A 71662-nucleotide genomic window follows, 5' to 3' on the forward strand; every position below is an offset into this window, starting at 1 on the left:
AGACTTCCTTCAGCGATTGTACCAGCCATTCTTTCAAAGCTTTGTAATATCTGGAAGTCAGTCCATCTGGTCCTGGAGATTTTCCCAATTGCATACTTTGAATGGCTCCCTCTATTTCTTGCTCAGTTATTTTCTGGTTCAAAATCACTTTACTTTGTTCCGAGATTTTTTGTAATCCATGTTTTTAAAGAAATTCTTCTATCTCTTTTTCATTCACCGGCCCTTGTGCGTAAAGTCTTCTGAAATAACTCTGAAAACAGTTTCTAATCTCATTTGGTCTGTAAATATTCTTTCCTTCAACCTCTAGGCTTGTAACCATATTTAGTTTTTGTCTCTTCTTCAATTGCCATGCCAGAAGTTTCCCACATTTATCTGCCGATTCAAATGTCCTTTGTCTCATTTGCTTTATTTTCCATTCTATCTCCTGATTCATCAGTTCCATGTACTGCCTCTGATAGAACTTAATTTCTCTCAAGATTTCATGGGACTTTGGCTTTGATCTCAATTTTTTTTCTCCTTCTTTTATTCTTTCCAAGATCTTATCCTTCTTCTCATTCTGTCTCTTCCTTTTTATAGTGTTCTGCTGTATTAAAAATCCTCACATAACGGCTTTACTTGCATCCCAAATTACTCTTTTCTCCACCTCTGTTCTCAGATTTATCTCAAAATAATCTTTCACAGTTTTCTGGGCCTTTTTGTACACCTCTTCATCTCTGAATAGGGAGTCATTCATCCTCCATCTAAAGGAACCAGCTGTTGTTAAGTTCATCTCCATCTTCACGGCATTATGGTCGGAGCAGGTCTTTGGGCAGATTTCCACTTTCTTTATCTTTGGTGCCATCCCACTAGTTACCCAAATTTGGTCAATTCTTGTCCAGGTCATTTTTGCTTCAGAAAAGAAAGTTCCCTCTCTCTCAAGAGGGTTCCTTGTTCTCCAAATATCAATCAAGTCCATGTTATCTGTCATTTCAAAAAAAGTCTTTGGTAGTCTCCCATCCTTGGAAACCACCTGTCTTTGTGCTTTATCCATATTTGTAGAGACCACTCCATTCATATCTCCCATCATAATTACATTGTAATCCAAGTAGTCCATTAATGTCTCATGCAATTTCTTGAAGAACTCTGACTTCCCTTCGTTTGGAGCATAAATCCCTATTATCAATAGTTTTTCTCCTTGGACTTGTATTTCAATTGCCAAATATCTTCCATGTTCATCTTTAAAAATTAACTTAGGGGCCAACTTTTCCTTTGCGTAGATCACCACTCCTCTTTTCTTCACTTTATCTGATGAAATAAATTCCTGTCCTAATCTTTTATTAATAAGTAATTTTCTATGTACCCTAGTCACGTGGGTTTCTTGCAAACAAATCAAGTCCAATTGTTCCCTTTTTAAAATATGAAAAACCTCACGCCTTTTTCTGGGAAGGTTCAGTCCATTACAATTCCAACTTAGAAATTGCAGAGCCATCTTGTTGTTTACTTAGTTATTCCTCCAACTGCTCCAAGCAGTTGTTCTTCCTCTGTCGGTGCTTTGAGCCCAAATGTTAAATTCAAAATGTCTGTTACTTCCTTTGCTTTTGTAGTTTGTTCCACCACTTCCTTCAGGAGGTCCTCCTCGTTTCTTTCCAGAAATTGTTCTTTGTCTTGCACTGTTTTTATTTTAATTTTCTTTCCTTTGTAGCTAAAAGACAGGCCTTGTGGAAACTCCCATCTAAATAATATATTGTTCTTTTTCAGCAGATTAACCAAGTCCTTGTAGTGAGCTCTCACCTCCAAAATGTATTTAGGAATATCTTTGTAAATCTGCACATAAGAATCTTCAATCTCCAAAGTTTTTTGAAATTGTAGGTTTAGTATCTTATCCCTTTCCTCTTTAGATCGTAAAGTTATCAGACAGTCCCTTGGGTTCTTTCTATTTTGTCTCCTGCCCAATCTAAAAGCAGTTACTATCTTGAATTCTCCCTCCTTCAAATTTACCTGCCAAAATTCCTTAAGCTCTTTTGTAAGGAAATCCACCAAATTATCTTTTTCGCTTTCCGGAACCAGTCTCAATCTCAGATTCCTCTCCTTCCTCTGTAGTTCCAGTAGGGACAGGGCCGCCTCATGCTCATCCAGCTTTTTGCAGACTGGTACTAGCTTTTCCTGTGTAGTTTCTGCAGAAATTTTAGCTTCTTCAGCAATCTTTCGAGTTGTAGCATTTTCTTCAATTAATTTATTTATAGTCTCTGTATTAGATGTGACACTTTTGGTGTTCAAATCTAGTTTTGTTGACAGCTCTGTCAGCTGTTTGGAATTTTCTGTGCTCTGCTTAGTCAAAGCTTCTAAGGCTTCATTTATTTTAACTAATGCCTGTGTCACTGGATCCATAGATATAGTTGTCACTTTTTCCTGCCCAGCTGCGCCTGCTGGAACTGAGCCTGATATTGAGCCCCTTTTCTTTTGTGCAATTTTACTTTTAGCTCTTGTTGTTATCTCTTCTACTGGGCCACTCATGTCCCAAGGTCGTTCCCACGGGAATTACTTTTGAATGGAAAACTCCACTGACCTGTTCTTTACAATCTGTTTTGTAACTGTTTCCCCACAGCCCTCTAGAGGGAGCAGTCCAAAGTCCGAAATACAAAGAAACAAGATGTCCCCACAAGAAGAAAGTTAGCAACAAATCTTCAAATATATTTCCGATGATAAAACTGTCAGTTAGTAACTTCAATACAGTCCCAAACTTGTAACAAATAAAGTCCCAACTTTGTAGCAGATAGGCAAAGCCCCAACTTTGTAACAAGTCTCAAATGACAGTTCTCAATCCCGGTGGCTTACTTAGGCAGTCCTTTCCAAGGAATTAAAACGGCAGAAAATTTCCCCTTCTTTACTTCTTTCATGCAGGTTAAACAGGTTAAATCTCCCCCCCCCCCGCTCCTGCCTGCTGAGGGGGAGGTTCAAATTCAATGTCCGGGTTGAACAATTTAAAAATTATTTTCCGTCAAATTGCAGCTTTGTATTTTCGTTGCTTTGGCTGTCATGCAGTCCGGGAAAGGCAGACTTCCTTACTTTTTACCTTTCCCATTTTCGGCCAAATTTTTAAGATTATTTCTAAGTCCCAAGAGCCTTTCAGTCCTACTCATGGGTATTCAAATCAAATTCCAAATTTCAGGAAGGAATCGGCACTCTCCGTCCATGACGACGCGGCTTCACTCCACGGGCTGGGTAGCGACTCTCAGCACCGCGCTCACACCCGATGCCGCTCCGGAGCCTTTAAAAAGGCTCCTTTGCAGTAAGGGGGGGCGCTTAAGGTGCCCACCGAGTCTCCGTGTTCACAGGCTTCCGCGCCTGTGATTTTAGGGGTCCCCGCTTCGCCGTAGCGGTCAGACCCGAACTCGTGAAGTAGTCTCCCTCCGGAGCTCAGAGGGAGACCGCCATTGAACGCTGGCGCCGACCGGAAATCGATGCCCCCTTAATTATCGGCAATGATGGGAAAAGGAATAACATCTTTGGTAGCACACTCATTTTTATCGTAGATATTCTCCCCCAAAAGGACAATTTCAGTCTTCCCCCACTGTCTTGGCTTCTTTGCTCTTTGGGGCTGGGGGGGGGAGAATTTTTTTTCTTTATTCCCCCCCTAAAAACTGTCACGGCTAAAATTGCCGCTGTTTGTTTAATGCTTAAAAAAGCTGGGTCAGCATGAGTCAGCGACCTGCACCGGGTTGTATATATATACAGTGAGAAATGTTTGTTGGTTGGGTTGGTTGGTTGGTTAGTGAAAGCTGGTAGTGTTGGTGTGTACAGTTGGTCAGTCGCTTTTGCACAAAGACTTTTAATAATAAAAGCAGAAAGTACTCTGCAAGGATATTTTTCTCGTGGACTCTTTTATGCTGACAAGGGTCCGAGGACCAGGCTGAGGCAACAAAGGGAGGTCAGGACCCTTTGTTGTTGTTGTTTTTACAAACACTGACAGGTTATGGGCCCAGTGTTTCTGAGCATGTGCAAAGTGCAAAACGACTGACACCATCTGAGGAGGGAGCTGGTGAGTCCTGGTGGTGTATGGAGCCAGTGGCTGTGCGTTGGAGCAGTTGGTGGCAAGCTGTAACTGTCTGCAGCGATGCTGGAGCGGCTAGGATCTAAGGATCAGGAAAGCACTCAGCATCAGCTACTGGAACAGTTTGAACCACTAGAGGACCACAGTAGGCGACTCACAGAACGGCTACACTGGTTGCAGAGCCAGGCGGGACCTGAGGGTCAACAGAGGCAGCAGCTAGAAGCCGGTAAGTGCCAGCCAGGACCATCCAGTTGGACTCTAAAGAGAGAGTCAGGAGAGATTGCTGGAGGCCCCACAGAAGGGGCTCAGCAAGCACCAGCAGAGATGGCAGATTTCCAGTCTTCCCAAGTTGTAAATATTGGGAGAGGCATCCCTTTTGAACTTCTCTCAGAGAGCAACTGGCTGAGTTGGTCAATTAAAATGCAGCAGTTGTTAAGGAGAGATGGACTGTGGGATTGTGTTGAAACTGAGGTTTTGAAACGGGACTCTGCTGAGAAAAAACGGCTGGATGAAAGGGCTCGTGCCCAAATTATGCTGTGTTTGAGCAACTCCCATTTATTGCATGTAGCAAATGCCAGCACAGCGTTTGAGTGCTGGAATTTATTAAGGGCAATGCATGTCAGAGAAACTGCTGGAACTATAATTTCTCTGACCAGAAGGCTGTTCAGGACTGTTATGAAAGAAGGTGAGAATTTGGCAACTCATCTTCAAACGCTGAAATCTCTGTTTCTTCAACTACAGCAGAGAGGTAAGTGTTACGATGAGACTGACCAAACCTACATTATCCTTTCAAGTTTGCCTGAAAGCTGGTTGCCTGTGATTAACAGCATGGAGAGTATGCGTCCCCGAGATCTGACCCTTGAGTATGTGGTTGGAAGATTGACCGAAGAAGCAGAAAGAAGGTCAGATAGACAGGCTGAACTCCAAGAGCGGAGGAGTTACAGCCGAGGGGGCCAGCAGCAGAATCTGCCAATGGAGCAACGCCAAGGTTTGGACTTGGCCATGGCGGTGAGGAGATGCTATAGATGCAACCAACCTGGGCATCTCCAACGTCAATGCAGGGCTAGACTTCCAGGAGACGACGTGGAGCAGAGACAGCAATTGACGCAGAAACGTAAGCAGAAGGGGTTCTCTTCAGGGAAGAAGAACACACGTTCTGCTCAGTTTGTGTCTGCATTTTCTCGAGAGGAGAGAAAGATACCTCGAGGAACATGGTTGCTGGACTCTGGCAGCAGCAGGATTATCTGCAACAGTCGGGAGGACTTTAAGACCCTGGGGAAGCCAGCCAATGGAAAAGACTCAATCTATCTTGCTGATGGTCGTAGAAGCAAGATTGATGGCCAGGGAACATGTTTCCTGCAGTGCTTGAACACTACTCTACCAGAGACTCTGTCAGCAGTTTGGACTATTGTTTACTGTCTGTAAGCTGTTTGATTAATGCAGGGTATAGTGTTAAGTTCACGCAGGATGGTTGTCTGATAAAGAATGGAACTCAGGTATGTGGCCATGCAAATATGCAAAATGGGTTATATGTAATGCAGGACAAGCCTGTTAAAGCAGCCCAGGCAGTTCAGGATAATTTGCCAGTTCATAAGGGGTGTGTACATGAACTGCACAGGAAACTGGGTCACGCAAATTCCGTGTGCTTTCAGAGATGCAAAAGGTGTGCAAAAATCTAAAAGTAAATAGCTGTAACTGTTTCCTAGATTGCAATGTATGTAAAATGGCCAAATCTATGAGGAAGCCTGTGGCTTCTAAAAGTGACAGAGTATCTAAAGAGGTTTTACAACTTGTCCATTGTGACGTGATAGGCCCTTTTCCACAGAAGACTGAAGGGGGCGCCAGATATGCTTTTCTGGTAATAGATGATAAATCACGTTTTAGTTGGTTGTTTTTGTTAAAGCAGAAATCTGAGTGTTTCCCCACATTCAGAGAATGGGTTGCCCAAGCTGAAAAGCTCTTCGCTCGCCCTGTTGTGCAGCTGCAAACAGATAGGGGCGGAGAATTTCTGAACAAACAATTTGGGGCATGGTTGCGACGTAAGGGGATCACTCACCGTTTGACTAACCCTTATAGCCCTGCTGAAAATGGTCTGTGTGAAAGACGTGGGGCTGCAATACAGTCAGTAAAGGACTGTCTGCTAGTGGATGCAGGATTGGGTCACAACCATAGGCTGTGGGGCGAGGCTTTCCTTACAGCAAACTTTTTGATTAATAGAACCTGGTCTAGCTCTATAAAAGATATTCCTTATCGTGTATTGTTTGGGAAAGAACCAGAGTGGACAATGCTCCATAACTGGGGTTCTTGGGCACATATAAATATCCCCGAAGCTCAGCACCAAAAAGGGGGTGCTAGAGTGCAGAGACTGCGGTTTGTGGGATATCAGCCCTATGGCAAAGGATGGCATTTCAGTTTACGCCCAGGACGCGTGGTTCTGTCACGAAGCACAGACTTTGCTGACCAGGACAGATGGACTGCGATCCATGCCAACCCAGATTGCCTACTGCCCCTGCAAGTAAGAGAAGAAGTTTCTTCCCAGCCATTGGCAACACAGGAGCAGGATGAGGAGGAGGCACAGATTTCCCCAAAAGATGTGGCAATAGATAATACTTCTCTAGAGGAAGAGGAAGAAGAGCCAGAGATAAGGGGGGAAGAAGAAGTAGTTGTGCCTAGGCTCTCCCAGCGTTCAAGCAAGGGTGTACCTCCTCAGCGTTTGACCCTAGGAGGAGTGAGAGTATACAATGTGAGTTGTGTGGAACCACAAAGTTATAATGAAGTCTTAGACTTACCCCCAGGGAACGTGCTTTGTGGGAACAAGCTATGAAAGAAGAAATGGACTCTTTTAAACGTAACGAAGTGTTTGAGGTCATAATGCCACCACCTGGTGGCAGAGTGGTATCATGCAAGTGGGTTTATAAAAGGAAAACCATTGCATCTGGGGAACCACATTTTCGAGCCAGATTAGTAGCCAGAGGGTTCACTCAGATTAAAGGGGAGAGTTATGATGAAGTGTTTTCTCCCACTGTAAAGAGTGAAACTTTTCGTTTAATGCTCTCCATTGCTGCTGTAAGACAACTAGTAGTGCACCATTTTGATGTTGATGCTACATATCTGCATGCAAATTTAGACTATGAAGTGTTAATGAGACAACCCCCTGAGTTTGAAGAGGGGAATGGTGCAGTCTGGCGTTTGAAAAAGGCTGTTTATGGTCTCAAAGTGGAAGGTGTTGGAACCAGTGTTTAAATGAAGCCCTTGTAAAACTTGGTTTTAAAAGGAGTGTGGCTGATCCATGCCTGTACACCAAGGGGACAGGCAACAAATATCTAATGTTCTTAGTCTTTGTTGATGATTTGCTTGTAGCAGGAAGTTCCACAGATGAGATCCAGAAGCTCACAAGTCAGCTGGAAAAGAGGTTTAAGCTTAAAGCCTTAGGACCTGTAAGCAATTACTTGGGAGTAGAAGTAAGGCAGGAAGCTGATGGAAGCTTCCTATTGAGCCAGAAAGAGAAAATTCTTCGTTTGATAGAGCAGTTTGGCATGGAAAACTGCAAGCCAGTTCAGACTCCCATGACACCAGATTTCCCAAAGACAGTGTGTGATTATGAATTTGATCAGCCTGAGTTGTATCACTCAAAAATAGGATCACTGTTGTATTTAAGCCAGTGATCAAGGCCAGACATTGCATGTGCTACAAATGTTCTGAGCCAACGTGTATCTAAACCCAGTACTGCCGATTGGTGCGCTTTGAAAAGGCTTATCAGATATCTAAAGGGGACATTAAATGTATGTTTGAAGATATCTAGTACACAAGATGGAAAAAACTAGAAGTATTTGTTGATGCGGACTGGGGAAGCTGTGTAGCTACTAGAAAATCTACAAGTGGAATGGTTATGATGTTTGCCAATTCCATAATTGGATGGAGGTCAAAGAAGCAAGGATTTGTTGCGACCTCATCCTGTGAGGCAGAATATGGGAGCCTGTCGCTAGCATGCAATGAAATCATGTGGTTTATAACAGATACTAAAAGATCTAGATTGTAAAGTAGATTTACCTATCCAAGTGTATGAAGATAGCTAATCGTGCATTGCATTAGTGGGCTCGGAAATAATGAAATCCGCATCAAAACATATTGCTATCCGTCATGCGAATGTTAGAGATTGTGTACAGAATGGGGTAATCAAACTGGAGTATTGTCAGTCACAAGATAATATTGCTGATTTGTTTACCAAGCCTTTGCCAGCAACATGTCATAATGAATTGATGACAAAACTGGGTTTATGTATATAGTGTATGTATGTATTGTATGTATGTATGTATTGTTTCTGTTGAGTTTTTTCGCATTTAAGAAACAGAAGTTTTTTCGCATTTAAGAAAATTGCCGCTGTTTCTTTAATGCTTAAAAAAGCTGGGTCAGCATGAGTCAGCGACCTGCACCGGGTTGTATATATATACCGTGAGAAATGTTTGTTGGTTGGGTTGGTTGGTTGGTTAGTGAAAGCTGGTAGTGTTGGTGTGTACAGTTGGTCAGTCGCTTTTGCACAAAGACTTTTAATAATAAAAGCAGAAAGTACTCTGCAAGGATATTTTTCTCGTGGACTCTTTTATGCTGACAAGGGTCCGAGGACCAGGCTGAGGCAACAAAGGGAGGTTAGGACCCTTTGTTGTTGTTTTTTTGACAAAAACTAGGTGCGCCCTATGGTCCGGTGCGCCCTATGGAGTGAAAAATACGGTAATAATAATAATAATAAATTTTATTTATATCCCGCCCTCCCCAGCCGAAGCCGGGCTCAGGGCGGCTAACAACAATAAAACAGTAACAATAACTTCCCCTTCAGCGTAAAGCTCATCACAATGATAACAAATAAAGGCTTGACATATCTCGCTTTGCATGTCATGAGTCTATCTCATATATTAGTTTCACCTTTTAAGTTGAATTACTGAAATAAATGAACTTTTCCACAATATTCTAATTTTCCAAGTTTCACCTGTAGATGTTAAAAAGCATGGAGGAGAGGATGGAACCCTGAGGCACCCCATAAGTAAGGGCCCAGGGGTCTGAACACTCATCCCCCACCACCACTTTCTGGACATGGCCCAGGAGGAAGGAATGGAACCACTGTATAACAGTGCCCTCAGCTCCCAGCTGCTCTGGACGGTCCAGAAGGATGTTATGGTCGATTGTATCAAAAGCCGCTGAGAGATCCAGCACAACTAGGAAACAGCTCTCACCTTTGTCCCTAGCCCGCCAGAGATCATCAAACAACACGACCAAGGCAGTTTCAGTCCCATGATGAGGCCTGAATCCCAATTGGAAGGGATCCAAATGGTCCGCATCCTCCAGGCGTGCTTGGAGTTGTTCAGCAATCACACGCTCAATCACCTTGCCCAAGAATGGAAGATTTGAGACTGGGCGATAGTTGGCCATACTGTCTGGGTCTAAAGATGTTTTTTTATGACGCGGCTTAATGACCGCCTCTTTCAGCGGGTCTGGGAAGGCTCCCTCACAGAGAGAAGCATTCACCACCCCGCAGAGCCCATCGCCCAGCCCTTCCCAGCTTGCTTTTATTAGCCAGGATGGGCAAGGATCAAGGAGACAGGTGGTTGGTTTCACGCGTCCAAGCAGCCTGTCCACATCCTCGGGGGTAACGGATTGAAATTGATTCCATGCAACTTGACCAGACAGGGCTCTAGCACTCTCCCGCCACAGCCCTGCTTCCAAGGTGGTGTCTACCTCCTTCCGAATCTGAGCGACTTTATCTGCAAAAAACTTTGCAAAATCGTTGCAGGACATCTTGGGGTCTTTACAAGAGTCTCCTGCTACTATTTTCTGTAGATGCAATAGAGGTGGTGAATAAAGTCTTCTTCGCAGTCGCTATCGCCACTTGGTAGGCTCGACATTGAGCTCTAACCCTTGTCTGGTCCGATTCAGAATGAGTTTTCTGCCACTGGCGTTCTAGCCGTCTCAGTGATTGTTTCCTCGCCCTCAGCTCCGAAGAATACCATGGGGCTGTCTGGGCTCCATGCAATTGGAGGGGGCACTTCGGAACCAGACAGTTGATAGTCCTGGTTAACTCTGCATTCCAGCGGGCCACCAGGGAATCAGCTGAAAGGCCATCAACATGGGATAAAGCATCCCTTACCACTCTCTGGAAACCATTTGGATCCATTAAGAGGCGGGGGCGGACCATCCAAATTGGTCCCACCTCCCTGCAGAGGGGAAGGGTCGCAGAGAAGTCCAGTTGCACCAGGAAGTGATCTGACCATGGCACTTCTTTTGTTTCACTTTTACTTAGTGTCAGATCACCCATGTCACTAGAGGTGAACACCAGGTCTAAGGCATGTCCATGACTATGAGTTGGGCCAAACTTATTCAGGGACAGCCCCATAGAGGCCATGCTTTCCACGAAGTCCCAAGCAGCCCCTTGTAAGGTTGTGGTGGCATGGATGTTAAAATCCCCTAGGACAACCAAACTAGGTGTTTCCAGGAGAACATCCACCATGACCTGAAGCAGCTCGGGCAGGGAATCCTTGGTGCAGCGGGGAGGTCAGTACACCAAAAGGAATCCTGTAGTGCTTCCCAGTAGGACGCCTGATGCAAGTTAGTGACTTCCTAAAAATCACTGCAAACCCCCCCCCCCCCCCGTCCACATGACCTGGGTTGCTGTGTGTAAGGGGAACCTGGTGGACAAGCAGCAGCTAGGACAGGCCCATCTGCTTCATCCAACCTAGTCTCTGTTACACATGCCAGGTCAAGTCCTCCATCCACGATCAAGTCATGGATGGCAGTGGGCTTATGAATCATTGACCTAACATTGCATAGCAACACCTTCAGGTCATGTGGGTTTCCCTTGTTGAGCGCAAATATAACATTGAATCACAATGGTACAAAATAACTCAGCAAGCTGACACTTATCAAGAGTTAAACAAAGGTTAGTGTACTAAATATTATTTCCAATTCTAGGTAGTTTGCTATTGGAGAAATACCATATATGATTATAAAAATCTAAAGCAAAAATTATTTTAAAATATGATTTCATTTCTAGATCAGACAGACAAGATTTCTTCTACTATATACCTTTTTCTTTATCATATACACACAAAGCTTCTATTTTTAAACAAGAAATATTTTTGTAACCTAAGGTCTATTATACAAATCCATACAGATGTTCATTTTGTTACAGTTCTGTTAAGTTGTATACAAATTATAAAGATTCCAAGTTTTTTATGTTCCTCCATGAGTCTATTATTTACTATATTGGTGAGTTTTGCCATTACTGCATATTCTGATAGTTTCTCTTTCCATGCATCTATTTCCGGACAAAGGTCAGATTTCCATATGTTAGCCAACACCACTCTGACTGCTGTGGTCATATAACTAAATAGTTCCACTGATGATTTCACAATACAGTAGCTGAAGGAGTCAATTCCAACTGCATAGTTTTGGGGTCCAATGCAATTTTAGGGGTTTTTTTTTACATTTTTTGCATTTCAAAATGAACTTTTCTCCAAAACTTTTTGATCTTTTCACAGGTCCACCATAAATGAAAAAAGGTTCCTTGAGGTCTATGACATTTCCAGCAACGTCCATTCATTTCATTATTCATCTTCTGTATGTCTTTCAAAGTTATATACCATTGAAAGTGTCGAGATCTCCACTCGGCCAAGCTGATAAAGCTCATTTTCCTCCGGCCGAGTCCTTCAGAATCGCCTCCCGATGTGATTAACGACCTGAGCCTTTGATGAGGCCTCAGGCACATTCCCATTCAGCAGAGTTTCCAGCACAGGGAAGTGATGAGATTTATGGCTACATCGCTATGGTTTATTTCTTACTACACAGACAGCAAAGAAATAAGCATCCTCTCTCTATGAAAGCAGAGAGCAACTGAAACAAAGGAACAGGAAACCACTAACTTTAAAAAAGAAAGAAAGAATTATTGTGTTTTGTAAAAAAAATCCAATAAAAGGGGGGAGACAACACCTGTTGTTGTTTAGTCGTTTAGTCGTGTCCGACTCTTCGTGACCCCATGGACCAGAGCACGCCAGGCACTCCTGTCTTCCACTGCCTCCTGCAGTTTGGTCAAACTCATGCTGGTAGCTTCGAAAACACTGTCCAACCATCTCGTCCTCTGTCATACCCTTCTCCTTGTGCCCTCCATCTTTCCCAACATCAGGGTCTTTTCCAGGGAGTCTTTTCTTCTCATGAGGTGGCCAAAGTATTGGAGCCTCAGCTTCACGATCTGTCCTTCCAGTGAGCACTCAGGGCTGATTTCCTTCAGAAAGGATAGGTTTGATCTTCTTGCAGTCCATGGGACTCTCAAGAGTCTCCTCCAGCACCATAATTCAAAAGCATCAATTCTTCGGCGATCAGCCTTCTTTATGGTCCAGCTCTCACTTCCATACATCACTACTGGGAAAACCATAGCTTTTACTATACGGACCTTTGTTGATAAGGTGATATCTCTGCTTTTTAAGATGCTGTCTAGGATTGTCTTTGCTTTTCTCCCAAGAAGCAGGCGTCTTTTAATTTCGTGGCTCCTGTCACCATCTGCAGTGATCATCGAGCCCAAGAAAGTAAAATCTCTCACTGCCTCCATTTCTTCATTTTAAGCTTGAATTTTGCTATAAGAAACTGATGATCTGAGCCACAGTCAGCTCCAGGTCTTGTTTTTGCTGACTGTATAGAGCTTCTCCATCTTTGGCTGCAGAGAATATAATCAATCTGATTTCGATGGTGCCCATCTGGTGATGTCCATGTGTAGAGTCGTCTCTTGCGTTGTTGGAAAAGAGTGTTTGTGATGACCAGCTTGTTCTCTTGGCAGAACTCTATTAGCCTTTGCCCTGCTTCGTTTTGATCTCCAAGGCCAAACTTGCCAGTTGTTCCTTTTATCTCTTGACTCCCTACTTTAGCATTTCAACCCCCTATGATGAGAAGAACATCCTTCTTTGGTGTCATTTCTATAAGGTGTTGTAAGTCTTCATAGAATTGGTCAATTTCAGTTTCTTCAGCACCAGTGGTTGGTCCATAAACTTGGATTACTGTGATGTTAAAAGGTCTGCCTTGGATTCGTATCGAGATCATTCTATCATTTTTGAGATTGCATCCCAGTACAGCTTTCGCCATTCTTTTGTTGACTATGAGGGCCACTCCATTTCTTTTACGGGATTCTTGCCCACAGTAGTAGATATGATGGTCATCCGAACTGAATTCGCCCATTTCCGTCCATTTTAGTTCACTGATGCCCAGGATGTCAATATTTATTCTTGCCATCTTATTTTTGACCACATCCAACTTACCAAGGTTCATGGTTCTTACAATCCAGGTTCCTATGCAATATTTTTCTTTACAGCATTGGACTTCCCTTTCGCTTCCAGGCATTTCCGCAACTGAGCGACCTTTCGGCTTTGGCCCAGCCGCTTCATCAGCTCTGGATCTACTTGTACTTGTCCTCCGCTCTTCCTCAGCAGCATGTTGGACGCCTTCCGACCAGAGGGGCTCATCTTCCAGCGTCATAACTTTTATATGCCTGTTGTCTTTGTCCATGGAGTTTTCTTGGCAGGGATACTGGAGTGGCTTGCCGGTTCCTCCTCCAGGCAGATCACGTTTGGTCAAAACTCTCCACTATGACCTGTCCATCTTGGGTGGCCCTGCACGGCATAGCTCATAGCTTCTCTGAGTTATTCAAGCCCCTTCGCCACGGCAAGGCAGTGATCCATGAAGGGGAGACAACACCTACAATGTTCTAATGCTGCTTTTGACAGGTTTCTATATTAATTGTATTGCCATGTTTATTTTATATCCCATATTTTATTCCAAGCTGCTCAAGGTGCCCCTTATAGTTCTCCTTCCCGCTTTATGCTCAAAACAACCCTGTGAGGTAGGTTAGGCTGAGAGTGAAGTGGCTGACTGTAGGACACCCAGTGAGCTTCATGGCTATTGCAGATTTGAAATTTGGTTTCCCAGACCCCTAGTTCAACACTCTAACCACAACACCACACTTTCATTTAGAATTGTAGTGTGGGGTATGGATTTTGTTTATCACTGTAGGGGGTGGCAGCTCTGGTAACTTATTTATTGGCAGTATTACCTTATGATTGTGTTGTGACTCTTTCTTTTGAAATATGCAAACCTCAGTAAAGAACTAATTTTTTAAAATGTTGTGCACATCAACCTCCCCCGACCCTGGTGCCCTCCAGATGATTTAAAGAACAATTCTCGTTATCCTGAAAAGAACATGACTGTACACCAGGTTGCAGAAATCTGGTGTACCAGGGGGTGAGGATGCTATCCTGTATACTACTGTGTATTATTTATTCATTTGCCTATTATATTTATATCCCAGCTTTCTCTCAAGTTGGGATTCAACATTTTGAAGCAGCATTATAAAATACAAAGTCATAAAAACAAACTAGTTAGGAACAATAGTTTACAATACATCAGAACACATTTGGAACCAGTAATTGAAATCCTGTTTGTCTTGACAGCAGCCCAGTGGTCAGCATTGCCTGTACCTTAAGTTCCCAAAGGCCTGTCTGAACAGGAAGGCCTTAGCCTGCTGGTGGAAGGATAACAAGGAGGGGGCTCATATAACCTCTCTTGGGAGGGAATCCTATCTAGGGGAGCAGCCACAGAAGGGGCTCTCTCTCCTGTCACCACCTAATGGGCTTCTGGTGTTGATGGGACAGAGAAGACAGTCTTTGCCAAGAAGGTGCATTTCAGATCTTTTGGATGACAACGACCATGTTGGCTGGAGCTGATGGGAGTTGTAGTCCCAAATACCTGGAGGGCATCCATTTGGCTAAAGCTGCATAGCATCTTCTAGTATGTGACCTCATGTAGGTAAAACAGCACCACCTACCCACAACAGGCTTGGAAGAGCTTGAAGTTTTTCAAAAGTTTAAAACTAACTTTTTTGGGGGGGGGGAAGTGATTGGACCCAGAGAGGGCAAAACAGCTCACTTAGGGTGAAATGTACACACTGAGCAAGGAATAATGACTGGCTTCTTTTTTTTAAATAAATATTTATTAAAATTTTCCGTTTTATACAAACAAAAAGAAGAAGAAGGAAAAAAAAGCACAAAGAAAAAAGACAATATTAAAAACACATAATTTTCAAAACCTGATTTCCAAACCATCGTCCCTTGACTTCCTCATACCTCCCCTTCTTGTTTTCTAGTTCAAATTATTTATCCAGCAAATCCTAATCTCCTAACTTCGCAATTAATTAACACCTTATTTTCTATTCAGCTTCTTAAATTATTATAACTTAAACCTTATTGAAACAAGAGAAAAAAGAAAAACATTTCTTCCATATTCTTTTACCATAGCAGCTAGAAACCATTAGTTTCAATCCAACTCCCTTCAAGATTCAGTAATGTTACAGTATTTCTTTAAATAGTCCTTAAATTTCTTCCAATCTTCTTCTGCCGACTCTTCTCCCTGGTCGCGGATTCTGCCAGTCATTTCTGCCAATCCCATACAATCAGCTTCGTCTGCCATTCTTCCAGAGTGGGTAGGTCTTGCGTCTTCCAGTGCTTTGCTATAAGTATTCTTGCTGCTGTTGTTGCATACATAAAAAAAGTTCTATCCTTCTTTGGCACCAATTGGCCGACTATGCCCAAGAGGAAGGCCTCTGGTTTCTTCAGGAAGGTATATTTAAATAGCTTTTTCATTTCATTATAAATCATCTCCCAGAAAGCCTTAATCTTTGGGCACGTCCACCAAAGGTGAAAGAATGTACCTTCATTTTCTTTACATTTCCAACATTTATTATCGGGCAAATGATAAATTTTAGCAAGCTTGACTGGTGTCATGTACCACCCGGAATAATGACTGGCTTCTGAGAAGCAGGGAGGAGAAAATTTGGTGGTGGAAGGCAGTATCCTGGAAGAGAGGCTGTCTGGCAGAGTCCATACTGCAGCAGTTTGTTTCACTCTTGTATAAATAATAAGATTGGGGTATTCACAGTATTTTGCACATACACCCTCAATAATCCATAGAACAGCCCAGCAAGGTTACCCAGCCTTGTTTTATCCCCATGTTGTAGATGGAGAGGCTGAGAGTGACTTCCCTGAGACTCTCTGACTGAGTTCATAGCCCAGGGTTACCCTGGTTCCCGGCTCATCCTAGTAGCTGCTACAGCATTTATGCATGTTTGTTCAGTGGTGTTTACTCCTGGGTAAGTGTAGTGGAAATGCGGAATACAATTGTATTTTGAGGAGTTAGGTGGCCTTTCCCTTTCCCTTTAACACCCCCAGTTTGAGGTCTGCTGGATTCTTGTGTTTCACACACCTGTCGGGAGTTTATTGGGTTCTTCTGTGTTGCAAGTGCTGGCTGGATGCCCAGCTGCAGGTAGTGGGAGACTCTCAGCCGCTTTGTATTAGTTCCATCTCAGGGTCCTGGGCTAATCATGAGTAATGCCAGGTGCACTTGATTACATCAAGGCAGGCTATAAAAGCCATAGGTGGGAGGGGACCAGAGAGCTTCTGCCCAGATCAAAGGACCTGATGCTGGGAGACCGACGGTCGGGGTCTTTCTCCTGCTGCTCTACCTGGGGCTCTGGGCAGCTGAAGGGGAGATTGGGTATGTTTTATGTTATGCTTTGCATGCCTGCTGTTTATTAGTTAATAAAACTGTTTTGGTTCCCCTTCCACCTCCTCATTCCTTTTGTCCTCATAACCTTGGAAAGAACTCTGAGAATAATTTATTGTTCAGAGAGATAAGGTCCGGCGTACTTCTGTTGCGCAGCACACATTCCAAAAGCTCTGAGCAAAAGCAGAGTCTAGCAGCAGTCAGAAATAAAGCCTTCTGTCCTCTGTGCATCAATGTGCATAAATCAGGCTCTCACGCAGAGTTACTAAAACTAAAAGCACTTTATTTACAGCATAAACTATCCATTATCCAGCAGAGTACAGAACATCGTACAAACGTGTCTGCCCCGGAGGAAAACGAAAGCAGAACAGAACAAAGAACTGAGACTCTTGGAAGTGACGCAGAGTCTCTCCGTCCCACAGTAGGCAGGACGCACACTCTGAGCTGTTTAACCCTGTAAGCTCAGGTTCTCCTCACACCCCCTCTTCGTCCTGCACTACTGGGAGCAAGCAAGTATCACCACTTATCCCAACTCCAAACCACCACAGAACTCCCCATGACGCTGGAAGCTCAATGGTTTAGTGAAACCATCAGCCAAGTTATCGTGGCTGGCACAATATTTGAGCCCTATCAAACCTGACTGGACACTTTGACACACATTCTGGAAACGTATGTCTAGATGCTTGGTTCTGGCCTTAAACTGTCCAGATTCTGCTAGCTTCAGACAGGGTTGATTGTCTCCTCAAACAGTGATGGGCAAGCTACAATCCCCACAGATCTCTTGCACCAAGCATCTATAGAACTCCAGTTCCCGGCACAAATCTGACAGTGCACTGAACTCAGCCTCAGTAGAGGATAGCACAGTGAGACTTTGCTTCCGGGACTTCCACCCAATAAGAGATTTCCCGAACTTTATTACTATCCCAGATACGGACTTCCTGTCATCCAGATCCGCCCAGTCTCTGTCTGCCCAGCATGTCAGCTTCGTCTCACCTGCAGCTGACAGTTTGAGACTGAAGTCCTTGGTATCCTGCAGGTAATGCAGTACCCGCTTGATACCATGCCAGGCACTTAAACTGGGTTTTGTAGCTTCCCTACTGGGCAAATTGGTAGCAAAAGCAACGTCCGGTCTGCTCCATTGGGACAGATACAACAGACTACCCAGAGCTGACTGAAAGAGCTCAGCGTTCTCGAACTCAGCGCGTTCTGCTTGCTGACTGTCTTTCACGTAGCTCGTCTCCATGGGTGTCCTAACCCCTGCATAATCAGACATTCTGAACTTCTCAAGCAACTGCTCAATCTTGTCTTTCTGACTGAGCAAGAAGTTACCATCCTCAGTTCTAGCTATCTCCACACCCAGGTAGATCTTTACTGCACCCAGGTTCTTGAGCTGAAACCGCTTCCCAAGCTCTTTGGCAAACTTCTGTACCTGTTTGTCTGCCCTTGCAGTGTAAATTATGTCATCAGCGAAGATTAACATCATTTCCTGTGACTCTCCTGACCCTTTAAGGTACAGGCAACTGTCAGCAAGACTCTTCTTGAAACCTAGCTTCTCTAATTCTAAGCAGAATTCTGGACTGATCCCCTGATGGATAGGCAAATCTCCACCCCTTGGTCCCTGGCTCATACCCACAGAAAATCATCTTTTGGGACCTAGGGCCACCCTTTCTGCATTTGGCCTTTGGTATAAGGACCCAAGCCTCACAGCCAAAAAACCCCTTGCTCTTCTGGACCAGATTTCCCAGTTCTGGCCAGTGAGCTTCTCAAACAGGACATCAAAAGATTCCTGGAGCTCTGCCATCTCCTCCCCCAGTCCTCACTTGGGGCTCAGAAGTACTCAGGAGTACCAGCCGTCTTCTGAGGAGAGGCTTCCAGCAACTCTTTGCAGCACACAGCTTGCAGCCAGCGAGACTCCCTGCTTCCCTCCAGGCAGGGTCTGAGAGCTGTGCTTTCTTCTTCAGCAGCCAGCAGCTTTTCAGCACACAGCACATAAAAGCAGGCTTTCTCTGACAGCGTAAAAGCTTCGGCTTCCATAACCTCTGAGAATAATTTATTGCTCAGAGAGATAAGATCCGGTGTGCTTCTGTTGCGCAGCACACATTCCAAAAGCTCTGAGCAAAAGCAGAGTCTCACAGCGGTCAAAAATAAAGCCTTCTGTTTTCTGTGCGTTGATATGCATAAATCAGGCTGTCACGCAGAGTTACTGACCGACTCTGGGGTTGCAGTGCTCATCTCGCTTTATTGGCCGAGGGAGCATGACTAAGACGCTTCTGGCGAACCAGAGCAGAGCACGGAAAAGCCGTTTACCTTCCCGCCAGAGAGATACCTATTTATCTACTTGCTCTTTGACGTGCTTTCGAACTGCTAGGTTGGCAGGAATTTACAGCGTAAACTATCCATTGTCCAGCAGAGTATGGAACATTGTACAAACGTGTCTGCCCTGGACGAAAACGAAAACAGAACAGAACAAAGAACTGAGACTCTCGGAAGTGACGCAGAGTCTCTCCGCCCCACAGTAGGCTGTTTAATCCTGTAAGCTCAGGTTCTCCTCACAAGAACTGCTGTATTTGGCAGCACAGTAAGTGTGCATAGATAGCATTGCAGGCTTAAAGAGACACGCTCCATCTTCTGCTCCACATGGAACAGCAGCCTTGCTGAGATCCGTTTTGCTTATTTCTCCATGCCAGGTATGCCCTTCTCCCACCTGGGGACAGTCCCTGTGCCCATGTGGGGCAAAACTCCTTGTACCTAACTCCTGCAGAGCCAGGCAGCAGGAAAGGGAAAGTCATCTGTTGCGTTCTGAAGGTGAAGGAAGGACTGGACCCTGATTAATAAAATAGACACGAGGCTTGACCAGAAAGACTCTGGGAGAAAAGTGTGCAATGCCACTCCCTGGCCCAGGCCGTTTTTATTCACAAAAGAACTTTAACACAGCGTTTGTAACAACCAATCAGATTTCCTCTGAGCATTTCAAAAAATCCCATGTGGGGACAAAGTGAGATCAGAGGAAGCCTCTTAACTACAAAGAACTATTTACTATTTGATCATGCATACATGTTTAGGTTAAATAAAACAGGAACCAAAGAGGAATGCATTTAGCAAACCCTGGAGATCATAAACCTATAGGAAAGGAAATACAGGCATTTTACCACCTCCATGTAACCTCTGTTCCTGGCCCTAAAAGCTACCTAAAGATTACCAAAAGCTACATCAAAGCTACCTCCTTATCTTTATGTACTCAGGATGCCTGGTGAACAACTAGTCTGTGCTATGTGACTACCAGGCATAGAGAAAATGGGCAGAGGTGCGGAGGCTTGTGGGATTGATCAGAAATCATGTCAAATGACTCAAGCCCAGTCACGGGGATTTGAACCGCTGACCTTCTGATGTGCAAGTACTAGGCTCTGTAGTTTAACCCACAACACCACCCACGTCCCTTACCTGACAGCAATTGCAGAGAGTGCTGCTGCTTTTAGGTCCTGCTTGTGGGCTTTGCATTGGGGCATCTGGCTGGCCTCTGAGCAGGGGCAGACTTTGGTAATCTTTGGTAAACTGGTGCACTGAGTTATGACAAAATTTGGCACACTGAAATGGACCATCTCAATTTTGCTCTCCCTCTTTTGGCGCCCTATGTATGGGAAGCACCCACACTGCCCGAAATCAGGCGCTGCTGTGAGAACAGGATGCTGGACTAGATGAGCCCCCTTTGGCTTGATCCCACTACCAGGCTCTTACGTGTCTTTCTGGCTCCCAGATGCACACTGTTGGACGGCACCTGCCTGGCGGGGTCTCTTGCGGTATGAGCATGCCACCTTCATTCCCACAAGCTCGCCCACGAGCCTCTGGGTGTTTGGAGGAGCCAGTGAAACTGGGAACAGTATGTTGAGTTTCTGTTAATTGGTTCTCATGGGAAACTTACAGATTCTGGCTTCACACAATTAACTCAAGGCCGTGTCAATTTACTCTTGGCAGAAAGCCAAGGTCAGCTTGACCTAGAAACTACTTACTCTGATTGGTTAACGACCAGCACTCAACTCTGTTATCTAGGGATTGCTAGGACAGTGTGATGTTTTGTGGTGTGTGTTAGGAGTAGGAGTGCTGTGTATGGTTGAGAGAGAGAGAAAGAAAGGATTTATTTTGCTTTGTTTTGTATGCAGAAACTCTGCTGGTTTTATTTTTCCTTTAATAAATCCTGTAAATAGTTATTCTGAGTCTAGCTGACTAGTCATTTCCACCTCAACTAGCTTCTTTGCTGTGCAGGAAAACTCTGCTACGTTTGGGCTAAAGCCATTAGAGCTATGCCTGACACTTCAAAGTTCCATGAGGTTATGGGTATTGTGCTGCCAGCCTGAGTTGCGGTGGTGTCAGCATCAACGGTGTTGGTTCCAGTAGTTCCAGGAGTTGTTGTTCCTGTTGGTGCAGCAGATGGACACTGGCTGGTTCCTGACTGTTGTGAGCTGGTGACGCAGTGGACACAAGGACAACAGCTGCAGCGTGTGAGTGCTGGGTGCTGTGGTTCCTGTTTTCTCTCTCGGTGGTTGTGAGTAGCTGGTTCCGGGTTCCAGGGACATCGCTCTCAAGATGGCCTCACAACCAGTTCAGATGGCTTTTGAGCGTCTGAATGACTCCAATTACTTGCTGTGGTCGGAACGCATGCAGGCAGTGCTGCAGAGGGATCGTCTCTGGCAAGTGGTGAGTAAGTTTCCTGTGAAGCCTGATGATGAAGACCTCGATAAAGACCAAAGAGCAAGGGCCACAATTGTCTTGGGGCTGGAAGATTCCCAGTTGCCGTATGTGAGGGGAATCAAGTCAGCTAGAGGTGTGTGGCAAGCACTTAAAGAACTCCATGTGCGTGAGACAGCGGTTTCCAAGCTGTTCATTCGCAAGGCATTGTACAAGGCAATGTTACAGCCTGGGGTTACAATGCAGGAACACCTACACAGTTTACAGTTAAAGTTTGCTGCGCTACAGGAAAGAGACTGTGCATTAGACCAGCAGGAGAAGGTGGCTATTATTTTGAGTTCTCTCCCGGAAAGCTGGGATAATTTAGTTTTGTCTCTAGAAGGCATACAGGAGCGTGATTTATCAATCAGTTACGTTACTGGGCGTTTGATTGAAGAATGGCAGAAGAGGCAAGAAAGGTCGTTTGCTGCAGAGGCTTCTACAGGCGGGCGGTTTGGAAGGAGTTCTCATGCCGTGCCAGGGGTGAAGCAAGAGCAGTGTGCCGGTGAGGAGTCTGCGTTTGCTGTTAGGCGTTGTTTCCGATGTGGGTCTTCAGCGCATCTAAAACGACAATGTCCTGAGTTGGTCAAGTCTCAGCTGCCGGTGCAGGAGCAGAGACGAGATCTGCAGCAGCAGCAGCAGCAGCAGCAGCGGAAAAAGAAATTCTTCAAACGAAAACAGTCGGCTCAGCTGGTGACCGCCGAGGTCAAGATTGCTGATGAGAAACAAGCTGTCTGGGTGGTCGATTCGGGAGCGTCTCGGCACATCGTAAATTCAGATGAATTGTTTGTTTCCAAGAACTCAGCACAGCGCAGCCAGGTGGCTTTAGCAGACGGAAGTACTTCCGAAGTGATTTCGGGGGGTGCAGTTTTTGTTCCTTGTCTTCGTGAATGCCTGCAAAATGTACTTTATGTGCCTTCATTAAGGAGCAATCTGATGTCTGTAGATTGTTTGCTAAAAGCTGGGTTTAAAGTGTATTTTGAAGGAGATAGCTGCATTATTAAGAAGGCTGGTGAGATTTTAGGCACTGCTAAGTCAGAGGGAGGCTTGTTTTGGCTTAAGGCAGGATCTCAAGTTGCAGCAGTAGTCAGTAAATCTCAGCCTGCAGTGAATAACAAAGCTATACATGACAACTGTGTGCACTTATTGCATAGGAAAATGGGGCATGCTTGCTGGAAAAGTGTACTAAAAATGTCTGAATTGGCTGATGGGGGTAATTTAAAGAGTTGTAATAAGTACCTTGATTGTAACGTTTGTAAAAAGGTTAAAACCCACAGAGTCTCTTACCCCAGAAGTGACAGAGTTAGTGAGTCACCGCTACAGCTGGTTCACATGGACGTAATTGGTCCATTTGCTGTAAGCAGGGGTGGATCGCGTTTTTCATTAACAATTGTGGATGACGCCACGCGTTATTCTTGGGTTTTTCCCATGAAGAATAAGGGTGACGTGTTCACTAAGTTTAAAGGCTGGGTGGCATCTGTGGAAAGATTTCTGTCCATTAAACTCAGAAGGATTCAGACGGACAGAGGTGGCGAATTTATGTCAAATGCTTTTAGAGATTGGTTACAAAAGCGTGGCATTGGGCATAGAAAAACGAACGCTTTTTCCCCAGAGGAGAATGGCGTTGCAGAGCGAAAAAACAGATCTTTACAAGACATGATGTTTGCCATGCTTGATGATGCTGATTTGCCCATGTCTTATTGGGGGGAGAGCATGCTCACCGCGTGTTATCTCCAAAATAGGCTCTTTCATCAAACAATAGGTACAACCCCGTACTTTAAATTGTTTCAGAAAAAACCCAAAATTGACCATTTGCATGTGTTTGGATCAAAAGCCTGGGTGTTAATTCCAAAACAAATGAGGAAGAAGGGAGATCCTAAGACCAAACAGTTAGTGTTTGTGGGTTACCAGGAGCTGGGAAAAGGTTTCCGCTTTGCTGAAGGGACAAATGGCATTGTGATCTCCAGGAATGCCAGTTTTTGTGAACATAGTGGCTGGGAGAGACTACATGCCAATACTGAGGTTTGGTTTGAACCTTCCCAGGAGCTTCATGACTCTGAAGGTAAACATAGAGAATCAGAGTCTGAGGGGGAGGAAAGTTCAGATAAGAGTTCTCAAGAAAGTGGAGTTGCCCAAAGACCAGTTGTTAAGCAACAAAAGAGAGGTCATAGTTCTGAGGAGGAAAGTGGGTCAGAAGAAAAATTTTCTCCCAGAAGATCTAAAAGACAAAACAAAGGAGTGCCTCCAGTGCGTTTTTCTCCAGATACTGCAAATGTGTTTAGTGTAATTGCAGAGCCCAAGAGTTTTCAGGAGGTGTTAAAGTTACCAAAAGAGGAGGCAGAGCTCTGGAAACAGGCAATGGAGGAAGAGATGTCCTCTCTGAATGAGCACAAGGTCTTTACACCAGTAGCAGCGCCTGAGGGGGCAAAGACTTAGGCCCGGTTAGGACATATCTAGGGTTGGAAGTGTGCTGGGCCCAAGATGGCAGCTGCCTAATTAGTCAGCAGAACAAAGTTAAACAACTACTGACTACATACAGGATGCAGGATTGCAAAGGGGCAGTGGTGCCTATGGATCCAGGTTTCATAAAAACACTTCATACAGATGAGAGTCCTGAATTTGAACATCCTGATGTATATCATTCTGTAATTGGAAGTTTATTGTATCTAGCACAATGGTCCAGACCTGATATTAGCTATGCAGTAGGCATATTAAGTAGATTGGTCTCAAAACCCACACTAAATGCCTGGAAAGGGGTAAAACAAGTTCTGAGATACCTCAAACAGACAATTGGCTATATGTTACAATTAAATTCTTCAGAGGATGAAATGTTGAGTTGCTACTGTGATAGTGACTGGGGAAATTTGCCGGATAGAAAATCTGTCACAGGACTGGTCATAATGGTCGGTGGAGCTTTAATCAGCTGGCGGTCACGCAAGCAAGACGTTGTAAGTGTGTCATCAACGGAATCAGAGTACGCCGCGTTGAGTGAATTGTGCAACGAGGTGATTTATTTCAAGCATTTGTTAGCAGATTTAAATGTAAATTGTGGAGAACCAGTACAAGTTTACATTGATAATCAGGCTTGTATAACCTTAAGTAAAACAGAGGGTTTCAAATCACGTTCCAAACATATCTCTGTAAAATACCACAATGTGCGTTGCTGTGTACAAGACAATGTAATCACCTGTACTTATGTATCAAGTGAAGAAAATGTAGCAGATGTGTTAACTAAACCATTGGCAAAGGTAAAGAACAAACGAATGTGCAAGGGTTTAGGTTTGCTGGAAAAATAATCTCCTACATAGGTGTATTTGATGTTAATTGTCCAGCAGAATCTGTGAGGGGGTGTTGAGTTTCTGTTAATTGGTTCTCATGGGAAACTTACAGATTCTGGCTTCACACAATTAACTCAAGGCCGTGTCAATTTACTCTTGGCAGAAAGCCAAGGTCAGCTTGACCTAGAAACTACTTACTCTGATTGGTTAACGACCAGCACTCAACTCTGTTATCTAGGGATTGCTAGGACAGTGTGATGTTTTGTGGTGTGTGTTAGGAGTAGGAGTGCTGTGTATGGTTGAGAGAGAGAGAAAGAAAGGATTTATTTTGCTTTGTTTTGTATGCAGAAACTCTGCTGGTTTTATTTTTCCTTTAATAAATCCTGTAAATAGTTATTCTGAGTCTAGCTGACTAGTCATTTCCACCTCAACTAGCTTCTTTGCTGTGCAGGAAAACTCTGCTACGTTTGGGCTAAAGCCATTAGAGCTATGCCTGACACTTCAAAGTTCCATGACAGTAATTGTGTGCAAGTTCTGGACCTCCGTATCAGTTATTTCCGTTTCATTTTATTACTTCTTGGAGTATTTTTGAAAAAAGATTTCAAACATGCAGCTGTCCAATTTCTAAATTTATTCATATCCAATATTTGCATCCCACTATCCCACCAAGGAGCTCAGAGCAGCAAATATAGCTCTCCTGAGAATAGTTTTTTTATATATGATATTTATTCAAAGTTTCATCAATACATAAAAAATCCCCAACCCTAACCCAAAAAAGAAAAAAGAAAAAAAGAAAAAATACAAATTTCAGATTACAGTTTTTCATTTGCTTAATTCTTGAACCTCCTCACACCTCCCTTTTTGTATTCTAGTTTAGTTCGTTATTTCAGCAAATTCTTCCCATATTTCTCAATTTTAGTTTAAATAACTAATCTTCACAATCTATCTTATTTATTAATCAACATAACCTTTCCCTCTTTTAATATAGTCTGTTATTCAATTTGCCTTAATCTCTTTAACCTTATCTTATCTTAAAAATCTTATAATTTCAAAATCACATCACATTCATACATTTCTCCTTAAAATCATTTCTACTAAAGCCAATTTAGTTCCTTTCCAGCATATTCCCTCAAATTTCAATAATATTACACTAATTCCAAAATTAACATAAAAATTTCCTGTGCTGGTCCCGGGGGGAAGGTTACTGTTACCGTAGTCGAAGTTCAGTCCTGAGTCACTAGCCTGGAAATAGTTCACAAGGTGTGAGGCGAGGTCTGAAGCAGGGCGCCGGGCGGGGACAGGAACACTCGAAGATCAGAAGCAGGAAGCCGGGCGGGGAACAGGAACGCTGGAAGGTCAGAAGCAGGAAGCCGGGCGGGGAACAGGAACACTGGAGGAACAGGACTGGATGCTGGCCGAAACAGCTCTTCAATGACGACGTTGCTCCCGCAACCTGGGACCGGGCTGACTGGCCTTTATCTTCTCTGAGGCCAGGGGCGGTCCCGGCCCCCAGGAGCCCCGCCTCTCCTGGCCTTAAGGCGAGCACTCCTCCTGGGAGAAACCAGTTCCCTTCGCCTCTCTGCCCTAAGCCTCTGCAGTTCAGGAGAGGCTGAAGGGTTACTGGGCCCAGGGGGAGACTCATCTGTAGGCACTGAGTCCTCAACCACCTCTGGAACCAGAATGGATTCACCTGGTGCCTGCTCCTGAGGATCCGGCACAGGTGCAGGCTCCTCAGCATCAAGGCCCTGCCCCAGTTCAGCCGGCCCTGGAGGCGGGGACTCCTGTGCAGGCTGGGATTCCTCCAATTCACTCTCTGAATCGGATTCCCAGGCCATCACATTTCCCTTCATATCTCTAATTTTCATCCATCGTCCCTTCTTCCTGGTTTCGGGTCATATCAGTCCTTTCTGTCTATTACATAGTCCATCAATCTGGTGTTCTAATGTCCGAGGCCCTTAAATCTCTTCTAGGCCCCTTCTGCAAAAATTTTTGTTCTTCTTTGTGCTTATGCAGTTCTTTGTCTATTGTTGGTTTCTGGGGGAGTGGGTCTCCGGAGGGTTCCATCCAATAATGATTTCCATTTTCCTTCATCCGATTGTCCCCCTTCCCCCCAGTCCCACTCCCAATCTTCATCTTTGTAGTCCAAAAAGTATTTATCCAGAAGATAGTTGTTCACCTGTTTCACAGTCCCACTAGAGTTCAAAGCTTCCTTGACTTCAAATACTTCCCAGCACTCTCCAAGTTCAATCTTCCAACGCAGTAGCTTTTGTTCCTGCAAAACTTTGGATCTTTCGATTTGTGTTGTATGGGAAATAGCTACTGCCTCTTCCTTCTCCATCTGCCCTTGGACTTGCCTTGTCAAACCAGATTCCTGAGTTGATCGCTGTGTAGCTTCTTTATCCTTGTTCCCTGTTAAATCATATTCACTGGCCACAGCACTCATGAAATCCAATCTTTCATTCATCAAGCTCATTTTCTCGTACAGCTGCTCCAGCAAAGCATTAGTCCTGCCAAGGGCAGACACCAGACCTTCCTGCCAACACATTTCTGTTCAAGAACAAGGTCAAACGGATGTTCCCACGATCTAAATCTCACATATGTAAGCTGCGACCGCAAACTGACAGGCTCCCTCTAGGGGACACAATTTCTATTTGTATCCATTTTGTTAAAAAAGTATCCAACAAAGGAAATTACTTTCGATTTCAAGTCCTTTCAATTTCAAATACTTTGTTTCCTTAAAGAGCAAAAATGCAGAAGGTAGCGTTGAAGTTAATTTGTTTCTCTCTTTTTTTTTTTTTTTTTGACTATCTGTCAAATTACTCCACTTTCAATCAATGGACATCTCAAGCAGTTTCTGTCCCGACACCCCGTCCCCAGGTTTGGGACGGTGGAAACTTATATTCCTTTTCTCACTTCCTGCAGGATTAAACAGTCAAATCCCCCCCCCTTTTCTCCTGCTTCCAAGGGGGTTTTGTTGGTTATGGGTGCAGGAAATTTCCAACTTTAAAAGAGCTTTTCAGGCTATTAGGTTGCAAGATCTTTGCTTCAATCTGTATACAAGAACGGGAGGCGGACTTCCTGTTTACACCTTCCCGCTTCGTGCCTAATTCATAAATTTGCAAATTTCTTAGTCCGATTCTCCATTTTTACTCACAGGTACTTGATTTAGAATCCAAATGTCATCAGGAAAAAGTCAGCGCTCTCCGGCGATGGCTGCGCGGCTTCCCTCCATGGAAATAGCGATCGGTTCGCTGCACCGCGATGCTCACCCCACTTCACTCTGGAGCCCCAAAAATGGGTTTCCTCGTGAGTAGGGGAGGCGCTCTTGGTGCTCTGCCGAACCCCACGTTCCCAGGCTTCTTCCGCCTGGGATTTCTAGCGGGCCCCCGCCTTTGCCGCGGCGGGAAGACCCAATTTCCACGGAGCCCGTTCCTCCGGTCGGAGGAAATCCGCCATTCGCCGATGGCGCTAACCCGGAAGTCTTCCTGAGAATAGTTATCCTCACAACAACCCATTGAGGTAGGTTAAGCTAGGAGAGAGTGATTGGTCCAAGTTCACTTGGCCTTAGTCAGGGGGTTGAATCCTAGTTTCTCAGGACTTAGTCCAACAATCTTACCACTACACCACACTGGCTATCTGTTAGATGAGGAAAATAACAATAAAACTTATTTCAGAGTGGTACCTGGGTTAGCGTACTGCAGCAAAAACAACAGTGTCTTGTGTCACCGTCTATATCTAATAAATTTATTATGGCATCAGCTTTTGCACACTACAATCTGGCTTCTTTAGATGCATGAAGTATTATCCTGAGTTACTGCACTAGTGGGTCAGAAGTTGGAATTGTGAGATCAGAAGGAAATAATATGTAGAGATGGTGATACTTGTGTTTTAACAGTGGCCATTGACATACACACAAAATAGTTGTTTATAACATCCAAGCCATCGGTCAGAAAACTGGCACATGTAATTTGATTTAAAACCCCAAAATGTTTCAATTCAGTCCCTAACTTATAGCACTAAATCTCTTGAGGAAGTACAGTTCAGTAGTTTCAAGTTCTAGTTTCTCTTTGATGTTACTTTGAATCAAAGTACCACTAAATTAGCCTTGCATTTAAGCACTCGCCTGGTAACCAAAGGGGACTAGGAATTCCATTTCTTTCTTCCACATGTGACGTGTAATTCGCACCCACCCCCATTTTCTGTGCTTATAATTTACTTGTGTGCAATCCCCAATTTTTCAATATTGTAGCTTACAAATATTTTTGTTTTCCACGTTAGAAGGTGGAACTTGGATGAGCCCTAAGGTGATCGGCACTCCACCATCCCTTCGGACTTACCATACATCCTTAGCAGTGATTGGGGACCATTTATATGTATTTGGAGGAGGCGATAAAGGGGTGGATCCAGTCAAAGACCAGCAGCTTCACATCTTTGACTCTGGTAAGCTTCCTCTGCTCCTGTGCAGATGTTTCCCAAACTAAATGTTTAGCTGATTCCCCTGGGCCTGGCAGCAGATGGAGCAAAGTAGGAGTTGAATCCTGTTAGCCCTACTTAGAGAAAAACCGTCGAAATGGATAGACATGACTAATGTAGGCCTTTTAATTGCAATGGGTCTACTCTTAGGTAAAACATAGCTAAATGCAACCCTATGTGTGGGAAGCATGGAGCAAGGACCTTGAGGTAGCTGTTGCTTCATCTTAATACATTTCTCTCTCGCCACCTGTAGCCACTCTGACATGGCTGCAACCAGAAGTTTGGGGCGACCCTCCTGCTCCTCGACATGGCCATGCCATGGTGGCTGTCGAGAACAGGCTCTACATACATGGCGGATTGGCAGGTGATACCCTTTTTGATTATCTCTTCTGCTTTGATACAAATAAGTACTCAGTGGTGCAAACTTTGTGGAAAGGGATTCTTATCTTCCCATCTTGCCTTAAAAAAAATCAAAGCCATAAAACTTTAGCTTTTAGAAGCTACACATTATAAAGCAGGGGTCAGCAATTTTTTTCAGCAGGGGTCCCTCAGACCTTGTGGGGTGCCAGATTATATTTTGATTTTTTTTAAAAAAATGAACTAATTCCTGTGCCCCACAAATAACCCAGAGATGCATTTTAAATAAAAGCACACATTCTACTCATGTAAAAACATGCTGATTCCCGGACCGTCTGTCGGCCAGATTTAGAAGGCGACTGGGCCTTAGTTTGCCTACCCATGTTATAAAGCCTTAAAGGCTAAGAATGTGAGAAATACTGTAGGATCCTGATTACAGTTTCCACCTGCAGGCTGTGATACTACAGAATTGTGGTACAGCCTTAGGAGGTGGTGTGGGGTAGTGGGTAGCGTTTGACAAGATCCAGGAAGACGAGGAATCAGATTCCCACTCAGATCTCACTGGGTGACCTTAGGTTAGGCACAATCTCTCTTTTTTTTTATAAAATATTTATTAAAGTTTTACAAAATGAAAAAAGAAAAAGAAAAATACAAAGAAAAAAGAAAAAAAAAACAGTTCCACCTTTCCATTACGTTCTTTCATTTACTTAATTTTCTGGACCTCCTCTAACCTCCCTTTTTGTATTCCAGTTTAATTTATCAGTTCAGCAAATCCTTCCCCTCTTTACTTGTCCTAATCTTTAATCTTAGAATAATGTAACATTAGATTTTTACTTATTAATAGTCCATTTTTTCATACTCCTTATAGTATTATAACTAAAAACCCCATAACTTTCAATCCAACATCATTCTAACATTCATTAATTTTGCAATATTTCTGTAAATAATCTTTAAATTTCTTCCAATCTTCTTCCACCAACTCTTCTCCCTGGTCTCGGATTCTGTCGGTCATTTCTGCCAATTCCATATAGTCTATCACCTTCAGCTGCCATTCTTCCAGGGTGGGTAGGTCTTGTGTCTTCCAATACTTTGCGATAAGTATTCTTGCTGCTGTTGTGGTAGGCACAATCTCTCAGTCTAACCTACTGTGCAGGGTTGTGAGGATACAAGGGAGGAAAGGGGAGGATAACCATGTATGCTGCCATAAGTTCCTTTATGGAAAGGAAGACATTAATGAGAAAAATAAATTCTAAATTCCATTCAGCCTTCCTTTGATTCCTCTTTTTCAGGCATTTCCCATCTGTTTAAGCCACCCCCCCCAATAATCTTTGCTGTCATTACAGCTAGGATCTTAACTTTGACGTAACTGTCCCAAACTCTTTACCAAATTCATTTTCCTGTTGCAGAATCACTGAATGTGCATGCAGCCCTGTTATGTGTGTTTCAAGCTCAGTTTGCTTAAGCTTTGCACCTGATGAGCACTGATGTAGATTGATTTAATGTGCTTGCAGCTGAAATGAAGTGGGAGACCCTGTCGGCTACTGGATCTGTACCAGCAGGGTGGGCAGCCCACTCAGCAGCTGTGTTTCAGGGCCATTTGTATATATTTGGTGGAATGGACCCAACAGGAGCACTGGACACAATGTGTAAATATCACATAAGTGGGTGTTTCTTATGATGATGTCTTTGCTTAGCTTCCATTGGGAACATTATACTGGGGAATCCTCTTTGCGTATGTGCCATCGCCAGCAATTTTGAGATGGCAGCCCCAGCCATGTAACCTCCCCACAACCTTGACTTATCTGAAGCTAGTAGTGGCTGAAGCTGATGGGAGCTGTAATCCAAAACAAAGTGCTTATGTGGCCTCTGATTATGTAGTGTGACTCCCCCTGCCCCCCAGGATTATAAGCACTGTCACCACATACTAAAGGGAGTGGGAGTAGTAGATCAGAGGTAGAGCTCATCTGTTGCATGAAAAAGGTCCCAGGATCAGTCCTTTGAGTCTGCAGTTTTTAACAAGATGGAGAGGGAGGAGCTGTTACGAAAAAGCAGCAATGCAGAAGCGAGCTCCAGGTGGCTGGAATGGTAAACAGGAAACTGATGTTATTGGATTGTACCGTGGGAACCAGGAACAGTCTGTTCAGAGCTCTGAGCACCGGATGTTAGCTCAGAGTGACACATGACCCTTGTGGGAGCCAGAAAGCCCTGGCAAAGGTTTGTAGTGCCACCTGGTGTCTTGCTGACCCAGTGACCAGCATGTCTGTGCCTTATCATGTATTAGAATTGTATTGACCTTAAAAGGAGTTGTGTTTCCTCTGGGCAGTGTTGACCCTATATGGTGTGGGTGGGTTTAAGCCTTGGCCAGATGAGGTAACATGAGACACTGGCAAGCAGCCATGCGGCTGGAGAGAACAAAGGGTAATAAAAACGGACTGGAGAGGAGAAGATGTCTGAAAGAGCTGCTCCATCAGTACAAGGAAAAATACTAGCTCTCTGCGTCTTTATTTTATGCTGAATTGCGCCACTTGGAACAGCGGGACTGCTACAAGTGGTGCCCCGTGTGAGGCTGAATAAAAGATACGACTGAGGTTTTTAAAAGAGAGCTGAGAAGCAAGATTGAAGCAAACAGTCTGCGGCAAGACTGTGAGAAGATTTTTGATCCAAGCAGTGGATATTCATCGACTTACCTCGTCTGGCAAAGGTTTCAAGCGCTATTCATCTACGGATCCAAGGTTAGTCGATCCCTTAAATATTGATTTTAGAAAAATGGGCAGCTCTTTGACTACTCCCCAACAGAAATTTTTAAAAGACTTAAAATTTCTCCTCTCCTGCAACAAATTGGAAGTTCCTGAGGGAGATTTGATACAGCTCATTCTGGCAATTGATGAACATTGCCCCTGGTTTCCTCAAGAAGGAACTCTGGAATTAAAACATTGGGATAATATTGGAACACATTTTCATGGGCTTCCCAGCATTGGTGTTCGGAATTTAAATGCATGGTGCAAAGTTCGATATGCTATGGATTCTTTATCACCAAAAAATATCTCCATAGCTGCATTGCCAACACAAGCTTCAGCTTCTTTAATTCAGCCTGCTGTCCTGCCATGTGTTCCAGCCCTTGCTTTGCCTGCAGCCCCAGATCCCAAACCTCCAGACTGCAGTTCCTCACCAGAAGACCCAATCCTGCAAAAATACCGTGGTCTGGCTGGAAATGACTCTGCTTTTTCAGCAGCAGCAAAAGCAGCTACCCCTTTGCAACGTGCAGTATTTGCCTGTAACTTAACTCAGGATACTATGGCATTCCCTGTTATTGTGCCACCTGCTGGTGCTCCAGCAGGAATTCAAGCCCAGCTTTTGGTTCCAGATGACTTCAAGCTTTTGGCACGTACAGTTTTACCCCCATCAGCTCACGAATGGGAAATTGCCTGTGGTGCTTATGCTCCTGCTTTACTGAACCAAGCCAGAGGGAATAATCCTAACCTTACCCTCGCAGATGTGATGGATGCTATGATGGGGCGTGAGCCCTATGCTCAGGCTTCAGTACAAGCCACACTGCTGCAGATCTTATTGAGGGATACAGCTCTTGCTGCTCAACAAGCAATGAGAAAAATCAGGCTGATTACAGCAGTGAGTAGCCAAATTGAAAATCCGGAAGCCAAACAAATAATTATCAAACAATTGGCCTTTGAAAATGCCACTGAGGATTTGTAAGGTTGCGTTGCGCCCGATAATACACCTTCCTGCCATTGATACAGCTACGATGCTACGCATTGGTCAGTCTGTTGGTACAGCCACCCACAAGGCTCATTTGCTGGCAGCAGCACAAGATAAAAACCAACCTGTAGCTATCAATACAGCGTTTCCAGCATGGCAAACCAAGATCACTGATACCTCAGTGTGGGTAGAACAGTGGCCTCCACCAAAAGAAAAAACCGCAGCAATGGCACCATCTCGTTTCTGAACAGCTTATTTCTGAACAATTGACTTTTGACATTGAATCATTTTCATCCCACTGGATCCAGCAGACAGGAACAGTTTGCTTTTACATTGCCAGTATATAACAAATTGCAATCCACCCAGCGATATTAGTGGGTTGTTCAGCCACAACAGCATGCGGAACTCCCCTACACTTTGCCAAAATTTTGTGAATGAAGCATTGAAACCTTTCCGCATGCGCCACCTAGAGGTGCTGAACAAAAGCTGCATCTGGCAGTATTTGCTACACCATTGTTGCCAACAGGAAATTTATATGCTCAGATGGACAAGAAGAAGACTATCTGCATTATAGAATGGTTACATTTACCTCATACCCCTTTGAAGAACATTTATTCCGCAAATGAATCCACATCAGACAATTGTTATCAAAGGACGTTCACATGCTATAAACTTTGAGCAGTTTTGATGTTGCATCAATTTATTTGCCATTTTCACAGACTGAACAGCAGCATTTATTGATCACAAATGCTGCCATGCAAATTGCTTTGGCTGATTTTATAGGTCATCATTTTTAATCCTCTAAAGGATGACCGTTTGACATTTCTGACACAGGTCACCTATGTTTTGACAAACCCTTTGTCTCTCACACCTCTCCCCTCTGCACTAACCCTTTTCATGGATGGAACGAAAAAGAGGGGGGGTGACATGGGGAGGAGGGAGGAAAATGGAAAAGTTATTTACCCCTCCACAGTCTTCTGCCCAGCGAGCAGAGCTAGCGGCTGTGATTCTTGCCTTTCAATCCTTTCCTACTCAATCTTTCAATCTTATTGTGGATACTCAGTATGTATATCGCTTTTTGCTATTTTACCAATATCTTATATAACTCCTTCCTTGGATTCTGACTTGTTTTCCTTGTTTCTTGCCCTGCAGGCCTTACTTCAGCACAGAGAGTTTCCTTATTATGTTGCACATCTTCGCTCCCACACATCGCACCCAGGGTATTTAGCAGAGGGAAATTCAAGAGCAGATTCAGCTCTGAATAACATTTCTGCCTTTTCTCTCCTTTCTGATCCTATACTAGGTCATAACACCTTTCATCTCCCTGCGAAAGCATTGGCTAAGCAGTTTTCTATTCCTTTGGCCTAAGCTAGGGATATAGTTTCCCAATGTGCTTCTTGTTCTAAATCTCAGCTGGCCATTCCTTTTGATGCTGTCAATCCTAGGGGCACGTCTGCATTGGCGTGTTGGCAGATGGAAGTCACACACACACCTGTGTTGGCTCCATTCTCCAAGGTTCACCTCACGGTGGACACCCACTCTGGATTCATATGGGCTACGCCCATGAGGGGGGAAACAGCTCGGCATGTCACTCAGCACACTATCCGCTGTTTCTAAGTCATGGGTAAACCTACGCGTATCAAAACTGATAATGGTCCAGCATATATTTCTAAAACATTTTCGGAAATTTGTATGTTGTGGAATGTGAAATTAACTCATGATATACACTTTAACTCCATAGGGCAAGCAGCAGTTGCCTGAATCCTACACTGGCTGGCAGTATTTACGGCTCAGCCACTCTCGAACTATAAGAACAGTGTTGTTGAATAAGACTTTTAAGGGTGAAAATTATCATAAGATATGGAGGAATAATATTTTTGTACAAGTTATGATTAAGTTTACTAGTTTATTGCATGCTTCTAAATGTTGGGTATGTATGCCTGCCCCCAGTTATTTCAAATTAAAGAGGGAAAGAATCATGGGGCATATATCCAAACTGTAAATATACATTGAAAGTCATGTTTAATAGCTCTTGTTCTCTTACAGGAACATACAGTGACCAATCTCAGTGCTATAGAAGTGACACCAGTGCATGGCTATAAACTAGAAAGGAAGCCTACCATGCAGCATGGAATCAGAATTCTTACATTCTTAGCTTCCGGATGGAAGTTGGCTTCGACATTTATTGATTATAGTGATTATTATAGTAGTTATTTGCATTATTTTGTGTTGCTATATACAATGTATTCCTTCTTTAATTTCTGTATGTACTGCATGGTTCTCCAGTCCACGGCCCGCTTCCGGTGTCAAAAGAGTCGCTTCTCGCGCTCGACAAAGCCATTGGTACTGATATATATGATTATGCTTAAAATATAAAGAAAGAGGGCATGTGGGAGCCAGAAAGCCCTGGCAAAGGTTTGTAGTGCCACCTGGTGTCTTGCTGACCCAGTGACCAGCATGTCTGTGCCTTATCATGTATTAGAATTGTATTGACCTTAAAAGGAGTTGTGTTTCCTCTGGGCAGTGTTGACCCTATATGGTGTGGGTGGGTTTAAGCCTTGGCCAGATGAGGTAACATGAGACACTGGCAAGCAGCCATGCGGCTGGAGAGAACAAAGGGTAATAAAAACGGACTGGAGAGGAGAAGATGTCTGAAAGAGCTGCTCCATCAGTACAAGGAAAAATACTAGCTCTCTGCGTCTTTATTTTATGCTGAATTGCGCCACTTGGAACAGCGGGACTGCTACAGACCCTGTACTGGAAGTACATGGGAGGAGTGTTATTCTCTCTCTGCAGTTGGAATCAGAGTGTACAGACATGTTTTCTCTGTACTGGTGAAAGACAGGAATAAAGACATGTAAATATATTTCTGTCTGTCTCTTTCCCCCTCCCTGGGAGAGGAGGGGGAGGAATGGTGTGTTCTTCCTTCATGTTGGGTTGAATCGCCGAGGGAGACCTCCCTTGATCCTGCCGGGAGTCGCTGGCAGGGGAGGTCAATAAGGATTCAAGCCGGGCACCTGGAGGGTGGCCAAATTCCTCTGGACTAAGAGCTGGGACTGGCTCTGGTGGCTTGCAATCCGACAGGAGCATCAGGGAACAGGTGATACTGAAACAGATCTTTTTGCAACCCTGGGAAGTTGTGGTCAATTCAGAGTAGGCACACCTGGGCTACGTGTGCAAAAAGATTGATATGGAATAACGCAGCTTCAAGTTTATCAAGAGCATCTATAGCTCAGTGAAAGAGCAGGTGTTTTGCATGCAGAAAGGTCCCAGGTTTAATCCCAAATATTATCCAGTTAAAAGGATCTTTTGCAGCAGGTGATAGGAATGCTGTCCAGAGTTGTAAAGACTGCAGAGAGAATAATTGGGTGCACTCTTCCCACCTTGGATCAAATCTATGCTTCCAGGTGCCATAAGAAAGCTGCAGAGATAGTGCAGGATAGTGCACACCCCGGAAATGATCTCTTTCAGCTTCTGCCTTCTGGAAGAAGGTACAGGGTTATAAAGACTAGGACTAGCCGCCTGAGAAACAGTTTGTATCCAGATGCAGTGTAAGGAGTCTCTATGGGAGTATATTGTATTTAAAAATGGGGTATCAGAGTTTTTAGGGGGCTAACCAGGCTGGGATAGCTGGCTTGTTGGTTTTAAATGTCTTATGTAGATTTTTTCAATTTCGTTGTTCTGTATGAGACAATGACAATAAAGATTATCGTATCGAAAGGGTATTCTCTCTCTCCTCTCTCACTAGCAGAAACCTTGAGGAGCTGCTTTCAGTCAGTATTAGGCAGCAGTGGGCTAGGTCAGGAATAATAGTACGTAATTTATTATTTTTACCCAACCCATCTGAACTTGTGGCTCTGCAATATGTTGCTGAATCCCCACCCTTGGCCATGCTGGTTGGAGCTGTTGGAAGTTAGGAATCCAACAGCATCTGGCAGGCCACGGGTTTCTTACTCCTGGTCTAGATGGGAATAGTTTAAAAGGTGCCCAAGAGCCGCTCAGTGTTTCAGTGTTCCACAACACCCACAATAACCCTTCTGGTCTAAATAGTCCCACATACTGTTCTCAGTCAGGAGCCTGCAAACAGGAATTGTGCGAAACTGCACTCTCCCCTTTTTGATTCCCAACAACTGGTTTGCTATATCCTCCATGAATCTATCTTTGCTACTTTTAAAACCATACAAGCTGTCAGCAGTCACTGTTCCCATGTATGTCACTTAAAATGTTAAGAGGGAAAAGAGATCCCCAATATTTCCACTCCCTGTAGAAGCTTCAGGTCTAATTTTCCAAGATTGACAAATAGTGGTTTTAATTGAAAAGAAGCTGCTGCAACCCCCCCTTTTTTTGCATAGTTTTCTATTTTTTTTTTAACTGCAGAAAAGGGACATTGGATAAAGCTGGAGTTTAAAACTCCTGTGCCTTCTGCTCGTCTGGACCAGTCTATGTGTGTTGTTCCGTGGAAAGTGTCTTCCAATGAGGACAGAAACGGGAAGGAAGGAGCTGGAGGCTCTAATGGAGACAATCTATCTCAAGGCTGCCCAGATGAACACTTATGCTTAGTGTTTGGTGGAATGGATATTAAAGGGTAAATCTACAAAGACAGTACTGTAACTCTTCTTAAGTAAAATGTTTTAACTAAATGTAGGTGTTTAATAATCTATATCTGCCACCCTCCATGTAATGCAAGACAATCCACATTTTGTGCCGGAGGACTACAAATGAAGTGTGTGTGCATATTTCTGCCTTTTTAAAGTTTCAGTGTGTCCAATGGCTGGGAAAGGAAGGGAAGTGTTTAATAAAATACCAGTGAGTTGGCCTCCTTTAATGTAATCATTTCCTTAAATCAAATTTGGGTGGTTGACTGCTTCGTAGTACCATGGAAGTAAAATAAGACCCTCAGAAAATGAAATGTGTAGTTTCTACAGGTACTGAACCCCAAATGGTGCTCTCCTGCCAACAATGGGATGAATCAGGATGTGTTAGATGAAGCTAATAAGAATTAGTGCTGGAGGGTTCAAGATTGGACAATTTCCCATATAACAGATTTACTGCACTGAAACAGTTCAGTACAGATAGGAAAGTACCATTAACTCCTAAGGGCACACAGCTTTTGCCAAGAATGGGCAGCAGATTGTAATTAAAACAGGTTATTGGCCAAGTGGTTTCATTGCATTAGCTTATGTTGACAAAAGAGCCAGACAGCTTGAATACTAAATAAGCAACACATCATGGGTCTGTTAGTTATGGTTAACTAAAATAGTAGATGGGCTGCTTCTTGTGTGATCAAGCAAACAAACTGCAGAGTTGAGCAGCTGATAAAGTTAGGGATTAAGTTATCCAAAATCATCTCCCTTGTGTGCTTGATCCAGCCCTTAGCTTCTCTCTTGTATATTTCTGGGCCTGAAATTACTTAAATTATTCAGAGATCCAGCTTGAGGTATTCTGACCTGGCACAATAATGCATACTTACTCTGAGCTCATTTACACATTTCTCATCTAGAAACAAAACATGTAAACATTAAGGACCACTAGATGACCCTGAGGGTATCTTTCAATTGTACAATTCTGATTCTAATGTTACAGTGGCTTGTCAAGTCATCACCCAATGGCCTGCTACCACCTAGCAGACATAGGTAAAGGTAAAGGGACCCCTGACCATTAGGTCCAGTCGTGACCGACTCTGGGGTTGCGGCACTCATCTCGCTTTATTAGCTGAGGGAGCTGGCGTACAGCTTCCGGGCCATGTGGCTAGCATGACTAAGCCACTTCTGGCAAACCAGAGCAGTGCACGGAAACGCCGTTTACCTTCCTGCCAGAGCGATACCTATCTACTTGCACTTTGACGTGCTTTTGAACTGTTAGGTTGGCAGGAGCAGGGACCGAGCAACGGGAGCTCAAACCCCGTCGCGGGGATTTGAACCGCCGACCTTCTGATCGGCAAGTCCTAGGCTCTGTGTTTTAACCCACAGCGCCTCCCGCATCTCCCTAGCAGACATGCATGGGAATAATTCATTGTACAATTGTATTCTGCTCTGAGGAAGGTGGTTTCTGAGGGGGTCAGACCAAGAAACATGCAGACAAAACCATAGCTCTGGTCCTGGTGTGTTCTTAGTTCCTATAAGCATTTGTGTTACAAAGATCAAATAGACCCAGATCCAGTGTAAGTAACAAATTTATTGTTGTCACTTGGAGGGTAGAAAAGTTCTCCACATAACACACATAACCCAACTTGTTAAATAGAATGGTTTCAATACTTCACCCGCTCCCCTTGTCAGGTTGCCCACCCCCCTGCTGGACATTTATCAACTGCTAATGAAAAGCAGTATACAGCCACTTTTGGGCTAGCATTTCCAACTCCACTCAATGTGAAGATTCTGGTCACATTCCGAATCTAGAGTTCAAATAGTTTAAACAAAAGTTCAAAGTCCAATATTTACAGCACCAACATCTAGGAAACTGAGGTCTACAATTCATCCTTATCTCCTCCTGCTGCTTCTTCCTCGGTAGGGGGTGGGCCTGCACTACCATACAACCTGCCCACAATTGGTTGCACCACCTCTTCCAGTTCCTTCTTTTGGGCTTTGAATTCCTCGATATCACTATCTTGGTGACTCTCTAGCCACTCAATCTTTTCCTCTACAGCCTTCTCTATTGTTTCTTTGTCTTCAGATAACAACTTGCCACCGAGCTTCTCCTTATCTCCAATCTGGTTTTTCAGTGAGTAGGCATAACTTTCCAGCTCATTCCTAGCATCGATCCGCTCTTTCAGCTTTTGGTCTTCCTCAGCGAACTTCTCTGCATCATTGACCATCCTCTCAATTTCTTCTGGAGTAAGACGCTTCTGGTCATTGGTGATAGTGATCTTATTTTTGTTGCCTGTGCCTTTGTCCTCAGCCGTAACACGAAGGATTCCATTCACATCTATTTCAAAGGTAACTTCAATCTGAGGGACGCCATGGGGAGCAGGAGGGATTCCAGTCAGATCGAAATTTCCCAAGAGATGGGACTTCCGGGTTAGCGCCATCGGCTAATGGTGGATTCCCTCCGAGCTCCGGAGGGAATCGGCTCCGCAGGAGTTGGGTCCTGCCGCGGCGGCGACGCGGGGACCCTCAGAAATCACAGGCGCTGAAGCCTGTGAACTTGGTGACTCGGCGGGCACCATTTGTGCCCCTCCGACCCGCGAAGGAGCCTTTTTAAAGGCTTCGGAACGGGGGACGGGGTGAGCGGCGCGGTGCTGAGAGTCGACTGCTTCTCCTGCGGAGTGAAGCCGCATGCCATGGTCAGAGAGCGCTGACTTCTTCTTGTGAACAATTGGACTCTAAAAGCAACAACCCGTGAGTAATACGGAAATTGGATTTGTAAAGAAAATTTTTTTTTTTAATTAGGCACGATCGGGGAAGGCGCAAACAGGAAGTCCGTCTCCCCGTCTTATAAATAATCTAAAGCAAGGACTAGCTAACTAAGGTCGAGAGAATTTCTTCTTCTTTATTGGGTAAAAGACATTAATTTCACGATTTGGCAGTATAAGTAATTTCACTGGAGGATAAGAGCTAATTTTGAGAGCTGAAGTGCCACCCCCCCGGACCCGGGAGTGATCCGCGAGAGAGCCTATTGAGGAGATATAGAAGAGTTTGACAGCTGTCAAATTAGCTGTCAAGAAGGAAAAAGAGAACTTTGTTTCTGCTATCTCTGCTGGATATATTTGCTACAATTTGGTTATATTTTGTTGAAAACAAGGAAGAACTGATACAAACTAACTTGAATTTTGGATTTGAACTGGAAGGAAGATAAAGTAACCAAAATCCCTCTAGAGGGGATTTTGGGACATTACAAGAATGGCTGAAGGAGGAAAAATTCAAGCTAAATTGGACAGAGTGTTTCTTCTCTTGGGAAAGTTACAAGGCCAAATTGATGTTTTGGCTACAAATGTTGCAACTCTGGACTTAACAGTAAACAAATCCATTGAATTTGATAAGGACTTGACTCATGAAGTCCATGCAGCTGGACAAGAAGAGAAACTTGAAAGATTTGAGAGTGTGGAGAAAGAGTTATATGTTGTTTCTGAGGAAAAGGAAGGAGGAGATGTAATGTTGCAGATGACAAAGGAGAGCCAGAGGCCTGACATGATGGCTACAAAGGAAAATAAGTACTGGATGATGAAAATCTGTTTTGAATTGAAGATTGAAGAATGGAGAGATCTCCTTATGTGGAGATCTGAAGACCTATGGATTACAAATTTGATTAAGGTGAAAGTTGGAGCTTTTGGGACATTTGGACTTAAAAGGAGTAAGAAACAAGATTCGGGCTCCACTTTTAAGTATGGAGGTCTGGCTGGAAGAAATATGGACCCTATCGGGACAGAGCTTCTCCGAGATCTGGTGTTTAATATTAAGGACTACCAAAAAAACCAGCAGAGAGGAATTGAGAGAGAATTAAGAGCCTTGGACGTGAGGTCTCCAGGCTGATAGTAGACTAAGACTGATGGACATTTGTTGGGGATTGAAACCGGGAAAGGGTGGGGTGGGGTTTGGGAATCCAAAGGGTGCAGAATAATAATCTGTTTTTTTTATATTGTTTTGTTATTAGTATGAAAATTGGGGAATTCGTGGAAGGGAATTTGGGTCGACTTTAGAAAAAAGTTTTAAGAATGAGCACTGAGGTTTAAATACTGATGTTTATAAGTTAAAATTGGTTGTTTTTTTAAAAATGAATTAAATATAAAAAGGTCAAAAATTGGGGACAAGAACTTGTTGAATTAACAATTTGAATTGGAATATAAGAAGGGGAGGTGTGGGGAAGTCAGGGAAATATGTTATTGAAAATAAGGATTGTAAACTTTATGTGTTTTTAACTTTTTTGTTTTTTCTTTTTGATTTTTTAATGTATAAAGGTGGAAAAATCAATAAATATCTTTAAAAAAAAAAGTTCCCAAGAGATGATTGTCCTTTGTAAGAGGACGTTCTCCTACGGGGGGGGGGGATTTCATTTCACATGAAATCACTCAGATTATACTCTGGTAATCATGCAAGTACAAGGTTATTTTTTAAAAGGCATCTCACTTGTGTTTCTATTAATAATCAACAGCTAGTGATACTCGAAGCATGTTAAGGAACCTCACAAATGTGGAAACATGCATTGCAAAATTAAGCCGTGTTGGATTCACCTTTTACTCTTTAATGCCCAGAAGACAAAATACTCTAAAAGTTTCCAAGCCAAATGATGTTGGTCGGCCACTTACCTTCATAAACCTTAATTGTCACAGTTGGCTGGTTATCTGAAGCTGTGGAGAAGATCTGTGATTTCTTGGTGGGGACAACAGTGTTCCTTGGGATAAGTTTGGTCATTACTCCACCAACAGTCTCAATGCCCAAGGTCAGAGGACACACATCAAGCAGCACCAGATCCCCTAAGAATGAAAAGGAGGTTTTAAGTGATGAAGCATCACCATAATTTTTCTAGCTGTAGTGAAACTTGACAGCCAGCAAAGACAAAGATCTTCCATTCCAAACAGTTATGAGGCTGACTGGAAGCTTTTCACTTGTACAGGCTACTCTGCCCAACACCTCATGCAGCATTTAAGTCACTCAGACTTACCAGTATCTTGATCCCCAGAGAGTACGCCAGCCTGCACAGCAGCACCATAAGCTACAGCTTCATCAGGGTTGATTCCACGAAAGGGTTCCTTGCCATTGAAAAATTCTTTCACAAGCTGCTGTATCTTGGGGATGCGAGTAGAGCCACCAACAAGCACAATTTCATCAATTTCAGACTTCTTTAGGTCTGCATCCTCTAGGACTTTCTGGACAGGTTTCATGGTGGAACAGAAGAGATCCTACAAGCAGAATTTAAAATCCCTTAATTGATGTGGAAAGGCAATCACAGAACAAGGCCACAAGATGATACAGTCACCAAATTATCAGATACATCCTGCCCCCAAGATGCCCATGTGTGATGCTATTTGAGATCAGATGGGCCTACTCGTAACATCTCATTTGTCTTTAACAGGAGAATCCACAAAGATCAGTCATTGCTATCTTTTAGAGGACAAGCAATTTTGACTCAAGCCATTAGGGAACCAATTTATTCTCTGCTGTTGGTGCAGTTTGACCAGCATAGTGTCTTGGGAGTGGGATAACATTTCACACAGGAGGGCACCACTTTATTTTCCCCATGACACGCATGTACTACATGTTACTATAATTGGCCCAGTATACCTGAAGGAGCATCTCCACCCCCATCATTCTGCCCGGACGCTGAGGTCCAGCGCCGAGGGCCTTCTGGCGGTTCCCTCATTGTGAGAAGCCAAGCTATAGGGAACCAGGCAGAGGGTCTTCTCGGTAGTGGCGCCCGCCCTGTGGGACACCCTCCCATCAGATGTCAAAGAGATAAACAACTACCTAACATTTAGAAGACATCTAAACTTCCCTGTTCAGGGAAGTTTTTAATGTGTGACATTTGAATGTATTTTTAATCTTTGTTGGAAGCCGCCCAGAGTGGCTGGGGAAAGCCAGCCAGATGGGCGGGGTACAAATAATTTATTATTATTATTATTATTATTATTATTATTATTATTATTATTATTATTATTATTATTATTATTATCACTTCTCTCCCACTTTTATGTTTTGTGTACAGCAATTACCCATTTTAAAATTCAAGATACCTACCATGTTCAGTTCTTCAAATTTTGCTCTTGTCAAGGTTTCAGAGAAGTCTTCTCCTTCAAAGAAAGATTCAATCTCAATTCTAGATTGGTGTTGAGAAGAAAGCGCTCTTTTGGCTTTTTCAACTTCTCGACGAAGCTTCTGAACAGCTCTGTTGTCCTTCCGAACATCCTTTCCAGTTTTCTTCTTGTAGAGCTTGATGAAATGTTCCATTACACGCTGGTCAAAGTCTTCCCCACCCAGGTGAGTGTCTCCATTGGTTGCCACAACTTCAAAGACACCATTATCAATTGTGAGGAGGGAGACATCAAAAGTTCCACCACCCAAGTCAAACACAAGGATGTTCTTCTCGCCCTCCCTTTTGTTATAAGCAATAGCAGCAGCAGTCCTGTAAGAGCAACTCGTTAGTTTGGTAAATGTGAGAAAAGCCCACATAAATCCCAAATACTGGCAGAAGACTATTAAAACCCTACTTACGGCTCATTGATTATTCTCATGACATTCAGCCCTGCAATAGTACCAGCATCCTTTGTAGCCTGACGCTGGGCATCGTTGAAGTAAGCTGGCACAGTGACAACAGCATGGGTGACCTGGAGAAGAATGAGAATAATTTGGATTGCTGTTTCCAAATTAACATCTAATACAGTTTTTTGGGGGGAGGGGGAGGGAGCCCGATTGTCTAGAATGCACCTTTCAAGACTACATAGAGTGGATTGCCTGTTGCCCTCTAGATGCTGCTGGGCTCTCATCAGCCCCATCCAGCATTGTCAACTGTCAGGGATATTGGAAATTGGAATTCAAACAGATCCAGAAGGCTACAGATTGGCTGCCTCAGCTTGGAGAACAGTTCTACCACCCCCATCCATTTTATGTCCCAGGGAACCCAGAAGGCATGGACTCCTCATGTACAAGCAGCCAGGCCTGTTAGGAGGCATTAAAGCTCAGTGGTAGAACACTTAAACTGCATGCAGAATAGTACATGTTCAATCCAGTTTAGAATTATCTCTAGATCAGAAAGGCATCTGAGACCTGCTGCTAACTAGAGTAAGCAGTAAAGGATTAGACCAACCACTGGCCAGTCTCCATACATGGTAGATTCACAAAGGCTCCCCTCAGTGCCTATTCTTTTTGCTTGTGTGCTTCAGCTGAAACAACATCTTACCTTCTTTCCCAAGTAGGCCTCAGCAGTCTCCTTCATTTTAGCCAGAACCATTGCTGAAATTTCTTCTGGAGCAAAGGTCTTCATTTGGCCACTTCCAATATCAACCTGAATATGGGGCTTGGACTGCCAAATCAACCTGCTTCCAGGGGCTCAGTTACCAGTGGGTAAGCTGTATGCCATGTCCGACCGGGAGATGCAGGAGTTGCGGCAGTTTATTGACAAGAACCTGAAGAGGGGGTTCATAAGGGAATCAAAGGCGGTGGGGGGCAGTCCAGTGTTCTTTGTGGACAAGAAAGAGACTAATCAGCCCAGATTAGTCGTGGATTACAGGGCCCTGAATCTGGTATCAGAACCCGTGACTTTCCCAATGCCCAGGATTGATGATATTTTGACACGTGTGAGGCAGGGAAAGATTTTTACCAAGCTGGACCTCAGGGGAGCATACAATCTGATCAGGATAAGGGAGGGGGACGAATGGAAAACGACCATGTTCACCCCCCTGGGGGCTTTTGAGTACTTAGTGATGCCATTTGGATTACAATCGGGCTCGGCCTGCTGTCAAGCACTCATGCACCATGTGTTGGGGCCCCTGCTGTACAAGAATTGCGTAGCCTTTTTGGATGATGTCTTAATCTATTCGGACGATGAAAGGCAACATGTCAGAGACGTCAGGGAGGTGCTACAGAGATTGAAGAAGCATCAGTTGTGGGTCAAGCTGGAAAAATGCCAATTCCACGCCAGGGAGGTCGAGTTCCTGGGATACAGGCTGTCAGACAAGGGACTAGCCATGGATCCGGGCAAGGTAAAGGCAGTGCTGGAATGGAAAGCCCCCCAAAACAGAAAGGATGTGCAAAGGTTCCTAGGCTTCAGCAACTTTTATAGGAAGTTCATAAGGAACTTCGCTCACTTGACAGCGCCCATAACGGATTGTCTTAGTAGCAAAAAGAAGTTTGCGTGGACAGAGGGAGCGCAGCAATCCTTTGAAAAACTGAAGAGGGCGTTTGCCTCGGAAGAACAGCTCCTGCACGTGGATCCGGAGAAGCCCATGAGGCTGGAGACGGACGCGTCCGACCACACCATTGGAGCGGTTCTTTTGCAGCCCGGGGACAAGCAGAACTGGATGCCGTGTGCCTTTTTCTCAAGGAAGCTGAGCAAGTCAGAACAAAACTACACAGTGTATGACCGCGAACTGCTTGTCATCTATGCGGCATTTCGGCAATGGAGACATCTGCTGATAGGGGCGCGGCACAAGATCCAGGTCAGAACTGACCACAAGAACTTGGAATACTGGCGGACCGCGCAAGTGCTCAACCAGAGACAGATCAGATGGTCCCAGGAGTTCGCCAAGTTTTTCTTCGAGATCCGATATGTGCCGGGAGAGGAAAACGTAAGGGCAGATGCTCTCTCCCGGAAACCGGAGTACATGGAAGGAGAGCGGCCCCCAGAGACCAGGCACGTGTTCCCCGAGGATCGGTGTGTGTGTGGGGGAGCGTTGGTTGGGAAACGGGAACTGGCAGGGCTCACCAGGCACGATGAGTTTGCTCAGGCGAAAATCAGGGAACCCAGGGACGGAATGGAAGTCAATGGAGGGTTCGAGGAAAAGGAAGGGCTATTGTACTATAAGGGGGCGCTGTATGTACTGGGGGAGACTTTGAGGGGGAAGGTACTTAAACAACTCAACGACAACCCAACAGCTGGGCACTTTGGACAGCACAAGACCATGTTACTTGTCACCAGGCAGTTCTGGTGGCCAAAGGTGAGGGAAGACATAAGAGAATATGTACGGGGGTGCGACCGATGCCAGAGGGCAAAGGGGGAAAGGGCTGCCCCCGCGGGGTTACTGGAACCCTTACCCACACCGGAAAGGCCCTGGGAGGTGGTGTCCATTGATTTTATGACAGATCTTTTTTTTTTTTTTTTTTTAGATCCTTGTTTTAACTTTATTTTTTTTTTAATTAAATATTTATTAGCATTTTCAAAAAACAAACAAGGACAAAAAATAAACAGAACAAAAGAAAAATACAAAAATACATAACAAAATTAAACAACAAAAGAAAAATAGAAAAAACACATAAAGTTACTAATACTTATTGTTCCTAACCTTATTTCTCAGACCTCCTCACACCTCCCCTTCTTGTATTCCAATTTAAATTGTCAGTTCAGCAAGTCCTTAACTTATTTCTTTACCTTAACTTATACATTTATTCTAACATACCATTTTTTTTACTTTGCTTCTTTTTTCCATTTCCTCCATTTATTTTTAACAATCTTATTTTCAATTAATTTAAAAAAGAAGAAACCAATTTTACCTTATTAAAAAACACACACCAATACTTATACCTCATTAGTTGTTCTTAAACCTTTTTCCTAAAGTCGACCAAAATTTCCCTTCCACGATTTACCCAATTTCCTTACCACTAATTAAAAATAAAAAAAGGAAAACAAATTATCCTTATGTGCCCTTTGGATTCCCAACCTCCACCCACCCTTTTCCCGGTTCCAGTCCCCGACCAATGTCCATCAGTCTTTATGTTATTTATTTAGCCTGGAGACCTCACATCTGAGGCCCTTTTATCTCTCTCAGTTCCTTTCTGCTGGTCTCTTTGATGGTCCTTAATGTTAAACCCCAAGTCTCGGAGGAGCTCCGGCCCAGCAGAATCCTTGTTGCTTCCAGCCAATCTTCCATACTTAAAAGCAAAGCCTGTGGGGGGCTCCAACTCTTGTTTCAAATTTCTTACAGATCCAGATGTCCCCAAGGCTCCAACTTTCACCTTCCGCAGATTTGTAATCCTCAGGTCTTCAGATCTCCTCCAAGGGAGATCTCTCCATTTTCCAGGCTCCCATTCAGACCAGGCTTTCCACATCCAATTTTTATTGTCCTTTTTTATCATCATGTCAGGCCTCATATTGTAACTTTCCTTTAACTCCTGCACATCTCCTGCTTCTCCTTCATTTTCTTCAAAAACAGCACCTTGCTCCATCATTTCTGCACTTTCAGTTTCATTTATTTGTTCAGTTAAATAGGCTTCCTGTTTCAAGTCCTTATCAGGCTCAAAACTGTTGTTTACTGACCAGTGTAGTAGTGATACCTTTGTAGACATAACATTGTATTCAGCTTTCAAGTTTCCCAAGAGAGCGAGTGTTCTGTCCAATTCTGCTTGGAATTTACGTACTTCAGTCATTTTTGTAATGTAGTATCCCTATTACCCCTCTAGGGGGATTTTAGTTCCTTGATGTTCCTTTCAACTCAAAACCAAAAGTCCAGTTATTTTGTATCAGCCCTCGTTGTTTTCAACAAAGTTATACCAATTGAACCAGCAAAAACAGCAGAAACAATGTTCTCTTTTTCCAGCTGGCAACTAGCTGACTAGCAGCTCTCTTGACAGCTGTCAAAATCTTCCATGCAACAGACTTTCTCTTGGGGCGTTCCCGGGTCTCGGGGGGGGGTGAAATTCCAGTTCCCAAATTCTTTTTATCCTCCAGTAAATCCTTATAATGTCAAAACCGTGAAATCAAGATCTTTTCACTAAAAAACAGGTTCTCTCGACCTTAGTTGCCCAGTCCTTTGCTTTAAATTGTTTACAAAGAGGGGGGGGTGACTTCCTTTTTAGCCCCTTCCCGCTCGTTCCAGATCCAAAATTAAAATTTTTTAACGTTCCAATCTCCGTATTACTCACGGGTTTATATTTTAGAGTCCAGTCGGTCTTGAAAGAAGTTGGCGCTCTCTGTCAATGGCTTGCGGCTTCACTCCGTAGGCGAGGGAGTACTCTCAGCACCACGCCTCACCCTGCCTCCGTTCCGGAGCCTTTAAAAAGGCTCCGTCGCGGATTGGGGGGGCGCAAATGGTGCCCGCTGAGTCTCTGTGTTCACAGGCATCCGCGCCTGTGATTTTAAGGGTCCCCGCTTCGCCGCAGCGGCCAGACCCAGACTCTACGGAGCCGATTCCCTCCGGAGCTCGGAGGGAATCCGCCATTAAACAATGGCGCCAACCCGGAAGTCGATTTTATGACAGATCTGCCCAAGTCGAGGGGAAAGACAGCGGTCATGGTAGTAGTCGATCTACTGACAAAAATGTGCCATTTCGTAGCGTGCTCACATGCAGCAATGGCAGAGGAGACAGCCAGACTGTTTGTGGATCACATTTTCAGACTGCATGGGGATCCATTGAGGGTAATCTCAGATCGCGGGAAACAATTTACTTCCCGGTTCTGGCGGAAACTCATGAGCTTGCTACAGGTCGAGGTGAGCTTCTCGACTGCAAGGCACCCGGAAACCAATGGACAAGCCGAAAGAGCGAACGGCATACTCCAGCAGTACCTACGTTGCTATGTTAGCGAGAGACAGAACGATTGGGTAGAGAAATTAGCTTTGGCTGAATTTGCGTACAATAACGCTGAACACGTGTCCACGGGAATGAGCCCTTTCATGGTCAATTACGGGTGTCACCCCAGGGCATTCCCGGGGCGGGGGGGGGGGAGGAAGGATGGAGCGTACCTGCAGCTGAGCAATTTGTGGAGGAAATGGAGGCCTTACACCAGCAACTCAGGCTGAACTTAGAGCGGGCCAAGGAAGTTTACAAGAGGCAGGCGGACAGGCACCGTCGGGAGGGGGAGGCTATACGGGTGGGAGACCGGGTGTGGTTGTCATCCCAAGGGTTGCCCCTAAAGGGAGGGTGCAAGAAGTTGCAGCCTAGGCGGCTGGGGCCTTTTGAGGTAATGCAGCAGGTGAACCCAGTGGCATTTAAACTCAAGTTGCCTGACAGCATGAAGATACATCCGGTGTTCCACAGGTCCCTACTCTCACCTTACAGGGAGGGGCGGGAATTCCCGGGACGGGAGCAAGGGGTCACCACCCACCCGTGGGTCGAGGAGAGGGAACACTGTAATGAAGCCACGGAAATACTCGATTCAAGGTGGCGAGGTCGCCAGGTAGAGTACTTGGTAGCCTGGGAGGGGGAACCCCGGTCGGAAAACACGTGGGTCCCGGCTGAATCAATCACTGACGAGTATCTGGTGGAAGAATTCCACAGTTTGTTCCAGGATAAGCCCAAACCATTAGCTAGATTTTGGGAGGAAGAATTTGGACCCACAGACGACGAAGGGGACTTTGTGGGTTTTCCTGCCTCAGAAGAGGAGGGAGAGGAGGTGTCCGAGGGAGAAGAATCAGACTGGGAAGTTCAACCAGTGGGAAGAGATCCCAGCGGATGGGAGGCTGGTTTTGAATCCTCAGAAGAGGATGACAGCTCTTTCAGGGGATTCCCCGCATCGTCGGCTGAGGAGAGAGAGGAGGCTGTGTCGGAAAATGGTGCCGGGGGTGGGAGGGGTCCTGAGGAGGAGGTGGATGTCAGGGAACTGCCATCAGTGCCGGAGGGAGAGAGAGGGCTCCAGAGGGATCCCAGAGAGTTTCCCGGGATTGGGAGAGGCAGCCCATCTTCTGGGGAAGGGAATCAGCTCAGCTCCAGTGGAGAAGGGGGTAGATGGGGGAATCTGAGAGGGAGTCACATGACTCCTTGCCGGGGACCAGCGGGGAGAGGAAGGGTCCTCCGCTGCCTACGCCCTCCTTGCGCAGAAGGCTTCCGCCAGGGAGAGTAGGAGGAGACTGGGCGTGAAAGAACTTCTTTTCTGGAAGAAGTTTAAGAAACGCCCACTGACGGATTCTGGCAGCGATTGAGACAGCCACGGGTGAGTGGCTGTCCGGACAGAAAAGGTTCGCTTAGGCAACCCAGCCAGGTGTGGTTTACGCACAAGCAACCCCTTGAACCATTACAGCCTCTTTTGTGCTGGTTCATGGGATGTTTTGCCTTACATATTAATCTTCTATTCAGTGGCAGAGTCAATTTGCCTGCTTTAAAAAAAACAGAAGGGGTGTTTCTTATGAAACCATTGGCAAAGATCCATAGCCATACTTGTTCCAATTGCTCACCAGAAGATCCTTGCAGATGGATAATTATATATTTTGTGATTTTGTGTTCTAGTTTTGTTCTGTGAGCTGCCCTGAAACCTCTGGGGATAGGGTGGAATATAAAACAAACAAACAAACAAACATTTCTCTCATAACACAAGAACTCTTACTCATGCAGCACATAGTTAAACCTGTGGAGCTCACTGCCACAGGAGGCAGTGATGGCCACCAACTTGGAGAGCTTCCAACTTCTCCCGATTGAAGTGCAGAGAGTTTGAGGACCAGGACATTTGCAGGGAAACAAAAATGCTGGTGTATAAAGCTGTTGTACTACCAACCTTACTGTATGCTTGTGAAACATGGACCACTTATAAATGCCATCTCCAACTCCTTGAAAGATTCCATCAAAAGTGTGTCTGAAAAAAATTACATCTCACTTGGGAAGACAGGCGAATTAATTCCAGTGTACTGGAAGAAGCAAAGATCACCAGTGCCGAAGCAATGATTCTTCAACATCAACTTCGTTGGAATGGTCATGTTGTGTAGATGCCTGATTATTGTCTTCCAAAGCAACTACTCTATTCTGAATTTAAAAATAGAAAGCATAATACTGGTGCTCAACAAAAGAGGTTTAAAGACTCTCTCAAGGCAAATCTTTAAAAAGTCCTATAAACACCAACAACTGGGAAACACTGGCCTGCGAGCGCTCCAGTTGGGGAACAGCCTTTACCAAAGGTGTCATAGTCTTTGAAGATGCTCAAACTCAGCACGAAAGGGAGAAACGTGCTAAGAGGAAGGAACATTTGGCAAATCCTCACCGTGATAAACTCCCGCCCGGAAAACTATGTCCCCACTGTGGAAGGACATGTGGGTCCAGAATTGGCCTCCATAGTCACTTACGGACTCACTGTTAAGACTGTATTCATGGAAGAATCTTACTTGGCTACGAGTGATCGCCAAAGAAGAAGAAGGTGGGGACCCCAGGACTATGTCAGAGACAATGTGCTGGGGAGGAGTCTCAAGGAAGAGTTCTCAACCAAGCATCTCTTTTTCTTTTATTTATTTTTTTAAAAAATCTTATTTATTGGTTTTTTTACAAAAAAACTTTTAAAATGTTAACATAAAGTGTAAGTTACGGTACTTTATGCATTTTCTTCCTGTCCTCCCCTTCCATGGTTTCCATATTTACCCTTTTTCAATAAAAAAAATTGATGAAAGAATTCCTAATAATAATAATAATAATAATAATAATAATAATAATAATAATAATTTATTTATATCCCGCCCTCCCCAGCTCAAGCCGGGCTCAGAGCAGCTAACAACAATAAAAGTAACACAGTTTACATAAAATCACAATCAATTCATTGAAATGCATTCTAAAATCAATTCATTCTAAAATCAATTCAAAATCAAATTAATGGCAACCATTGGGCTAGAGTTCTGTGAGGATTACCGAAGGAGGGGGTCAGACTGTGCTTTGGCCAAAGGCCTGGTGGAACAGCTCTGTCTTGCAGGCCCTGCAGAAAGATGTCAAGTCCCGCAGGGCCCTGGCACTTGTGACACAGCGTTCCACCAGATCGGGGCCACGGTCGAAAAAGCCCTGGCTCTGGTTGAGGCCAGCCTAACCTCCCTGTGGCCTGGGATCTCTGAGATGTTTTTATTTGAAGACCGTAAGGTCCTCCGTAGGACATACCAGGAGAGGCGGTCCCATAGGTATGAGGGTCCTAGGCCGTATAGGACTTTAAAGGTTAAAACCAGTACCATGAACCTGATCCTGTACTCCACCAGGAGCCACTGCAGCTGGTATAGCACCAGGTGAATGTAAGGAGTCTCGCCACAGCATTCTGCACCCGCTGGAGTTTCTGGGTCAGTCTCAAGGGCAGCCCCACATAGAGTGAGTTACAATAATCAAGTCTGAAGGTGACCGTCGCATGGATCACAGTGGCTAGGTCAGGGCAAGAGAGGTAAGGAGCCAACTGCTTAGCTTGGCGGAGATGGAAAAATGCCGCCTTTGTTATAGCTGCAATCTGGAAAGGGAGGTGTCGAAGATTACACCTGTCAGAGCTGCCCGAGGTCCCAGCTCACAAAGGACCAACGCCGGTTCGTTGTTATGTACGAAAGTCTTTATTGAAGTTCAGTTTCGCTTTCACAGCCGCAGCGTGCAGCTCTACGTCTCAAACTCTAGACCGCTGAAGCTCCGTCTGAATCTCCTCCCCCCAGACACCAGTTTAAGACTCTAGCCTTGCTCCACCTCTTCCTTTGCTCTTTCCTCCTCTGGTTCCGCCTGTCCGTCGGGGTCTCGCCCTTCCTAGACTCTTCTGACGCTGAGTCCCCTGAGTCTTCCCCCTGCCTCCGGCGGGCTTTGGGACCTGGTTCCCAATCCGGGTTTTCTGCTGTCCCGCGCGCCTGTACATTCGAACTTGGCGCGCGCGCCCAGCCGGCAACCTTCCTCCTGACCGTTACACTGCTCCTGTCACTGCTTCCCCCTTCGGGGAGGCTAGCTGGAACTGACCTCCCCTCCGTTCCCCCACTCTCCGATAGAGGCGTGGTCAGCCCTGACTCATCTTCTCTCCCCGCTGGAGGAGACGCTGGTCCTGACACATGGGACTCTTCCCCCCCACTACGCTCTGGTGGGGAAGCTGGTCCTGATCTCCCGCTGCTGCTTTGGGAGTCCCCGCTGGCCCCTTGTTTCTGGTGCGTCCCCCCTGGGACCCCCCTTGACCTGACCATCGGCGCCCCCTTTTGGGAATCTTCTGATTCGCTGGAGAAGCTCATGGAATCTCTCGGGTCACTGTCATACTCCCCTACGCTGCCCTCAGATTCTTCCCCTTCGCTCTCCATTTCCTCTCTCCCCTGTGCTTCTGCTCCTGAGCCCCTGACAACACCCAAACTCTTAACGGACGGTGCTAGGACAAATTGTGCCCCCGCAAGAGATAGGAGTTGCCCCCCCCATCCCATATCATCTCAACCCAGCCAAAGGACCTCTATCTTTGAAGGATTTAACTTCAACCGGCTCCCATGTAACCATCCAGACACAGCTTCCAAACATCTGATCAGTGTGTCTGAGGCCGAGTCAGGATGGCCGTCCATCAACAGATAGAGTTGGGTGTCATCAGCATACTGATGACAGCCCAAACCAAAACTCCAGACAAGCTGGGCGAGGGGGCGCATAAAGATGTTGAAAAGCATTGGGGAGAGTATCGCATCCTGCGGCACTCCACACACCAAGGAGTGGCGCGATGACAGTTCCCCCCAAGCGCTACCCTCTGTCCCCGACCAGAGAGAAATGAGTGCAGCCATTGAAGGACTGTGCCCTGGATCTCCACGTTGGTGAGGCGGTGGTCCAGGAGTTCGTGATCGACCATGTCGAAGGCTGCTGACAGCTCTAAAAGAATCAGCAGCCCTGACCCGCCTCGATCCAGCTGCCTGTGGAGATCATCTGTTAGAGCGACCAGAGCCATCTCAGTCCCATGACCAGAGCGGAAGCTGGATTGGAATGGATCCAGAGCCGATGTTTCATCCAGAAACCCACCAAGCTGTTCTTGGTTTCTGCGGGGTCGCAGAGGGCGCCTAGGTGCGATCTCATCGATGGCTGCCAGGAGCTGGGTATTCTAGCCCTCAACAAGCTCAGTCAATGAGTTGCCAGGGGGAGCAAGGTCCTGCAAGGCTTGGCGGAATCTATCAGGGTCCATCAGCCTCTGCGGGCGAGCCCAAATCGGCTCGCCACCTAAGCAGGGTGGGGGTGGAAAGTCAATCCTGGCTTTCAGTGCGTAGTGATCAGACCATTGCACCTTCATCGAAGGGAATATGATCACATCTATGCCTGCGCCAAAGATCAAATTTAGTGTGTGGCCTGATTGATGTGTGGGGCCCGAAACAAACTGGGAGAACTCTAATGTCGCTGTGGAAGACACCAGGTCCAGAGCCTGTGAGGAGGGAGTGGCATCAGCATGGATGTTGAAGTCCCCCAATACCAATAGGTTAGGGAACTCCAAGGCCCAGCTGGCCACTGCCTCCAGTAGGCCTGACAGGGCGGGTGCTGGTGCGCTAGGTGACCTGTACACCAGCCAGACAGCCAAGCTTACCTCGGAGCCCCACACTAGGCCAACACATCCAATGCCGGGGATCAATGGCAATGGCAGAGCCCTGAAAAAACAATCTTCCCGGATTAATAATCCCACCCCTCCCCCCCCCGGCCCACAGTCTGCGACTAGTGGAGGTTGGAGAAACCCGGGGGCGCCATCTCTCGTAAGGTAACTATTTCCCCTTCGCGCACCCAGGTCTCCATCACACAAGCCAGGTTGATCCCCTGCGGGGTAAAGAAATCTTGCAGGGTGGCAGTTTTGTTGCCTATAGACCTGGCGTTACACACCATAAAAAAATTAAGTGATACCAAGGAAAACGGTGGGAGTGAGGGGGGAAAGAACAATGATGCATATAAAAAAGAAATAAAACGATATTTAAAAATTCAATATAATATACTCTCATACATTCTTACATAAATTAATAAAGTGTTATTTATCCCTGAATGCGGCATATTTCACCAATACTATTCAATATATCCATTTTAACCTCTCTTTTTTAAAGCCTGATAGTACCCTCTCTAAGATCAAGGAGTTCCTTGTATGTGCCCCAGTTCTTGTTCACATTTAATTTCTTGACTAGCCCTGCTTCAATGGGGGATCATGAGGACTTTCTTTCTAGGACATTTTTCAGTCTTGCCCAAACACTACTACTACTACTACTACTACTACTACTACTACTACTACTACAATAATTGTCAGGTTTGCAGGTGATTGCTCGCGAGTAAACAGCCAGGACTCCGACCTGTCTTTTACAGGTTTTATTAAGTGCAAACTATGTACAGTTCAGAGATCCAAAGTTCATGTCTGTCTCAGTCACTTGCAGGTTCCAGGAGTGGCCCCTTCTGGTTTCCCCCCCAACATAAATACTTGGCCACCCCAAATCTCCACCTCCCCTCCTTACGTTTGACCCTCTTGCAAAAACTGGGCGACCGAAGCAGCATGTCCGTTTCCCGACCAGCCTGGCTGAGCGAGGTGCTTGGGCTCACAGTAACGTCTGTGAGCCTTCGCCTCGCCTCGCCCCTCCTTTCCCCCTCTGCTTCACTGGAGGCGTGACTCTCTCCACTGCCTGACAAAGTGCTACTTCTCAGCAATGTTGGAGGCTCCCTGTACTCTTCTGCCCCCCTCCCACCTTTCGATGGCAGTCCCCTGACGACAACAACAACAATAATAATTTATTATTATTTGTACCCCGCCCATCTGGCTGGGTTTCCCCAGCCACTCTGGGCGGCTTCCAACAAAAGATTAAAAATACATTAAAATGTCAGACATTAAAAACTTCCCTAAACTATATAAGCTCTTCTGTAGAACACGGTTGAGGAAGCTGTTGCTCATACTTCCAAGTCCTGCTTGCGTTTTCACCTCACTGTAGTAACTCTTTAAATAATCAGCAAAAAGTCTCTAATACCCAATGTCACCATAAGAGTGTGGATCGAGGTTGCAGACGGTGTCTTTGCTGAGCCTCCTTTTATGGCAGATGACATTCTTGTGTGGGTCTTCTTGTTTCCAGAGGCCTCCTCCTACGCTCCAGTCGATAGGCCGCCATTTTCCAGTGTGGATTCATTGTTTCATGCAGGAAAGACAGAAAGGATGTTCTGTTAGAAGGGTACTGAGTATCAGTTACATTAGACCCTCTTGTTGCCCCAGAAATTATCACCACTGTTGGTGAATAAATAATAAAAAGGAGGCTTTTTATAATGGAGGAATGGAACCAAACTGCTGCTGGGGGGTTGCCTGCTCCCCCCACTCAAGAGGATTGCAGAGAGTCCTGCAAGGACCAGGACCCTGGGCAGGCAGGCAGCATTGGGGACACCTGCTGCCCCAGCTAGGCATACATAACTAACCTCTACTGGATTGTTGGGAAGATGAAATGGGATAACCCTGTGCAAAGCTGCAAACAAAGCAAAGTGACCTTACCAGATGCTTAGCTGCCAGGTGGAGTACAAAGTGGAGGCCAAAGCTTTTGGGATGTGCCCGCCACTTGACTTGTGGGGCTAGATGGCAAAGAGCCCTCCTTGTGGCCTCCAGAAGAGAAGAGGGTTAGAAGTCAAGAAGAACTCAGAAATGAGCTCTTCAACAGATTTCACCTTCCATTGGAAGCCCTAAGGTGAAAGTGACCAGCCCCTTCATGTTTCTGCAATTCTCTCAGTTTGCTCCTTATCCTCTTCTCCTGTTCCTTTTTCCTTTGGTTCCACCTCTGTTAGACAGCCAGTAAGCCATTAATTTGGATTGCAAATGCTTGCGAGAAGCTCAGTGAGCCATGCCTGAGAGCCGGAGCTGGACCAACATGTTAGTTGAAAACCTTGCTGCATGATGCAAATCTACGAGAGAGTTATTGGGCAAAAGCGCTCGGCTGTTTTGTTTATACTTATAATCACAGATTATCATCGCTGATTGGTTGTACCCCCTATGAAAAGATGTTTGGCAAGAAACCATTCATCAAACACATGAGAATTTTTGGTTCTGACATGTGGGTTCACACACCACAAAGCTCCAAGTTAGGCAAACGTGGTTTGCATGGTATCTTTCTAGGATATCAGAAAGGTTCTTACAGAGTAATGATGACTGACACTAACACAGTTAGGCTCACTAGAAGTGTTGAGTACAATGCCAAGTTGGGGGGGGGGGAGAATGTGGGAATTTACCAATGTAGTCCTGATGACAGTGAAGAGTCTGAGGATAAACAGCAGCAAAACCCCACACCCACTGATGAAGGTTCTGATTCTGAATCTGAAACTGAATCAGATGATTCAGAGGATTTCAAGAGTGCTAAGGCCTCTCTGTGACCCTCTGAAGGCTCTGATCGAGAATTGGAGGAACCACTGTTCACTATAGGCCACTTTTCTCCTAAGAAAGAAGAGGAGAGCATTGAAGACTTACGTCTAATTCACAGGTCTGAAAGAGCCATGAAAGGAAGACCTCCAAAGAGATTTGCTGAAGAATTTGCTAAAGCAGCAAAAGCTGTAACTGCTGTTAATAGCTCCAAGAAGGTATTTGAACCTTCAAGCTTCCAAGAGATCCAGGCTTTGGATTCGAAGGATGCTGAGCCATTGTTAACTGCCATGAAGGCTGAGCTTGATTCCTTAGAGAGGAACAAAACATGGGAGCTAGTTCCGACAGTTCCAGGGATGAAATTGCTTGACAGCAAATGGGTATTCAAGCAAAGACAGATCAAAATGGCAAGGTAGTCAGACACAAAGCCAGATTGGTAGCCAGAGGTTTTTCACAGGTACCAGGAGACAACTATCATGAGACCTACTCACCCACCATGAGATATGAGAGCATTAGGTTTATGCTCAAACTTGCTGCAGAAGAGAATCTGCACGTTTCTCATCACGATATGAATACAGCATTTTTGTACGGAACCTTAGGTGAATCACTTTATATGCTTCCACCTGATGGCGTACAGGTAAAACAGGGATTTGTTTCTTCTCTGAAAAAGTCCCTATATGGTCTCAAGCAAAGTGCACGATGCTGGCACTCGAAACTCACTGAAGTGTTGTTTTCTCTAGGTTTCCAGCAAGGTAAAGCTGATCCATGTGTATTTGTCAAAGAGGAAGGGCAAAAGAAGCTGTATTGCTTATTTTATGTTGATGATATACTTTACTTTTGGAAGGATGTCAAAATGTACAATAGCGCCCTAGCTCAACTGAAAGAGCACTTTGACATGAAAGATCTTGGTGAGGTAACCAACTACCTATCTCTGGAAATAGAGCGAGACCAAGATGGTAATATTTTAGTACACCAGTCACAGAAAATCGCTGATGTATTAACCAAACTAAACCTGATGGATGCTAACCCTGTAGACACACTGATGACAACAGATTATCAGGTAGATGATACTGAAGAAGCATTTTCTGACATGACACTGTACAGAAGTGTGCTAGGCAAACTAAACTTCATTGCCAGATGTTCAAGACCTGACATTGCAGTTAGCTGTAACTTGCTAAGCAGGCATGTCAACAATCCTACCGTTAAGGATTGGAAAGCTCTGAAACGCATGGCACGCTATTTGAAAGGCACTATGCATTACAGACTGAGATTTAACAATCAGAAGTCTTGCGGTCTTGAGATATTTACTGATGCGAGTTTTGGAAGTGACACTACAGATAGGAAAAGCACGTCAGGAGTTTGCTACATGTACAATCAGGGCCTATTTGATTGGTCGTGCAAGAAGCAAACAACAGTACGCTTAAGTTCTTGTGAAGCTGAACTGAATGCACTGTCTTATTCACTTGTGGATTGTGAATGGTTGTTACAATTGTGCAAAGACATGAGAATTCCTGTAAAGTCTCCAATCCAGGTTTATCAGGACAACAAAGCATGTTTGGCTTTGCTGACTTCTGAAGGTTGTAAGCAAAGCACGAAGCACTTGCAATTGAAGCTGCAACATGCTAGAGAATGTGTTCAGAAAGGACTCGTAACGGTGTCCTACATGCCAGGTAATGAAATTCCTGCTGATTTGTCCAAGGTTGTTCCGAAGGATCAACACTGTACCTATGTACAGAAATTGGGTTTGTACTGAGATTGTACATGACACACTGCCCAGTGGTGTTTACAGAAAGGGGGAGGATGTTAGTTTCTGTTTGCCACTGAGCAGTGCTTTGGAGTCACAAGACTCTGTTTACATTCCTGGGATTCCATACTGTTGGAAGTCTCACGGGAGACAGGAGACGGATGTGACGTTAGTGGTTTCCTGTTCCTTTGCTTTGCAGTTGCTCTCTGCTTTCATAGAGAGAGGATGTATTTTTCTTTGCTGTCTGCGTAGTGAGAAATAAAACTCTTTAGCCATGTAGCCATAAATCTCACCACTTCCGTGTGCTGCTTTGATTCTCTGCTGGGTGGGAATGTGCCTGAGGCCTTATCAGAGGCTCAGGTCGTTAATTATTGTTGGAGGCGATTCCAAAGGCTTGGCCGGAGGAAAATGAGCTTTATCAGCTTGGCCGAGCAGAGATTCCGACACAACAATCCAAAATGGTTTGGCTGCAAGACGGAAATGGAAAATGAGATGATGGAGGAGGAATGCAGTACAGTGGTACCTTGGGTTACAGACGCTTCAGGTTACAGATGCTTCAAGTTACAGACTCCGCTCACCCAGAAATAGTACCTTGGGTTAAGAACTTTGCTTCAGGATGAGAACAGAAATCATGCTCTGGTGACGTGGTGGCAGCGGGAGGCCCCATTAGCTAAAGTGGTACCTCAGGTTAAGAACAGTTTCAGGTTAAGAACGGACCTCCAGAACAAATTAAGTTCTTAATCCAAGGTACCACTGTACAAATTAGTTGTCCTCCAAAAGCTAGACAATCTCTGAAGCTCCTGAGAACAATCTCTCCCTCCTATTGAGTAAGTTAACCTTGTTGGCCCTCACCTTGGCCACCTCGTCCTCATCTTTGAAGTAAATGACAATGACCAGTTCTTGAATGGCTCCTGTAGTTGTTCTGGGAAGCAATTGGTCTCTAGCCCTGCCCCGAAACAGCCCCAGATGTTCAGTGGCTGCTGCCTGCCCGGATGAAGTTTTCCTCACACAGGCAAAAAGCAAAAGAGATTGTGTCTCTCATCAGAGCTGTTTAATTTCCCCAGCAGAAAAGGTGAGATCAGGGCCCCTGCCCACTGGGGTCTTTTGAGGCTGGCCAGCCCCCTATTCTCCCCCTGGTGCAGCATTGGGGACAAACATGACTCTCCTCCAAGGCGGTGCCTGGGGATCTGTTTTTCATGCAGGCTTCCAAGAGAAGGTGCTCCAGAGGAACACCCCACATGCCAGAACATCTTCCTTGCATGCCAGTCACAACACCACCCTTCCTTTTCCAAAACAATAAATGGACCCTGAGGAGTCTGGCAAGCCAGATTCACCAGGTCAGGACGGCATTGCAGAAGGCCTTCTGTTGAGGCTGGAAAGGGCTTTTTAATTGTTTTAGCAGAATGGTTTTAATGGTTTCACAGAATTCATATACTGCCTGATGCTAAAGCCAACCCAGCTCTCAGAGCAGTAAACAGTGTCTTGAGACATTGTCATGGAGAACCCCATGAACAGAGGGACTGTTCATCTTTCAGCCAAGTTATTTCGTGGTTTAAAGATCTTATTCTGAATAAAGAATGCCTAGGACCATTTCTCCTTAACAGTGTATTATGTAATGTGCAATCCAGAAAGCAGTTGTTCCATAATACTCACATGGGCAGCCAGACCGCAGTAGCTTACAGCCAGCATCTTCAGGGTACTACACGAAAGAAATACTCTTTTCAAAGATCTGAAAGGCCCAACAGTTTTTCTTTTAGCACAGACTTGTGCTTGGCTGTGATTCGAATCTAAATCCTTCTCGCGCCCTCCCTCTAAGCATCACTTGCCATGTCAGAGTCCAAAAGCAGGGATATCCCTCTGAGTCTGAGCTTCCGGATTTGTAGGTGTTCATGTTGCAGCTAGGTAAGCAGGTGGTCCAGTGCTTCCTTATAGGGATAGACCCGCATATTGTAGATAAGCAGCTCACGAGACCCAAAGAGAAAGAAACTCTTTGGTGATGAGATGGGATACTTTCCTTGTCCCCACAAAGCACTTTTCTGATGGAGGTTTAGATGGGTTCTCATTTTATCCACCATCTGTAGTCTTACTTACAGATGGAGAGTTGGATCCAACTATGTTCTGTGCTGAGCAAACCCACTGAAATGAATGGACCTAAGTTCATCATGTACATCAAATCCAATTGGTCTACTCTGAAGAGAACTAAAACTGGAGACAATCCGAAGCCTTGACATGAGCCACAGAATATTTAAGGTAAATGATTACTCAGAGTACATAGTAGCGGTGAGGTCCAAATTCCAAAGGATGCATGTTGGGGAACCCCCACTGGGGTTGCCGTCTACACTGGGGAGGGTGGATGCTATGTATTCAGTGGTCTGTGTTTGCCTGAGCTTGAGTCTGGACTAAGGATTCTGAGCTCCTGTGTTCTGATTCGATACATGATGTCCAATCACAGAACATTTCAGGATTTGGGCCTCTGCCATTGGCCCTTGAAGTCTGAGTTGTGAGTCACAGTTTGGAAGTTTAAACAGCCAATCATGTTGGGAGTGGGAATGGCCCAAGCTTTCAGAAATGTATATAAGCAGTTGCTTTGCCCCTGTTTCGCTGTTATGTAGTTCAATAAAGGTTCTTGCTGGTATCACCATGTTTTGCCTCGTGGGAACTCACCTACACTTCACTGGTGACGAAGGTGGGATGTAAGGCTAGGTATGCATCCCTGGCTAGCTTCCACAAGCTGAAACCACTGCTGGAAAACTGTTGCCTCAGCTGAGCTGAAATCACTGACTGCAGCCACAAGGCAGATCACACAGAGCGGATGTCATGGTCACCCAGGGCCACATTGAGGAATTTGACACCACGGCTCCAGGGAAACGGGACTCCTGTGCTTGAGTTCTTCCTTGCAACCAATAACGTGACTGACTCCAAACTGAAGCGGGCTATGCTGTTCAGTGTGTGGGGGCCTGCTACGTTCAAAATTGCCCAGGCTCCAGTGGCCCCAGCCAAACTGAGTGATACAATGTTCGATGCAATAATGCTGAAGCTGAGGACCCACTTCGCTCCCCAGTCATCAGAGATTGCCTGCCATCATGCCTTCTACAAATAAGACCAGGCCTCAGGTGAATCCATTGCTGCCTTTGTTGCGGCTTTGTGGCAGACTGCCTGCCACTGCAACTTCAGCGACTGCCATTTGCCCTGAAACCCAAGGTTGATGCAGAGCTAGGTCACCTCATCAAACAAGAGGTCTTGACCCAGTCCTGTATGTTCAGTGGGAGACCCCAATTGTCACTCCCCTTAAGGCAAACGGGGATGTGAGGATCTGCGCTGACTACAAGTGCACCCTCAACAAGACCCTGCAGCAGCATGCGTATCCTGCTCCAGTTGTGAGTCATCTCCTTGTATCGCTGGCCGGCGGAAAAGTCTTTGCAAAGCTCGACTTGGCCCAGGCATAGCAACAACTTCTGGTCGTTGAGGCTACCTCTGAGGCACAGACAATCATGACCCACCGCAGGGCTTTCCGTGTCAAGACACTACAGTTTGGTGTCAGTGTGGCCCCAGACCTCTTCCAAAACCTCATGGAAGACGTCCTGAAAGACCTCCTGGGCGTCATTCCTTATTTTGATGCCGTCCTCATCACAGGGGAGTCTGAGGCAGAACTTGCGGTCCGTCTTCGAGAAGTCCTGCGCCATTTCCAAGATGCCAGCCTTAAGGTGAAGAAAGAAAAATGCCAGGTTGAGTTCCTTGGGTTCCTGATTGATGCTGACAGCATCCACCCCACACTGGCAAAGGTCAAGGCCATCCAAAGTGCTGCACCACCACACTTGAAACAAGAGCTGCAGTCTTTCCTGGGCCTGCTGATCTACTTCAATTCAATTCAATTCAAAATCCTTTATTAGGCATATCACACCTCACATTAACAAACAAACATCATATACAGACTGTATAAAATACGGGCTCAGCGAACACAATTTATCCCAGTCCTATTCTTAACTCCAAAAAATAAATCAATGTACATAAATAATATAATACAACACAGCAACATCACCTACCATTAAAAACCACTAAGTCTCTTTATCATGGCCCATTCTTTCTTCATGGACAGCACTTAAAAATTCAGCCGCTATTAAAGTAATTTGATCATCGCTGTCCGCCAGCAGGTCCTGAACAGTTGGTTGTGTAAAAAACTGTCTATTAAATTTTAGGGCCTCAAATAATTGTCTTCTGGCATAGTTGCCAAAATCACAGGAAAAGAATATATGCTCTAGAGTATCGGGTTCCTGTTTTCTGCATTTACAGAGACGCTCTGATTCTGGGATAGCTAAGTATCTTCCTCTCACTACCGCCGAGGGAAACATGTTAAATCTGGCCAACATAAACAGCCTACACGATTCATGTTTCTTCAGATTTGTCATGTATCCCTTTTGGAAATCTCTACACAAAGGGAGATTTAGGTGGATAGGAGAGCAGGTGCTGTGCTTTGCAACCTCAAGCATGGCGAGAACACTTTTTTCTGTGAGGGTCTTCCTGATAATTTCCCATATATCTTTGGGATCAGAGATTTCAAAATCAGTTAAAGTGAGCCCTATCGAATCCAGTTTTCTCCTACAAATCACTGATAGATTGTAGATTGTACTATCACTTAAAAGATCGTAAAGTATAGTATATGGGGATAGGGCTCTATAATGGAGGAAGATCCAATATTTCAAGGTCCTCAGCCATGCCCTTACTGATAAAGGCAGTATTCCCAGCTCACAACATATTGTTTCATATTTTACAGAGTTTGCAAGTCCTAATAATGACCTCAAAAGGGATGCGTGAATTTTATCCAACCTCTTGAGGTCACCTGAAATCCACACTGGTGTGCCGTATAGAAGTTGGGCACAGAGTTTCATGTCAATCACTTGCAATACAGCTGGAATAAATCTGTTTCCTACTGGAGAAAAAAAATAGGATTTGATATGGTGGGCTGTCACTTTGGCCTTAGCTATTGCAGCACATATATGTGTATTCCAATTCATATTATTTTTGAATGTGATTCCCAGATAATTGAAGTGCTTAACTTCCTGTATTAGATGTCCATTAATTATACAGCCTTTTGGGTTCCCTCTCTTCTGAATTGCATAATCTTTGTCTTATCATAATTAATTTTGAGATTATTGAGAGAGCAGTAGTTTGAGAAACTCTTAAATAATTTTTTTAAACCCAAAACAGAGAGTGAAATAATTACAGCATCATCTGCATAAAGTAATAAAAAGAGTGGGCTATTGTTTAAATAAGGAGTATGAGTGGTTGCGTTTTGAAGAAATAATGGTAGGTCAGATAGAAATAAATTAAATAGGGTAGGGGCCAAGATACAGCCTTGCCTAACTCCTCGATTATTCAGAATAGGACCTGCAAGTCTACCATCTTTTGATACTTTAACATATATTTGGTTATTAGAATGTAAACTTTGAATCAGTGTAAGTAGATATGGGTCGATACCAAGGTGTTTTAGTTTAGTCCATAGTTTGTTGCGGTCGACCGAATCAAAGGCACTTTTTAAATCCACAAATGCCACAAAGAGTTTTCATTTATTTCTCATGACATATTTATCCACAAGGTGACTTAACACTAGACACTGGTCAAGAGTTGACGAGCCTGCCTTAAAACCAGCCTGCTCTTTACCAGGTGATCTACTACCACTCCTTTCTTCCCCATAAGGCAGCAATAGCGGAGCCCCTGCACCGGCTATTGGACAAGAAAGCCCCTTGGAACTGGGGCCATGCTCAGGATGCTGCTTTCAATGCTGTCAAACACCTGCTCTCCTCTGACAGCATCCTTACCCATTCCGATGAGACCAAGCCCGTTGTGCTTGCCTCTATTACTTCCCCGTATGGAATCAGCATGGTCCTCAGCCACCAGTTGCTGGATGGGCGGGAGGCCCCCATTGCATTTTACTCCAGGACCTTGTCATCTATGGAACACAATTTTGCCCAGATTGACTACATCTACAGCCGCCACTTCACGATCGTGACTGACTACAAACCTCTGCTGGGCCTTTTTGCTCCTGATCGGCAGACATCCCAGATCCAGTCCCCAAGGATGCTAAGGTGGTCCATCTTTCTCAATGCATATGACTACGTGCTGCACCACCATCCTGGTAGGAAACTGGGCCACACAGATGACCTAAGCCGCCTGTCATTGGCAGACATTGACACAGACCCATCCCCAGCCTATGGTGTGATGCTACTGGAGATTCTGCTCCAGCCACCGCTCCATGTCGCCACGCACTTTGGCAAAGGATTGCACCATCTCCCGCATCTTCAACTGGGTGTGGAGGGGGTGGCCAGCAAGTCGCCTTGATGCAGAGTTCTCCCCATTCGTCCCCAGCAACATAAACTGTCAGTCCACAAGGGATGCCTGCTATGGGGAAACTGGGTCATGATCCCTGCTAAGCTGCGGACCAGAGTGCCGGAGGCTTTCCATTTGAGTCATCCAGGCACTGTCTGCATGAAAGCTTTGGCCAGGAGCTACGCCTGGTGGCCAGGCATTGATGCAGCAGTAGAAGAGTGGGTCCAGCACTGCCAGACCTGCCAAGAGTCCCAACCGACCATGCCCAAGGCCCTGATTCAACAGTGGGTGATGACACATACACTGTGGTCAAGACTCCACATTGATTTCACTGCCCATTCCAAGGCCAGACGTTCCTGATCATTGTGGACTCTTTCTCAAAGTGACTCGAGGTGATGCCAGTCTCAACAATGACCTCCAGGGACATCATCTGGGCCCTGTGGCAGATCTTCACCACACATGACTTGCCAGACACCATCGTATCTGACAATGGCCAAAACACCAAGAACCAAACTGGAAAACCACATTTACAAGGCTCCCCCAGAAGTTGATATTTCCAGAAACTATGAATTATGCAGATCTGCCTTGACATGCAAATAGAATCAAATTCCTTCCTCATCCTTTCTCCCTAGTAGCTGCCTGAAGGATAGTCTCCCTTGGAAAACCAAGCTGGACCAGAAAACCCCAGAGGCTGAAGGAAAATGGACTCCATTTGTCCCTTTGTGAGCCACAGAGAGAGAAAATGGCTTGGTCTTCCCTGGTCTCCTGCACTCCAGATGGATCCCTCAGTGATCTGGATCAGCCCCTCTGTGCTGCTGCATCTCTGCAGATGGCAAAAAGAGAGGGGAAACCTGCACCAATCTCACCCCTTGCTGCCTCCCCTAGAGGACAGAGGCCTGTCCCTGCCTTCTTGGCTTCTGCTCTGTTGCTCTTCCTGTTAAAGGACCTAACCTGGCTATGGTACCACGGTAGGAGCCCTCCAAATCTTCTGTCTGTTGCCATGAGGCAGCAAATCAGCTGGGAATCCAGATGGAGGAAGAGATTTGGAGTCTGGCTGCTGACACTGTGGGGACCGGGTTCTCCAGCTGCCTGGCCTCCCCCCTCGGGGAGAGAGCTACTTTCTGAGCAAGCCCTGCAGATTCCCAACATCTCCCTTAGGCCGGTAGAAGCTTGAGTGCCCCATACACGAAAAGAAATTGGAGGAGGTATTCAACCACTTTCTCCAGGTGATGATAAGCTAAGATGGCCACTTTTCTGCTCTCCATTGTAGACCCCGGAGTGATCTTATGGGAGGCCTCCAGCAGCACCTCCACCTGTCAGAGATGAAGGAGAGGGTCACTCAGATAGTACCAGGAAGTGGGGCTGTCTCAGGACCCTTGGGCTGAGGTTCTTATTCTTACATTGTGAGGCCCTTCCCAACAAACACGTGTCATGGCCACTCAATGGCATGAGGTGGACTCCCCTACTTCAAGGCGGAGATTCTTCTCTCCTACCCTGGCAGCATCCTACCTCCACTGCTTTGCTGCTGAACTCTTGCAGCAAGTGGGAGATGTCCAAGGGCTAGAAGGTGCTCTCAACAGCAAGGTCACTGGCCAGGAAGCACTTGGCCTCCAAAAGCTGCTCCACAGGAAGGAAGGTGACCTGAAACAAGAGATGAAAGTCAGAGATGCCAACAGGGAGAACTCGTTTGTTTCGTTCATTCATTCATTCATTCATTCATTCATTCATTCAATTTGTACTCTTCTCAGCCAAAAAGGCTCCCAGAGAGGCTTATACAAAATAAAAAACAAGACACTCCCTAGTCACAGGCTTACATTCGAATAAACAAACCAACGAACACAAACAGAAGCTTCCTTTGACCTTTGATAGCTCTTTGCCAAACTTGGTGATACCATTATTCTACGTCCTAAAGCTAAGTCCCCTGGAAATGCCAACTTTCACTTACCTCCAGGAGTCTTTGAGATGCCATATTCTAATCCAAATAAGCAAGGGTCACTACAGCAAACCTCTGCCAACCTCTCCACACTGAGGATGCCAGAACCTCAGTTCAAGCAGCTGTTGCTTGGTGACATGGAACGCACGGCCACGATGCCAAGATTCCAGGAGAGTCCATGTGGCCTAGTGGTTAGAGTGCTGGGCTTGGACCTGGGAGAGCAGGGCTCAATTTCCCGCTCAGCCATGAGACGCACTCAGTGATGTTGGGCTAGCTACTCCCTCTCAGCCTAACTGGCTCCTGAGTCTGTTGCAGCACCCTCATGCTCAAAGCCTTGTGTTAGCACTTCAAAAGACTAACAAACACTTGCAACTTCAAATGGGGTTAATTAAAAAGCTCAAGACACTTATTCGCAACACCAGCCCAACAGAGATTATGCAATGGCCAGTCTTTTGAAGACCCACAAGATGTAGAATCATAGAAACGTAGAGTTGGAAGGTGCCCTGGGGGTCATTTAGTCCAACCCCCTGAAATGCACAAAGAGCTGCAGTTCTGCAGCAAGCAGGGAAACCAGAAACCAAATCCCCACTCAGCCATAGTGGTCACTAAGAGATCTTGGGCCACTCACTCACTCTTAGACGAACCTCCTTCACAGGCTTGCTGGAAGGATAACAGGGCAGGAGGAAGTAGAGGGCCCCCTGAGTTCCTTGGAGTTCAAGGAGGAGAACAGGAATTTGCAGTGTTCTGCAGTGTTTGCAGCAAACATGAAAGCAGCACAAAAAGGAGATGAATATGGTGCCATGGATCAAACTTGGGACTTTCTGCATGCAAAGCAGGTGTTCTGCCATCAAGCTTTGCTCTTTCTTCAAATACACAGAGTTTTGCATTTTGGTTGGAAGCGACCCAGAGTGTCATCTAGTCCAACCCCCTGCAATTCAAGCCTCAATGTATTCAATACTGTATGTGTTTCTTAAATATGTATATTTTAACTGCTGATTTTATCTTCAGGGGCTGGGAGCTGGAGGCACTGCCATACAGTGGTTCCGCTCCTTCCTCCTGGGTCGTGTTCAGAAGGTGGTGGTGGGGGATGAGTGTTCAGACCCCTGGGCTCTCACTTGTGGGGTGCCTCAGGGTTCTGTCCTCTCCCCCATGCTTTTCAACATTTACATGCAGCCGCTGGGAGAGATCATCAGGAGGTTTGGGCTGGGTGTTCATGAGTATGCGGATGATACCCAGCTCTACCTCTCTTTTAAATCAGAACCAGTGAGGGCGGTGAAGGTCCTGTGTGAGTGTCTGGAGGCGGTTGGAGGATGGATGGCGTCTAACAGATTGAGGTTGAATCCTGACAAGACAGAAGTACTGTTTTTGGGGGACAGGAGGCGGGCAGGTGTGGAGGATTCCCTGGTCCTGAATGGGGTAACTGTGCCCCTGAAGGACCAGGTGCGCAGCCTGGGAGTCATTTTGGACTCACAGCTGTCCATGGAGGTACAGGTCAAATCTGTGTCCAGGGCAGCTGTTTACCAGCTCCATCTGGTACGTAGGCTGAGACCCTATCTGCCTGCGGACTGTCTCGCCAGAGTGGTGCATGCTCTGGTTATCTCCCGCTTGGACTACTGCAATGCGCTCTACGTGGGGCTACCTTTGAAGGTGACTTGGAAACTACAACTAATCCAGAATGCGGCAGCTAGACTGGTGACTGGGGGCGGCCGTCGAGACCATATAACACCGTTCTTGAAAGACCTACATTGGCTCCCAGTACGTTTCCGAGCACAATTCAAAGTGTTGGTGCTGACCTTTAAAGCCCTAAACGGCCTCGGTCCAGTATACCTGAAGGAGCGTCTCCACCCCCATCATTCTGCCCGGACGCTGAGGTCCAGCGCTGAGGGCCTTCTGGCAGTTCCCTCATTGCGAGAAGCAAAGCTACAGGGAACCAGGCAGAGGGCCTTCTCGGTAGTGGCGCCCGCCCTGTGGAACGCCCTTACAGCAGATGTCAAAGCGATAAACAACTACCTGACATTCAGAAGACATCTTAAGGCAGCCCTGTTCAGGGAAGTTTTTAACGTGTGATATTTTACTGTATTTTTGGTTTTTATGGAAGCCGCCCAGAGTGCGGCTTTATTTATTATAAATAATAACTTATTATTATTATTATTATTATTATTATTATTATTATTAATGTTTTGATTATTTTATGTCTATTTACAATATAAATACAGTACAACTAACTAAAATAAAAGAGAAATGTACACAGTAGTACAGTTTGTCAAACTCATTAGCTTTTTTAAAATTTGTAATCCACTGTTAATACTTTTAAAAAGTGCTGATCTGTACAAAGAAAGAAAATCACCTCCCTCCCCATCCCGTCTAACATATGATGTAACAGGGGTAACTCTCTCTTTCTCTTATGAGTTAGCATCCCTTCCAAATCAGCCCCCAAGTTTCAAGCTCTTCAAGAAGGGCTGGGGCAGAGGTCCCGCCAACTAAGGGCTCAGGGGCACTTACACAGGCAGAAGGTCCCAGCCAGGGTCCAATCCATACATAACCTTTTTAGACCCAGTCTCTCTGCAAAGCTGCTAAATATTCTTCCAAAAGTTGGTGTTGGAATCCGTCTGCTTCGGGAGACAATACTGAATCTTGATGTTTTACTGTAATTTCAAAGCACCGCTAGGCAGCGCTGTCATTGTGCTGGGAGCCTGTCTCCACGTGCAGGGGGAAAACGTCCCTGTAGCATCATTATGGTGCCTTATGTCACAATCGGCCCCTCCTTTGTTATCCCCCACCCCGCCTGAGTAAGTGGGAGCTGAAGCCTTGATGTCGATGTGCCCCAGGCTGAAAGGCGCTGACTTCCAAGCAGGCAGGCGGGCAGGCAAGCTGAGCACAAGGCTGAAGCCCGCAGAGAAAGCTCGCTCGCAACTCGGGAGCAGGAGACGCCCCTGCAGATCATCGCTTCCCAGCAAAGCCGCTTGCCACCCTCGGCTGGATCCCACGGTTAGATCAGGCCGCCGGGAAACAGCAGGTGAAGAAGGCGGTGTGGATGCAGCTGCCCCCCACCGCTCGGCTCCTTCCTCCCCTCCTGCTGCCGGGCAAGGGCGCCCCGCCGGGATGCAATGGTACTTCTGCCCCGCTGTTCCCCGCCCCTCCTCCCTCATCTGCTCTAGTGCAGCGGTCTCCGCCTCGGCCGCCCTCCTTCCTTGTCGCCTGCCCCCCAGCCAAGGCAGCCCCTCCGAGACCCCCCCCCCGCCCCCGCCTCCCCACAGCAGGATGGTAGACATGAACGGCATGGCGCTGAGGATGCCGGACTCCGCCCGCAACGGGGCGCTGCTCATCGCCGGCCAAGAGCGCAGCTTCGAGCCCGGCCCCTTGTTGAAAGGTTCCCCCCGTCCGCCGCTCGCGGAAACTGCAGCATTGAAGCCCTTCCGCCGCACTAGGCAAGGGCAGGGTGGCGGCATTTGCCCGCACACTTTGGAAAGCGGCGGCGGCTCTTCGTCTCCTTGCCAGCTAAGCCAAAGCGGGACATTCCTGGTTCTGTGAATTCGCGATGTCCTGGGACATTGAGGCACTTGAGGGGTCGGCTGTTGTCTACCCCAGGATGGCAGGAACACTGGGCCCTCCAAATGTTGCTCAACTCCAACGCCCATCAGCCCCAGCCAGCAGGGCCGATAGTCAAGGTTGTGAACCGATCTGAAAACTGCCTGGAGAAAGAGAGAATGAAATGTGACTCTGGTCCCAAGATGGCCATGCAAGAAGAAAATGCATTTCTGCTGGTAGTGGGTGGGGCGGTGTTGATTCCCCACCCCCACCCCCCAAAAGCCTTTTTGATTGCTTCCCTCATATAGTTTCATGTTTAGCCCACTTCTCGGTAGAAATTTCCAGGCTATTTTCATTTCTAGAACCAAATTTAAGATATCTCCTGTCATT

General features: G+C 45.4%; 1 protein-coding gene, 1 long non-coding RNA gene and 1 pseudogene across 2 annotated transcripts; 1 reads left to right on the plus strand and 2 right to left on the minus strand.

The window, feature by feature from the left end:
* The first annotated feature begins 4858 nt into the window (after window positions 1-4858).
* On the plus strand, window positions 4859-37787 carry LOC128405990 (rab9 effector protein with kelch motifs-like; annotated as a pseudogene).
* Window positions 37788-39318: 1531 nt separating this feature from the next.
* On the minus strand, window positions 39319-45909 carry LOC128405991 (endoplasmic reticulum chaperone BiP-like). The gene is made up of 8 exons (XM_053373043.1): window positions 45896-45909; window positions 44989-45124; window positions 44304-44416; window positions 43830-44214; window positions 42757-42994; window positions 42401-42568; window positions 42084-42126; window positions 39319-40148 (listed from the first exon to the last, which is right to left on the minus strand). The coding sequence occupies exons 1-8, from the start codon at window positions 45907-45909 to the stop codon at window positions 39626-39628; spliced, it is 1620 nt and encodes a 539-aa protein (XP_053229018.1). The 3' UTR covers window positions 39319-39625.
* A 20698-nt stretch (window positions 45910-66607) lies between these two features.
* Window positions 66608-70797, minus strand: LOC128405961 (uncharacterized). The gene is made up of 3 exons (XR_008328386.1): window positions 70288-70797; window positions 67321-67452; window positions 66608-67124 (listed from the first exon to the last, which is right to left on the minus strand). It is a non-coding gene; the product is annotated as an uncharacterized LOC128405961 (long non-coding RNA).
* Window positions 70798-71662: the final 865 nt, after the last annotated feature.

This window comes from Podarcis raffonei, chromosome W (genome assembly GCF_027172205.1).
Source record: "Podarcis raffonei isolate rPodRaf1 chromosome W, rPodRaf1.pri, whole genome shotgun sequence".
Classification (NCBI taxonomy): domain Eukaryota; kingdom Metazoa; phylum Chordata; class Lepidosauria; order Squamata; family Lacertidae; genus Podarcis; species Podarcis raffonei.

Excerpts from the sequence above, each read along its gene's own strand:
- LOC128405991 (XM_053373043.1), bottom strand. Across the intron at positions 42,995-43,829 it reads AATTTGAAGAACTGAACATG|GATCTCTTCTGTTCCACCAT; the intron begins GTAGGTATCTTG and ends TTCTGCTTGTAG. Across the intron at positions 42,569-42,756 it reads CTCTGGGGATCAAGATACTG|GGGATCTGGTGCTGCTTGAT; the intron begins GTAAGTCTGAGT and ends TTTCATTCTTAG.